Source organism: Pelobates fuscus, chromosome 11 (assembly GCF_036172605.1).
Source record: "Pelobates fuscus isolate aPelFus1 chromosome 11, aPelFus1.pri, whole genome shotgun sequence".
Lineage (NCBI taxonomy): Eukaryota > Metazoa > Chordata > Amphibia > Anura > Pelobatidae > Pelobates > Pelobates fuscus.
Genome location: NC_086327.1, coordinates 14,671,026 through 14,743,114, shown reverse-complemented (window position 1 = coordinate 14,743,114; position 72,089 = coordinate 14,671,026). Strand labels below are relative to the sequence as shown.

The following is a 72,089-nucleotide window of genomic DNA, read 5'->3' as shown; positions in this document are numbered from 1 at the left end:
AATTTTTTTTTTTTACATATGAGTAACGTTAGATGAAATATCTAACGTTACTCTATATCTATATATAAGTATGTATATATATTTTCCTTGATTAAATATTGTTAAAACACTTGTGAAATGATTTAATATTTTTGAAAAAACTTTTAAAAAGATTTAATACTTTAAAAAAATATGTTGATATTTTTTATACATTGACATATCTTTAAACACATAAAATATTTTTGATATTATATTTTGTAGAAAAAAAATAAAAGTTTATTTAAAAATACTAAATCATTTTAAAATCTTACCCAAAAGTATTAAATTAAGGCCGTTATTTGTATATAAGTATGAAAGTAAATTTAATAACATGCTTTTGTTTATGCGAAAGAGAATTTATACTCTCAATAATAGATGTTTTTAATGTGTTTTTATATATAATGGCATCAAACAATTTCCGATAAAATTAACAATCAAAAACTGCAATGAATAAAAGGAAAAAAAATTTTAAATGATATATGCAAAAGTATCACCAGCCTAAATAGTATAAGCCGCATTAAGTCAATAGTCAGTGTCTGCATAATCCGGGTCTGGTTCACAGGTTATGAAATTTTATTCTTTTGGGACATAATAGACTGTACTCCTACCTCATTATTTCACCATTATTTTTTAATTTTCAATATTTTTATTGAAATAAATTTTGGTTATTTTTACCCACTAGTTTTTTATATATTCTCTTCAATGACTATTCCAGGCATTTAGTCTATCTATACTAAATTGCCATTTGGTTTATTCTTGGATTTTTCTATCCATCTTAAAATTCTACCTTGATATTTTAAGTAGATCATATTTACAGGTATTCTGTTTACCCGGCACTGTTACTACAGGCCGAGTCCTAGCTACTTGTGATAGAAAGTAATGAAAGGATTAGCTACAGAGTTGGAATAATAATAATTCTTCACTATAATAAGGACTGTTTGCTTATAACAATTGATCATATCAGTATATAACTGTAATTTAATTGTGAGGCACATGAAACACTTGTGGATACTGTTAATTAGTGTCAATTTGAACTTTGATATATTATCTACATATTTGTATATTTGATCATATGTTTGAAGCTATACACAAGACATTTTCTGAGTGTTAGAAACTTTTAACTATTTTCTATTTTTTATTTTAATTTAATTTATTTATCTTTTTGTTTTTGTTTTATTTGTTTTTTATTTTATTTATTTTCTGGCTCCTGGATACCTGCACCTTAGGGTGGTCTATATATTTTTTCTCTCATATAGGGTTAGGTGAAATCCTACACATCCAGTTTTGAGCTCCTTTATTGTTTTTATTCCCTCTCAATCTGTCGCTTTCCTTTGATAGCCTCAGTACTGTTATCTACTTTTATTTTCACCAGAGAGGTTTAAGAGTAAAGACATGGCCCTCAATAATGATCTAGATAATATAAGGCATGATAGAAAAACATATTTGGACACATGGAACACACAAGGGGATGATTGCCTAAACAACGCACCAGTAGTTCAATCTACACACGAATCAAATGATGTTAAGTCCATGATCTACTCCCTCAGTAAAGCTATGGAGAGAGAAGTCCATGTATGGTGGGATATAGCAGCCCTGGACTTTTATGTGAATAATAATATCATACCCAGAGGTTTAAGACTTTTTAAAAAATCCACCTACAGACGCAATTACCCAATTATCATCAAAAAATGGGATCAATTACTTGACAAGGGCTCACTCCTACTGATGGTTTTTCTAATTAATGAAAAAAAGAAAGATCTAGAAAGTTTAGTTAAGGAGATCAAGGGATTAAAAGATACCATCCGCCCTCTAGTGGAGAGTGGTGAATTTACTGATCTTTTGAACAAAATTGAAAAAAGAATTAAAGATCTAGAGGAGAGGATTAGGGAAATTAAAAGAAAGAAGATTTCAAGAGATCAGCAGGACTACAGAATGCAAAAACAAAGAAACTGGAAGAAAGATACCAGTCAATACAGATACCCCCTTTATCGACAGAAAGATCAGCAGCCCACATATATACGGAGAACAGACAGAGGAAATGAGATGTCACATAGACCCCTCAGGGAGTCTCCCCCAATATACAGATCGTATGGTAACCAACTGCACTACAATCAATCAAGAAACCATACTAACTACAGATCAAACTATAGAGGGACACAAAGAGACTCTGATAAAAGTTACCCCAAATGGACTAGTTCTGAAAGATACAACAATACAGAACGAATCTCCTGTCCTCCACGAACTCCAATTCAAAGACACACAAGGGAAAAGGAGAATTCCATTTATGAAAAAAGGCACAGCAATCCACCAACGTCTCCCTCCAGGAACAATGATGCGACTATATGAAGACAAGAGACTTCTACAAAGAGATCCCCAAAACTAACTCAGAACATCACCCATGAGAACGTTTCTTAGAACAAAGGGGGAGACTTCCCCCCAGGAGGTTCACTATGGAGGATTTCAAGTCTCCCAACCCACGGAAAAGGTCCTTAAACGACATCGAAGAAGAAGCAGGAAACCAAGAAACAGTGTTCCAGCTAAAGAGAAGGAGATAAATATATTTAATCTATCAAGTAGGATATTAAATCCTTAGGAAATTTCTCTATTGAAGAAAGGGCTAAAATTTGCACCTACATCAAAGAACTCTAAATTCAATATGTTTATAGATCTTCATAAATTTGTTCGGAAGATCTCAATTAAGAAATTTTTCAATGATAAGAATCTCTCTTCCTCCAATCAGGAACCTGATTATGTACAGACCAAGCTTCATCCCACCTCCATCTTTTACCCACAACATGTGAAGGGTGATTCAATAAAAGTATTTGAAAAAATGGTAGAACAGGATCTTAGAACAAAAAATAAAGGTAACATAAGTAAAGATAACCTCACTAAAAAAGAAAGGAATTATCTGAAGACTCTGATGAAATCAAAGGACATTACTATAAAACTAAATTTTGGTTATTTTTACCCACTAGTTTTTTATACATTCTCTTCAATGACTATTCTAGGCATTTAGTCTATCTATACTAAATTGCCATTTGGTTTATTCTTGGATTTTTCTATCCATCTTAAAATTCGACATTGATATTTTAAGTAGATCATATTCACAGGTATTCTGTTTACCCGGCACTGTTACTACAGGCCAAGCCCTAGCTACTTGTGATACAAAGTAATGAAAGGATTAGCTACAGAGTTGGAATAATAATAATTCTTCACTATAATAAGGACTGTTTGCTTATAACAATTTATCATATCAGTATATAACTGTAATTTAATTGTGAGGCACATGAAACACTTGTGGATACTGTTAATTAGAGTCAATTTGAACTTTGATATATTATCTACATATTTGTATATTTGATCATATGTTTGAAGCTATACACAAGACATTATCTGAGTTTTAGAAAGCTTTTAACTATTTTCTATTTTTTTATTTTTATTTTATTTATTTATCTTTTTGTTTTTGTTTTATTTGTTTTTTGTATTTTATTTTATTTATTTTCTGGCTCCTAGATACCTGCACCTTAGGGTGGTCTATATATTTTTAGTGTCTGCATAAAGCCCAATAAAATAAATATCAACTAGTAACACACACAAGAATTATATTTAAGTGCAGGCCTCAGCTGTTATATATAGAATAGTGTGAACCCTTTATCACATGATAGAGATCCACCACACACATAATGCCCATAAAGTAACACAACTGCCATAATCACAGTAAAAATATCATCCTGAACCTTTATTTTTCAATTATTAAGAAAATTCATTAATTGGCATATAAATATTGAACATTCCATAGTCTGTAGCTTGTAGGGCATTGTGGAGTAGACTTGTGTATGACGTAAAAAATCTGGGTCAGTTGAATTGGTTCGCCCGAACTTTGCGTGTTCAGAAATGTATCCATTCTGCATTTATCTTCAGACTAATGTCCATGCAACTGTTATGGGTAAAACAGTTTGGACAAACTAAAAAAGTACAAAGATAGGCGATTCAGTGTAATGCAAAACATATACATAATATGATCGGTAAATGTAATTACATATAATCAATCAATAAAATAATATATAATCATATATTGTAAATAATCAATAGAAAAACATTTAGTGGCTGTCCTCTAGCCATCGATCATCTTTTTTTGATGCCATGGGCAGAACTCCGAATCACTAATAAAATGAAACTGTTTGTCCATTTAGCTTATTTAGTAATAAGTCCATATGGCAGTTCAGAATTATGGAATTTAGACAACCTAATCACAATTCGCTATAGACAGAAGTCTATTGTGAACAATTAGAAGAAACTGATTATCTAACTAATGAAGTGACTACATCAGGGCTATTTACTAAAGTGGGAATTTAAAGTGATTTTTAAATTTAAGGCAAGTGTAAAAGAAATGAAAGCATAGCTGACTTGAAGAATGTTTCCAGTTGGATGCTGGATACATCACTGATTGCTTGCTTGCTGTGCTGTTATATGAACATATATGGAATTATTGTTTTATGATATTACATGTATGCACATATATTTGGGTAATACATTCTTGGAATGGGATTACCCTTATTATCTATATAAGGTAACAAAGTAAGGTAACATATTGAAGATGACACTAATGGAGTCCTTCACTTCATACATACAGGCAGTGCAGAATTATTAGGCAAATGAGTATTTTGACCACATCATCCTCTTTATGCATGTTGTCTTACTCCAAGCTGTATAGGCTCGAACGCCTACTACCAATTAAGCATATTAGGTTATGTGCATCTCTGTAATGAGAAGGGGTGTGGTCTAATGACATCAACACCCTATATCAGGTGTGCATAATTATTAGGCAACTTCCTTTCCTTTGGCAAAATGGGTCAAAAGAAGGACTTGACAGGCTCAGAAAAGTCAAAAATAGTGAGATATCTTGCAGAGGGATGCAGCACTCTTAAAATTGCAAAGCTTCTGAAGCGTGATCATCGAACAATCAAGCGTTTCATTCAAAATAGTCAACAGGGTGGCAAGAAGCGTGTGGAAAAACCAAGGCGCAAAATAACTGCCCATGAACTGAGAAAAGTCAAGCGTGCAGCTGCCAAGATGCCACTTGTCACCAGTTTGGCCATATTTCAGAGCTGCAACATCACTGGAGTGCCCAAAAGCACAAGGTGTGCAATACTCAGAGACATGGCCAAGGTAAGAAAGGCTGAAAGACGACCACCACTGAACAAGACACACAAGCTGAAACGTCAAGACTGGGCCAAGAAATATCTCAAGACTGATTTTTCTAAGGTTTTATGGACTGATGAAATGAGAGTGAGTCTTGATCGGCCAGATGGATGGATTGGTAAAGGGCAGAGAGCTCCAGTACGACTCAGACGCCAGCAAGGTGGAGGTGGAGTACTGGTTTGGGCTGGTATCATCAAAGATGAGCTTGTGGGGCCTTTTCGGGTTGAGGATGGAGTCAAGCTCAACTCCCAGTCCTACTGCCAGTTTCTGGAAGACACCTTCTTCAAGCAGTGGTACAGGAAGAAGTCTGCATCCTTCAAGAAAACCATGATTTTCATGCAGGACAATGCTCCATCACACGCGTCCAAGTACTCCACAGCGTGGCTGGCAAGAAAGGGTATAAAAGAAGAAAATCTAATGACATGGCCTCCTTGTTCACCTGATCTGAACCCCATTGAGAACCTGTGGTCCATCATCAAATGTGAGATTTACAAGGAGGGAAAACAGTACACCTCTCTGAACAGTGTCTGGGAGGCTGTGGTTGCTGCTGCACGCAATGTTGATGGTGAACAGATCAAAACACTGACAGAATCCATGGATGGCAGGCTTTTGAGTGTCCTTGCAAAGAAAGGTGGCTATATTGGTCACTGATTTGTTTTTGTTATGTTTTTGAATGTCAGAAATGTATATTTGTGAATGTTGAGATGTTATATTGGTTTCACTGGTAAAAATAAATAATTGAAATGGGTATATATTTGTTTTTTGTTAAGTTGCCTAATAATTATGCACAGTAATAGTCACCTGCACACACAGATATCCCCCTGAAATAGCTATAACTAAAAACAAACTAAAAACTACTTCCAAAAATATTCAGCTTTGATATTAATGAGTTTTTTGGGTTCATTGAGAACATGGTTGTTGTTCAATAATAAAATTAATCCTCAAAAATACAACTTGCCTAATAATTCTGCACTCCCTGTATTCCTGATAGGTATGTGCAGTGTCTCAATTATTATTTTTAGTTATTTAACTCAGTTACCTTCCTGAAGAGTCAATAAACAGACTGTATATTAACTAAACACCCCCAACAACTCAGTGAAGTTCAAATGCAGTAGAAATAATAGAATTAACCGAGATTGAAGAAGGCATTTAGTGTTAGGTTGTAACATATACAAGATTTAGAGGGCATAACGATGTCTGTGAATTTTAAAAGCTCTATCTTGCAGAGACCAGAGCAGCTACAGATGATAACAGCAAGCTAAACCATCCAAATAGATTCAAATATTTGTGGTTTGAAGTTTTTTTTTTTGTTTTTAATAAATTGATTTGCAGTAAGCACTCAATTTAATTCAGTTTGGTCAGCAACAGAAATGATTCCAATCTGGTCTCGATTTACAGTTTTTGTATAAGACTTTCAAATGATTTAATATTATTGGATATATTCGGGAAATACATTTTTCAAAACATTGAAATATAAAAAAAATATATCATAGAAAAAAAATATACATGTATAACATATAAGATATAACAAAATTATAACACCAAATCGTTTGAAAAGTTTATCCAAAAATGCTAACTTGAGGCCGTATTTTCAAAAATTCCAACAGACTTTATGGTGACTAAAATCTTTTGAAAAAAATTTTTTCTTACATATTAGAATAATTTCTGATGCTGATTCAAACAATTTAAACCTATGACTTTGTTATTAATTACAAACTGAAAATTGTAATAACATATGACCTAGATTAACATCAAAGATTAAATAATCCGAGTTTATAAATGGAAAACATTGGTTCGTAATATCTCTGAAAACTACAGATTGATTATATAAATATGAAAGCAAACGTTTCTCTGTATGTTCATTATTGAAACCAGAATTTTTACAGCTGGATAATTTTAAGTCATATAATTATACGCTATTCATTTTGTTATAACTTATACAATACTTACAGATATAAAACCAATTTTTTTTAATATCTTTAATTTACAAATTTTTCTTTCAGCTGAGTTCTCATATGCTTCAATATTTTGGGCATTTGGAATCATCATTTGTCTTGTTCTCTTTCATGTGATCATCTTCATTTGTTGGAGGTAAAGTGTTTAATTCATTTTCGATTTCCTGGTTTTAATGAAAACCCCAGGGCTAAAATAAATTGCAACTATATTGAACAAGTATAACATTCATTTATGACCTCAATTTAGTAAGCTTTCCAAAAAGTCAATATTTTTAGAAAAAACATTTCAAATGACTTGTCAGGGAATGTTTTGTCAGCAAAATTATTTGAGTCAGAAAATTTGCTATTTGATCATTTTGCTTGCATTTTGCTATTTAGATTTGAATTCACTATTGTTTTGAGTTCAACGAATAACCCTGGAACATTTTCGAACATTAGGGGCATTAGGCTAGAAAAGAGGTTTACAGGTGGTTTGGTGAATGTAGTGAATTGTGATTAAAAAGCAACAATTTTGGGATGCCTCATTGCCTTGCAATTTTGGGATGCCTCATGCCACTAAGATGTCAGGAACTTTCCCGAAAATTAAATTTTTGGGCCAAAATAGTCAAAATGGGGAAAAAAAAGTTAGTAGTGTTTCTAAGTCAGATTTTTTTTTTAAATTCCTTTTCAAATTTCCACCAATTTACAATTTGGTAAATTACCCTATCTGACTTGCAAATCGCAACGTCTCCTCACTCTTCATTTTAGGATCGGTGTACTTACAACATTTTGAAACCCATGAATGTTGGAAATTAATGTTGCATTTCAACATAATAATATAGTGGAAAATAGATTCATGCGAAAATATTTGTCATAATCGATTTGTCAAGTGGATTCAAGTGTGAAGTCAAAAGAAAAATTAAAAATGTTACAGTTATTTTACAATTATTCTCTTTCTCATAGGCGGAAAAAGTGTCAGGGAATTACTGACTGCACTAAAAATGAAGGAGAGGTAGGGATAACTACGTTCCAATATATAACTCACAAAAATCTGATTTTAATTCTGCTATGTTATTTTTTCTAGGTTAGTTAAGGTAAAATGCCTCTTTTCGCCAATACTCCAATTTTATACGAATCCTCTATTTCATTCTCTAACGTTATGTTTCTTGGCAACTTATGTATGGTCTCCCATCACAGACTAACTGTTACCTAAATTAACAAAATAAATTCTTAAAATAAAAGAAGAAATACAAAATGGCTTGCAATAAAAGTATAAAATGAAAACACAGTAAGCAAACAGTATAGGAAAGATGCATCCTGAATAGGAATTTGAGATGTATTAATGGAGACATTCCAATACGTACATTGCAAAAAAAAACTGATTTGAAACTGGTATTAAAACCACAAGTGATAGAATCGAAATAAATATTAGAAAGAAAACTATATGTAAAAATGCAACAAAGTAACCGCAATGTTTCAATGTTATCTTCTTTGGAGGCACTACGTCTTCCCCCTTTGTGAAATTGCACAATAAAATTGGTTCTTTATTTAAACTGCAGTTATGGCTTTTAGATGATATTTGATTCAGAGTAAGCATTGGATGGACGTGGTATGTGGTTCTATGCTGAGAAAACTAGATACATTTGTGATTTATTGCTCATATTTACAGTGAAAAGGTAAAGTTTAGGAGGAGGAATGTTCAGGAACCCAGGAGGTAATTATCCCAAATCCAGATCACAGTTACCCCATTTTCCTGTATGAATTACTCTACATCCACATCAGAACTATGATACCTGGGAGGTAATTACCCCACACTCATATTAGAATTTTGATACCTGGGAGGTAATTACCCCACACTCATATTAGAATTGTGATTGCTGGGAGGTAATTACTCTAAACTCTTATTAGAATTGTGATTCCTGGGAGGTAATTACTCCACACTCATATTAGAATTGTGATTGCTGGGAGGTAATTACCCCACACTCATATTAGAATTGTGATTGCTGGGAGGTAATTACTCTAAACTCTTATTAGAATTGTGATTCCTGGGAGGTAATTACTCCACACTCATATATGAGTTACGATCCCTGGGTGCTAATTGGCACACTTCTTTCCAATGATAGGCATATCTGTATCATACAGCAAACTGAAATGTCAGTCATAATTTAGATGTGTGGAGATATATTGGTGGAGGGATAGGGCTGTTGAAAAAGTAATAGGAGAAAGAAATGGCTGTGGGAGGCAGACCTTGTACTGATATTGCTGAAATAATGATTATCTCTCAGAATAATGCACTTCACACAGATTGGTGATCAGTCAGCTTTAAAAAACAAAAACAAAGCAGGGTGAAATATTCACAGGAAGTTCTAAAATAGCACCAGAAAAGGTGATAACCAGCAACATAAGCCACAAGAAAAGCAACTTGATACAAACTTTGTTATAGTGTCTGTCATTTTTTTCGCCTTACACATGTCCCCAAATCCCCACCTTTGCTAGCACTATTTTTTCTGCTATTTTCCTTATGTATAACTTCAAGTTTTCTTTGCTATTTGCTATTTGCTTTATGCACCTCCTTCCGGTGTTGCAGTACTAGCACTCTGTGTTGACTCTTGTGCAAGCGCGAGAATCAACACCGGTCCATTGTAGGCCTTGAGCATGCGCATGATTCCCTGCCACCACCATCGTAGGAACCCAAAGATGGAGGTGCTGTTAGAGAAGATCTGTCAGGACTGACAAAATGCTGGAAAAGATAAGTTGGGGCCGTCCCATTGTGAAGGGTTTGGGAAGGCTATAGGTAGGCATCCCTAGGCTGAAGGGCCAGAAAGACATTAGTGACAAAGGCACTTTAAATACATATTTTTGTCTTAATGCTTATTCATCATAAGCCATTAAAAATTAGTATTACTTTTTAAAGAGTCAGTCTAAGTACCTTAACCCCTGCATGTAGTGGTAATTGTGCTATCATACTTAGAGCACCATCCCCTGGTTTCAATTAAACCATTTTGTTAAAAAATGGCCCCTGAGACACTGATGACTCAACCTCCACTAAGTGCTAATTTGTGAGTTCCAATCCAGATTTGCTAAAACTAAATTCACCAATATTTGTGGTGTATTGTGTTGAGTAAATCAAGTGATACCCTTAGTCTAATAGCACCATAACTTGATGGAATGGAGTACCCCTTTAAACATATTAAATACTGACTAATGAAAGCATAATTACATTCTGTATTTACATTATTTATACCGTGAAATGTTTATTTGAACAATTTAAGAGATAAACTGATATTTTTTCTGAATTCTTCCAGGCCATCAACCCATGTGATTCCACATACACTAATCTCCAAATAGCAGAAGTGAGTCCAGATTACGATAAACTACAGGTGACTCTCCAATTTCTTTCACTGTTTGTATCAATATTTAAACTACTTTGTGATTCCATATATGTTTGTATAAAATAATAATAATAATAATAATAATAATAATAATAGTAATACACAGTGTTTATTAAAGGGACACTATAGTCACCTGAACAACCTTAGCATAATGAAGCAGTTTTGGTGTATAGAACATGCCCCTGCAGCCTCACTGCTCAATCCTTTGCCATTTAGGAGTTAAATCCCTTTGTTTATTAACCCTAGTCACACCTCCCTGCATGTGACTTGCACAGCCTTCCATAAACACTTCCTGTAAAGAGAGCCCTATTTAGGCTTTCTTTATTGCAAGTTCTGTTTAATTAAGATTTTCTTATCCCCTGCTATATTAATAGCTTGCTAGACCCTGCAAGAGCCTCCTGTATGTGATTAAAGTTCAATTTAGAGATTAAGATACAATTATTTAAGGTAAATTACATCTGTTTAAAAGTGAAACCAGTTTTTTTTTCATGCAGGCTCTGTCAATCATAGCCAGGGGAGGTGTGGCTAGGGCTGCATAAACAGAAACAAAGTGATTTAACTCCTAAATGACAGTGAATTGAGCAGTGAAATTGCAGGGGAATGATCTATACACTAAAACTGCTTTATTTATCTAAATAAACACTGTGTATGGGTAAACCTTGAACCTATAAATCTTAATCTAATGTCTCCTAAAGAGGATATGCTGCTTGGCATAGTGTGGCAATTGCCGCAAATGTGCATTAGACCTCCAATGCTTCCACACATTAGTAAAAATTGGATTCACCTGTGGGATGGACTGGCTGAGATAACAGGATTGATTATCTCAACCAAAGTGGAATGGAGTCCACAAGTACAGGCTGGTGGGGGCTAAAGGTAAGTAAATATTCTTTATTTCTTAGTTTCCAAGGAGGAGCTGAATTATGTAGGAAAACACTTTAACTTTAGAAATAGAGGTTTGTATTCTTAAGATAGAGTGTTTCTTTAAAACCACAGTGACATAAAAGCATCAATATGTTTGCATATTAAACTGCAAACTCGCTAAGTATTGTAACTCATTTGAAACAAGATGCTTGATGATCTTCGGCAAATGTGACTTGGTTGTGCCTACAGCGTCCCAAGTAAAGTTAAAGGGACAGTGTAGGCACTATTTCCATTTCATCTTGTTGAATTGGTTGTAGTGCCTTTTGTCCTCTGGCATTGTCCCTCTAAACAAAGTTAAACCATTTTTGAGAGGTGTAACACTGAATAGGGATCCGTGGCCATCCCCAGCCCAGCACCCACTGAAGAGATTTACACACTTCCTTCTTGCCATACCAATTTATGGGCACTGTGATAGGCTGAAAACAATCAGCTGATATTGTTGGTTGTGTTAATTCTTCCTCATTAATGTAAGTAGCAAGAGGAGAGATGGGCTGCTGATGCTTGTCTAGCATTAAAACATTAAAAATGGTCCAATACTGAATGCAAGGGTGGTGCAAGGCAACTCCAGACATTATAGTCACTTCAATGAGATAAAGCTGTTGCAGTGCCCACAGTGTCCCTTTAACGAGGATTCATCACAGAGTAAATTGAAGCTGCTAAGTTAAAGGTGATTTGTCAAGTGGGTCTAACAAAGTATGTTGTGTCATGTTGTATGTTGAAACCAGTGTAAAAAAATAAAAATAAATAGGAAACTGTATCTGTTGCTCAATCTCTCTATCAGCAAGTACAGATTTCAGCTTTTTAATTTTTTTTATTTTATTGTTTGTTTTTGGATTTTAGCCCAGAATTTACCAAGGAGTTGATGATGGTGAAGAAACTGACTTCAATAAGATTCCGGATTATGAAAACAGTTTGTGGTAGATTCAAAAATGTTCTTAATTTTTTTGCGTAATCAGTGCACTAACCATCAAGAAAAAAAGAATCAATGAATTTCATTGATCGGTGTAATTGATAACAAGTCATATAATGGTTCACATATTATAAAGGTCTGTCTTGAAGAATAAAGTCTGCTTATGATAACATGTCACATGACAAAATTTGTATCAACATAAATGGGCAAATTTATGTAGAACTGTAAGCATCATAATGAAATATAGTCGATGATTATTATGGTATATGTTAAAATATGTAACAATTTAAAAAAATGTAGATACTGATAAATAGTATATATTTCAAATATGATTTTCATGTCCAAAAATAGAAAAAAAATACAAAAATCTGTTCTTGGGGGCGAGCTTGCCTGCTGATCGGCACAGACATGCTCTGTCTGAGCTCCCACATCTGTGTCCGAAAACCAGGTCTACACCAAACCAAATCAATGACTAACCTACTAGGCTGCCGACAGTGTACACGGTGATACCTTACACAACTCCATACGATATCACAGTAACCCGATCGAGGCCTGAGGCCTACCTAAGCTTGAACTGTGCTTTGCTGTCCCCCTCTGTGGACCGGTGGGGTTATCCCGGTCCCCACAGATGACCACCTCTGACTACAGCTGCAACCAAGCACCCACACTGCTGTAGATTACAGACCGGGCAGTTCACCTTAAGATGACTGACAATCAACAGACTTGTGCACAGCATCCTGCCGAGTCAATGCAGAGCGCATGTGACCTCATATTGCAGCACTTGGCTATAATGTTCAACAGCTTCTGGGTTAGTTATTTGCCCACCTCGAGGCGCCAAAGGCTTCGCATGCGGAGAGCAAGCAGAGGGAAGAGAAGCAGGAGAAGAGCGGGCCCCCCATGGGAGCTCCTTCCACAGCAGTGTTGCAGCTTCCTACGATGGGCCTACCAGGCTGAAGACCAACAGGGATGTACTCCAAGTTCATCAGCCACTGACGGGGAGGATCCGACACCGCAGGCGGCGATTGTCCATTGGGATTCAACGCTGTTCCCTGCAAGGGAAGAACTCTGCCTCCCATATGAGCAACCAAGTTCATGGTCCATGGTTGCAGGCCTTCACAATGGCCTGGGGCTTTGGGGAGGACATACTCGGACTCTGCCTCTTGCTGTCACCCTACTCCCTAAGCCTGCCACCAAGCTGGGGCATTGGTTGATTTTGGACTTTACACCCCAAGCACGCAGATGGCTGGCGCACTAGCCCATACACTGGATTGCCCTACTGATTATATTATGCCATCCTGCATCTACATTCTTACACCTGGCACTAACATCCACCAGCTATGACAGACACATCAAAACACAAAGAACCCACCATCATACCCATCTTGGGAACACAGTGCCTGACTCCATCCACTACAAGGTGGAACCAGTGGTTTTACAAGCCAGTAACTCTAACATGATGTTTATGCGATCATAATACTCTCAAGTATATCTAACCTGAAACACTCTGTTTTTCATTTGTACATGCCATCGTAGTACACTCATGGATACCTAGCCAGATATATCTGGATTTTAGCATGTCTACTTTACAACAATCCATTCATGAATATCTAGCCCAAGGATAGGCAACCTTCGACACTCCAGAATTTGTGGACTACATCCCCCATAATGATCTTATACCCATAATGCTGACAAAGCATCATGGGAAGTGTAGTCTAAATCATCTGGAGTGCCGAAGCTTGCCTATGCCTGATCTAGCCTGATAAAATGTGTCTTCTTACTATTTTAAAAATGTGGCTGCCTTGCTTAGGAGTTTCCTCTGCTATATGTTGAAACATTTGTCTTATGTCTATCTGATTTAACGCCTTTCTTACTGTTCTGTAAAATGTGAATAGAATGCCACAATAAAAGAAAGATTTACAAAGAAAAAAAAAAGTGTTTTTGTCATTAAAAATTTGCTATTTATTCATAGTGTAGTAAAAATGTATTTTGGACATTTGCATTTTTAAGAAAACAAAAAACTAAATAGTGGTCATAACATGTCATTGACGAGACCATGCATTCAGTTAATGTCACTGCTCCATCAACAATTGCTTCTTCTTTGATCTCACCCTTACTTACACGGTTATTTACTAAGGTGAGAATTCAAAGTGAACTCAAAGTGAATTTCAAATTTAAGGCCAGAGTGGCCAATCTGAAAGCATTGCTCACTTTGAGAGTTTTTCCATTCCAGCTATTTTGACCTTCATTTCAAAATTTGCTTTGAATTCTCCCCTTAGTGAATAACCCTTTGGGTCTATTCTAAACCCTCTTTTCCCCTCTCGGTATCTTTGGCACACGTAGTTTGCACGTTTTCTTGCCACCCTTGCACAGCCTCTGAATTTCCCATTTTCCTCGGCTTTCATTAGAAATGTTTGAAATAGATTTTAGGTGACTAACATTTTTACGCAGTGCTTGCAACTTCTTCTATAACTTCCTCTTAAAACGAAAAATTCCATCACAAAGTCTCTTTATTTTCTAGGTTGCACAGCTATCACTATTTGCTAATTTGCTGCTTTGACATTTTATACTTTGGATCCTATTGTGGCTTAGAAATAAAAATAATGAAAGATTATAATTAAACATCAAGCTATGCCTCATAAGTACTACAGCTCAAATTGATGTCTAGTACAATGCATCAAAATAAAGTAAGAACAACTGCAAAGTAAAGTAAGTGAAAGACAAGAGACAACCTCAGAGTAGTCAATATGGAAACATATTTATCCAAGTTTTCAGGTCTGTATTTGGTTTGTGGTCTACGTTTTGACAGATAAATTGCCCAACTTACTACAACCTACAACCTGTATGTCCCAACCTACAAAGATTGTTAAAAAAATTCCTAAAGCTTCGGCGTATTTGACCCTAGTTAAATACAGTTTATTCCCTCCGTGTTTGTGATACAAATTAATAAAATAAAGGATTTACTTAAATTTTTCCAGCAACAAGACTACGTTGGTAGTGCTTACCTCTCCTCCTCCCTAATTGTCATTGTGAAGACATATACAAAAAAACACACAAGTAATGTTATGGCGCTGGTTCAATTAATGATAAATATATAAAAAAGCAGCACTATATACAGTGAACAAGCTCTATCGCATGTGACCATAGAAAAAATAAATACATAAAGTGCGCTGTGCCTTTAAGACCACTAAATATTAAAACAAAGTGAAAATATGTGTAATATTATATGACACGAAAAGTGATCAAGTGCATACGTGCAAAATCACACTTAAAATTATGTGAAAATAAAAACACAAAAATACTTAGCTTATTTCCCACTTTAAATCTAAAAAAAAAAGGGAAATACATAATCATAGGACAGTATGTTTGATAAATAAATGTATAAAATATGGAAAAGAAACACTCACAACGGTAGAGCAATTTAGTCTGCTCTTAACTGAGATGGCATCTTGTGCAACATATCCAAACTGGAAAGAGGGGCTCCAAAGAGGGGCTCTAACAGTTCATCCAGTACACAATTCTCACGGAGGAAGTACTACAAGAAGGGACTTTACAGCCTGGAAAGCGGTTTTTATCCTGTGAATACCAATAAAGATTTCTACTGTCACCACATCTTCCAGTTTGCATATGTTGCACAAGATGCCATCTCAGTTAAGAGCAGACTAAATTGCTCTACCTTTGTGAGTGTTTCTTTTCCATATTTTATACATTTATTTATCAAACATACTGTCCTATGATTATGTATTTCCCTTTTTTTTTAGATTTAAATTGGAATACTGATATACAAGACTAAAGGTGTATTCCAAAGTGGGAAATAAGCTACCGTATATACTCGAGTATAAGCCGACCCGAATATAAGCCGAGGCCCCTAATTTTATCCCAAAAAACTGGGAAAACTTATTGACTCGAGTATAAGACTAGGGTGGGAAATGCAGCAGCTACTGGTAAATTTCTAAATAAAATTAGATCCTAAAAAAATATATTAATTGAATATTTATTTACAGTGTGTGTATAATGAATGCAGTGTGTGCGTATGTGTGTGTGTATGAGTGCAGCGTGTGTGTATGAGTGCAGTGTGTGTATGAGTGCAGTGTGTGTGTGCATGAATGCAGTGTGTGTGTGCATGAATGCAGTGTGTGTGTGTATGCAGTGTGTGAATGCAGTGTGTGCAGGGCCGGTGCAAGGATATTTGCAGCCGTAGGCAAAAAACATTTTGCCGCCCCCTCCCCCCCCCATATGTCCTGACTTCCCCTCCTCCTCCCTCAGTGGTCCTTACCTCCCCACCCCCGTGTTCCTTCACCCCCCCCCCCAGTGGTCCTGACTCACCACTCCCCTAGTGGTCCTTACCCTCCCCTCCCCTAGTGGTCCTTATCCCACCCCCTCCCTCTCATAGTGGTCCTTATCCCCCTTCTCCCTCCCATAGTGTTCCTTATCCCCCCCCATCCCTCCCATAGTGGTCCATATACCCCCCCCTCCCTCCCATAGTGGTCCTTATACCCCCCTCCCTCCCATAGTGGTCCTTATCCCACCCCCTCCCATAGTGGTCCTTATCCCCCCCCTCCCTCCCATAGTGGTCCTTATACCCCCCTCCCTCCCATAGTGGTCCTTATACCCCCCCTCCCATAGTGGTCCTTATACCCCCCCTCCCTCCCATAGTGGTCCTTATACCACCCCCTCCCATAGTGGTCCTTATACCCACCTCCCTCCCATAGTGGTCCTTATCCCACCCCCTCCCTCCCATAGTGGTCCTTATCCCACCCCCTCCCTCCCATAGTGGTCCTTATACCCCCCTCCCTCCCATAGTGGTCCTTATCCCCCCCCCTCCCTCCCATAGTGGTCCTTATCCCCCCCCCTCCCTCCCATAGTGGTCCTTATACCCCCCCCCTCCCATAGTGGTCCTTATACCCCCCCTCCCTCCCATAGCGGTCCTTATACCTACCTCCCTCCCATAGTGGTCCTTAACCCACCCCCCCTCCCATAGTGGTCCTTAACCCACCCCCCCTCCCATAGTGGTCCTTATACCCCCCCCTCCCTCCCATAGCGGTCCTTATACCCACCTCCCTCCCATAGTGGTCCTTAACCCACCCCCCCCTCCCATAGTGGTCCTTATACCCTCCTCCCTCCCATAGTGGTCCTTATACCCCCCCCCTCCCATAGTGGTCCTTATACCCCCCCCTCCCTCCCATAGCGGTCCTTATACCCACCTCCCTCCCATAGTGGTCCTTATACCCCCCCTCCCATAGTGGTCCTTATACCCCCCCCTCCCATAGTGGTCCTTATACCCCCCCCCCTCCCATAGTGGTCCTTATACCCCCCTCCCTCCCATAGTGGTCCTTAACCCACCCCCCCCCTCCCATAGTGGTCCTTATACCCCCCTCCCTCCCATAGTGGTCCTTAACCCACCCCCCCCCTCCCATAGTGGTCCTTATACCCCTTTTTTTTGTTGTTATTAATTTTTATTTTATTATTATTCTTTTTTGATTATTATTTCTTATTTTATTTATATTTTTAGTCCCCCCTCCCTGCTTGATATATGGCAGGGAGGGGGGCTCCTTCCCTGGTGGTCCAGTGGCAGTTCAGTGGGGGGGAGAGGGGGGCTGGCAGAGCTGTACTTACCTGTTCTGCAGCTCCTGTCAGCTCTCTCCTCCTCCGCGCCGTCCGTGCAGCTCCTTCTATCAGCTCACACTGTAAGTCTCGCGAGAGCCGCGGCTCTCGCGAGATTTACACTGGGAGCTGACCGAGGTGCTGACCGGACGGCGCGGAGGAGGAGAGAGCTGACAGGAGCTGCAGGAGAGGTAAGTACAGCTCTGCCAGCCCCCCTCTCCCCCCAGTCTGTATTATGGCAATGCAAATTGCCATAATACAGACTCTGACTCGAGTATAAGCCGAGTTGGGGTTTTTCAGCCCAAAAAATGGGCTGAAAAACTCGGCTTATACTCGAGTATATACGGTAAGTATTTTTGTGTTGTTTTTTTGGTTTTTTTTTTTTTATTTCAATATTTTTGCAGAATATTTGCACATAATTTTAAGTGTGATTTTGCACATATGCACTTGATCACTTTTCGTGTTATATAATATTACACATATTTTCACTTTATTTTAAGATTTAGTGGTCTTAAAGGCACAGCGCACTTTATGTATTTATTTTTTATTGTGAAGACATAGCCTTCTCCACAATGGTCCAACCCATTCCTTCTCTATAAGAAACGTTGGGCAATTGATGCTCCTTTTCTATTAGGGGCTACTGCATTAGATGAGTTTTACTCAATCAGTGTTGCACAAGTGTCGCAAAAGACGGTCAATATGACATCCACTAGAGGTGGATTTAATTATGTATGTAGTTTCTAAAAAAACTGCAAAGTTTTACATTGCAGGGTTTAAACTAAAATATCACTGTACCCACACCACTTCATTGAGATAAAATTGCCTGGATACATTCCATGTTCCTTTAATTGGAATATAAAACAGTGTTCTAGATCCTGGTACGCTAAAGCTCTGTAGTTTTCCTAGACCAAATGGGTCTAGAACATTATGGCTGATGTGTTCCTCCACACAGATGCACATTGATTGATATACATATAGTTACAGATACACACTCATAGAAACATATAAACATAGAATGTGACGGCAGATAAGAACCATTCGGCCCATCTAGTCTGCCCAATTTTCTAAATACTTTCATTAGTCCCTGGCCTTATCTTATAGTTAGGATAGCCTTATGCCTATCGCGTGCTTAAACTCCTTTACTGTGTTAACCTCTACCACTTCAGCTGGAAGGCTATTCCACGCATCCACTACCCTCTCAGTAAAGTAAAACTTCCGGATATTATTTTTAAACCTTTGCCCCTCTAATTTAAGACTATGTCCTCTTGTTGTGGTAGTTTTTCTTCTTTTAAATATAGTCTCCTCCTTTACTGTGTTGATTCCTTTTATGTATTTAAATGTTTCTATCATATCCCCAGATCCTTTAACCTTTCCTGGTAAGTTTTATCCTGCAATCCATGAACCAGTTTAGTAGCCCTTCTCTGAACTCTCTCTAAGGTATCAATATCCTTCGGAAGATACGGTCTCCAGTACTGCGTACAATACTCCAAGTGAGGTCTCACCAGTGTTCTGTACAATGGCATGAGCACTTCCCTCTTTCTACTGCTAATGCCTCTCCCTATACAACCAAGCTTTCTGCTAGCATTTCCTGCTGCTCTATTACATTGTCTGCCTACCTTTAAGTCATCAGAAATAATCACCCCTAAATCCCTTTCCTCAGATGTTGAGATTAGGACTCTATAAAATATTCTGTACTCTGCCCTTGGGTTTTTACGTCCAAGATGCATTATCTTGCATTTATCCACATTAAATGTCAGTTGCCACAACTCTCACCATTTTTCTAGTCTACCTAAATCATTAGCCATTTGGCTTATCCCTCCTGGAACATTAACCCTGTTACATATCTTAGTATCATCAGCAAAAAGACATACCTTACCACCAAGACCTTCTGCAATATCACTAATAAAAATATTAAAGAGAATGGGTCCAAGTACAGATCCCTGAGGTACCCCACTGGTGACAAGCCCAAGCTTCGAATATACTCAATTGACTACAACCCTCTGTTGCCTGTCACTCAGCCACTGCCTTACCCATTCCACAATATTGGAATCCAAACTTAAAGATTGCAGTTTATTGATAAGCCTTCTATGTGCAACAGTGTCAAAAGCCTTACTGAAATCTAGGTAAGCAATATCTACTGCACCACCCTGATCTATAATTTTAGTTACCCAATCAAAAAAATCAATAAGATTAGTTTGGCATGATCTCCCTGAAATAAATCCATGTTGTCTCTGATCTTGAAATCCATGTGTTTTTAGATGTTCAACAATCCTATCCTTTAACATGGTTTCCATCACTTTCCCCACTACTGAAGTAAGGCTTGCTGGCCTATAGTTGCCCGACTCCTCCCTATTACCTTTCTTGTGAATGGGCACAACATTTGCCAACTTCCAATCTTCTGGGACTACTCCTGTTATCAATGATTGGTTAAATAAATCTGTTAATGGTTTTGCTAGTACACCACTAAGCTCTTTTAATAGCTTTGGGTGTATTCCATCAGGTCCCATTGACTTATTTGTCTTTACCTTTGAGAGTTGAAATAGAACCTCTTCCTCTGTAAACTCACGTGTAATAAATGACTCATTTATCCTTTTTCTTAACGGAGGTCCCTTTCCTTCATTTTAATCTATAAATACATACATGCATGCACACAGAGACACGCAAACTCACTTATTGATTATTCACCCTCTGCTTGCTGCTCTAGTCTTCCAACGCCAGTTTCTAGAGAGGTTCCTCTCCCCCTACAGCATACAGCACATTAAAAAAGAAACATATGCTGGGAAATTACCTCTCCCCAACATGTATTGCCAATCTATGAGTAACTTTACAGTGGGCCTGTAAATCCACCACAACAATGAAGACACCCAATCTCCACTCCTTCAAAAATCATTAATAACTCACTTTTTACAAAAGCATATAATTTAAACTGTTAATGTATCCAAAAAAATACACTAAGTCTTCATTAAAAACTATTCTACCAATCTACTTCCCCAATACTACCCTTACCTTTTGTGTCACTACCCCACTCCCTCTTGCATGAAAGCTCATTGAGCAGGTCCCTCAACCCCTCTGTTTCTGTGCGTCCAACTTGCCTGCTTACAATTACATGTTGGTTAATCCACCCATTGTAAAGCGTTACGGAATTTGTTGGTGCTCTATAAATATAATAATATTAATAATAATAATAAGACACTATGTGCCCAAACACAAACATGTAATTGACCTCAACTTGCACTGTAACCAGGATCCTAAACAATGGATTTACTGCTGTGGGATTGGAATTAGAGAATACCTGATATACATGAAAGCAGCCCTAGAACTAACAGTGATGCGTAATATAAAACTGAAGGTACCTAGCACAGACTTCAGACCACAGACATTGCATTGTCTCTGTGCAGTTTAAGTTGTAAAGTGTTGATAAACCACATACTGAAAACCAAACCATTTTAAATATCTGAATCCACACACATTTTGAAAAAACACTTTAAACCACTGCGCATGCCATCCTAATTATCAAAGAAAAACACAAACTGTTAGCACTTCTGCCATTAGTCACTTCTCTAAAATGAACTTAAGGCTAAAGATAAAGTTTCCTGCCTAACGCACTTCATGCGAAGCCAATGATCTGAACTAACCAGTAAGTAAATCTACTACGCTCAAAACTGAACCATGAACATTTGTTTTCTGATTTAATGCTAAAATAGATTTGTTACAGTGTTAAGTCAATGGTTTCTGTGTTATTACACCTTATATAAATATATTCTATTTAATTCATTATACTCATAAAGCTGTAGAATTAAATTGTAACCTGTAGTCCCATTCAGCTGCCTGAGAGTGATAGGACTTTACAAGGAAAATCATATTTTTAGATGTATTTCACAGCTTTGTTACATTGTATCTATTTAACTAATTTGTTAGACATGTAGGGTCTATCTATCTATCTATCACAAAAATTGAGAATATGGCACTCTTACCTAAAATAGTATAAAGTAAATAGGTGCTGCACAGCATAATTATAAAGGATAGGAAAAAATGAGAGCACTTGGTTCAAAAAGTAAATTGTAACAAAAATAAATAAAAATGAGACAGCGCTAGGTAACTAAAAAGCAGCAACCTATTAAAAGGGGATCCCTCAAACCCTTTAGAGCTAGATAAGTAAAAAATAATAAAAAGGCTGCGCTTACGATAAAAGCAGACACAGTGTAAAGTCCAAAGGGAGGAAAAAGTCCAACTGGTGTGTCCTTAAAGGAGGTCTTTGCTGGTGGTGTCCTCTACCAATGTAGTAGTTCCTCTCATATGAAAGACAAAAGGGAAGAGATGGACAACCAATAGTGTAGTTTGCACAATACTGATGTGGATAGAAATAATAATAATAGTTGAGAACTCACATTTACCAGAGCTACTGTCCTAGCTCTGGAATAAAGCGCATACAGCGGTATAATCCCCGCTTATGGGATTTAAATGGGTTCCTCTCTGTGTTCTTGGTGTCCAATTCTCAAAAAGATAAAAAGAAACATCCGATAGTGCTCACTGTTTGGCAAAGTGAATAAAATAATAAAAGGGTATACTCACAAACCAAGAGCAGACCGACTGCTCTGTGTAGACAGCTTTGGTGGATTGATCCCCACCTAGGATTTCTTTAAAATGCAGGAAACTTCCAGGGTTTTTATCAAGGTGTAATAAAACCAATAAAGATTAAAAAGCCAGGGTAAAATAATTAAGTTTCTATAAAAAAGATATTTTGGCACAAACAAATGTCCAAAAAATACTTTAATATATTATAAAAACACAAATATAAATATCCATAACGCGTTTCGTCAGAGACTTTTTCAAATGGATTAACAGAAATTACCTGGCTAATAGATGTTATATAGGAGCATAACTGGTTTAAATTTGGCGCCAAAAATTGGTCTGACCAATCAGAAATAAGAACATATTAAAAAGCTTTAAAACGTGTGTTTAAAATAATCATATGTAGTTTATAATAGTATAACTTATTCCTGATATTTCTGAAGAAAAACGAGGGCAGGAAAGTATAGATTTAATCCTTTAAAGATAGTCATGTGACAAGGTACTTCCGCATTTTCGGAAGTTTTAGCCGCAATGTCTTATGGGAGTTGTAGTTAAATAAAAAATTTTTTTTTTTTTTTTTTTTTTTTTTTCCCCCAAAACGGAAGTTAAACCGAACTGACTCATGGGAAATGTAGTTATAATCCCAGAGTCAGTGAAAACTGGCCAATAATAATTGCTTAAGGGAGTTAAACACTGCAGTTAAAAACTGGATGAATGATAAGAGATATTAAAGGAAATAGGGACTAAAATAATTAATTGGATAAAAACAAATAGTTTTTAAAATAAGAGCAAGTTATTTTGCAGTAAAATGGAAGTTAGGAAACAGCTTAAAATTATAAGTCTATATGGAAAACATTAAGAACATATACATTTAAAGGTACAGGCATAGTTAAACATACAAAATCATAAAAAGTTGTGTAAATCAAAATCTGCATTAAGACCATGGGGTATAAGAGTCTGAAGATTATACACCCATTCCATCTCTGTTTTTCCAAGCAGCTTTTTTATATCACCTCCACGCCAGGAGGTGGAACATTTTTTTATACCAATGCATTTTAGTAGGCGTGGGTCTTTATTGTGCATAATGAAATGTTTGGATACTGTATGATTTAAGTATCCATTTTTTATATTCCTGCAATGTTCGCTCAGTCTTATCTTCAGGCACCTTGTGGTCATCCCCACATATTGGAGGCCACATGGGCACTCAAGCAGGTAAATCACATTTTTTGTGTTGCAGCAAATAAAATCATAAATACTATACACTTTTTTTGTCCGATTCGACATAAAATTTGTGACTTTGGATGGAATAAAATTATCTGTAGTTTTACACACAATGCATTGTTTACATTTATAGAAACCTTTCGTCTGGGGAAAAAAGGATAGATTTCTGGGAGGAGATTTTTTAGTAAAATTTGTAGTTAAAATAGATTTAAAATTAGGTGCTCCTCTGAAAACAATATTTGGATGATTGGGTATGATGGGATTAAGTATTTCATCGTGTTTCAGTATATGCCAGTGTTTTCTTATTATTTTTTTGACATCATTATTTTTGTTATTAAAATTAAAAATAATTGGGAGTGCTATTGGTTCGATATTTTCTTTATTTTTGTACGTCAGAAGTTCTTTTCGTTCTTTTTGTTTAACTGTATTAATTGTAGTATTTAGATCTGACTCTAAATATTTTTTTTCCATAAATTTACTTTTTAAAAAATCTGCTTGCTCATTAAAATCAGTGAGTTCAGAACAGTTTCTACGAAGGCGTAAAAACTGACTTTTAGGGGCACTCTCGAGCCAAGGCTTATAATGGCAGCTTGATCTGTCTATAGCCGTATTTACACATACTTTTTTGAAGAACGTTTTTGTTTGAAGTTGTCCCTTGTTAATAAAAATATTGAGATCTAAAAAATTAATGGATTTATTGCTAAATTCATGTGTAAGAATAATACCCCTATCGTTATTGTTTAAATGATTAATAAAATCAATAAGATGGTGCTCTGGTCCATCCCAAATAAAAAAGAGGTCGTCTATGTATCTGAAGTAAGAGACTAGGTTTGCCCGCCATTGGTGGTTGCCCCAAATGGCTATAGATTCCCAGTCAGCCATAAACAAATTGGCATAACTGGGGGCAAACCTAGTCCCCATAGCAGTACCTCTCTTTTGTAAGTAAAATGAATCTAAAAACCAAAAGTAATTATTTTTTAAAATAATATTGATACCTTCTATTATAAAATCTATTTGAGTGTCAGGAATCCTAGCTTCATTAGTTAAAATTTCTTTTATAGCTCGACAACCAATGTCATGAGGAATAATGGTATACAAAGACTGTACATCACAAGTGACTAATATAAAACTGGTTTTCCAAGTAAAATCATTTAAAAATTTTAAAAGCGACATAGAGTCTTTTAAATAAGATTTCATGAGTTTAACCGAAGGCTGGAGAAGGATATCAATATATTGGGAAAGGTTACATAAAAGTGAACCAATCCCTGAAACGATTGGTCTACCTGGGGGGTGTTGTTCATTCTTGTGAATTTTGGGAAGAAAATAAATAACAGGGGTGATCGGAAATTCTATATTTAAAAAGTTAAATTCATGTTTATTTAAAATTTCTGAATTTAAACCTTTATTTAAAAAATTAAGTAAAATAGTTTTAATATTTTTGGTAGGATCTGTTAAAAGTTGTTCATATACATTTTTGTCTTTCAATTGTCTATGGGCTTCATCGATATACATCTTACTGGACTGGATAACTACTCCACCGCCTTTGTCGGCTGATTTAATGACGATATCTCTGTCTTTTTGGAGTTCTTTAATTGCCTGTCTTTCGGCATGTGTAAGATTATTAGTGTCATATTTTTTATATTTAATTTTTTCTAAATCTTTGTGAACAAGTTTCTCGAATAAAACCAAAGGAGCCGATTTAAAATGAGAAGGATAAAACTTAGATTTTGTTCTGAGATGTGTATTTAAAAAAGGACTTTTGTCTGTCTTTGGAAGGGGAGGTGAGACGGGTGGGGTTGGTAGATTAGATTCTTTGTCATTTTTACTTATAAAGAATCTTTTTAGTGTAGCCTTTCTCACAAATTTATTTACATCAAGGAAGGCTTGAAATGAATTAAAAGATGAGGTAGGGGCAAATTTAGGGCCTTTACTTAAAACGGACAATTGTGCAGCTGATAAAACTTTTTGAGAAAGATTAAAGATGCCATTATGGGAATTGGTGACAGGTATTATTGTCTTTCCAATCTTTCTCTTTTGCTCCCGTCTTCCACTTCGTCTTCCTCTAGGCTTAGAATTCTTTTTTGGGAGCGTGATGGGTGTGGTGTCTGGGCTAGTGCAGGCTGGTGAGTACGTATTTCTAAAAAATGGTCATCGTTGTCAAGGTCTGAATCGACTGATAGCAACTGGTACCTATTAGTGTGATTTGGGATAGTGGGTGATTTGGAATAATTAAAGTACTCATTTTGATCATTGGTGTACCTAGATCTTTGTGGTTTCGGTGAAAAATTAAAACCAGAGGAATTATGGTATCTTGGTGATCGGGGTGCAGAGTGATCATTGGTGTACCTAGATCTTTGTGGTTTCGGTGAAAAATTAAAATCAGAGGGATTATGGTATCTTGGTGATCGGGGTGCAGAGTTATAATTTTGTTGAGGGAATTTTCTTTGTTTATGTGAGGGTAATTGATATGTGTTGGTTTTATTTTGATATGGTAATTTAGAAAAACCATGAGATTGGTGAGGGAAAGTTGTTTGGGGCCTTTTTGCGGGTGGGGATTGGGGATAGGATCTCCGTGTGGTGTAATTCTGATATTTGGAAGGAGGTTGGTGTAGCGTATTGTTGTAAGAGTGGGAATTGTTGTGCGTATAATTTTGGTAGTTTGGTCTAGAGGAATAGTTCTCTGAAGTGTACTTTTTTTTAAAATGGTAAGTTCTCACTTGTTTATTTGAATAATCGGTTTTGTCTCGAATGTATTTTTTGATTTTCAGATGCTTTGTGTCAACTTCAACCTTTTCAATTTTATTTTGAATTAGTACGGAATTTTGTTTATAAGCCTTGGTTTCGGTAAATGGTAGGAGTTTCTCTCTAAGTTCGTTTATCTCAATATCTAAAATAGACAATTTTTTACTTTTTTTAATTATTAACGTTTCCATTAAACCAAAAGTGCATAACTCTAATTTGTTGTTCCATTCCTCCATGAACTCAAGGTCATCTTGGTCAGAGGTGGGTAATTTTAAAAGCCTTAAGCCACGGGGGGTAATTTGCTCATCTATATATTTTTTAAAAGTGGCAATTTCCCATTTGAGCTTAATTTCTGTGGATAGGGCTTTTTCTAATTTCATAAACAAATCTTGTTGGTTGGAGTGATGAGGAATTGTTTGTATGGAATTAATCACCTCTGTATTAAATACATTATTAACATCAATTGTATATTTGTTCCTATATTCAAAGATAGACATATTGTAAAAAAAGTTAGAAAGCAGCTATCCCAAAAGGGAAATTAAAGAATGGTAACAAAAATAAATAAAAATGAGACAGCGCTAGGTAACTAAAAAGCAGCAACCTATTAAAAGGGGATCCCTCAAACCCTTTAGAGCTAGATAAGTAAAAAATAATAAAAAGGCTGCGCTTACGATAAAAGCAGACACAGTGTAAAGTCCAAAGGGAGGAAAAAGTCCAACTGGTGTGTCCTTAAAGGAGGTCTTTGCTGGTGGTGTCCTCTACCAATGTAGTAGTTCCTCTCATATGAAAGACAAAAGGGAAGAGATGGACAACCAATAGTGTAGTTTGCACAATACTGATGTGGATAGAAATAATAATAATAGTTGAGAACTCACATTTACCAGAGCTACTGTCCTAGCTCTGGAATAAAGCGCATACAGCGGTATAATCCCCGCTTATGGGATTTAAATGGGTTCCTCTCTGTGTTCTTGGTGTCCAATTCTCAAAAAGATAAAAAGAAACATCCGATAGTGCTCACTGTTTGGCAAAGTGAATAAAATAATAAAAGGGTATACTCACAAACCAAGAGCAGACCGACTGCTCTGTGTAGACAGCTTTGGTGGATTGATCCCCACCTAGGATTTCTTTAAAATGCAGGAAACTTCCAGGGTTTTTATCAAGGTGTAATAAAACCAATAAAGATTAAAAAGCCAGGGTAAAATAATTAAGTTTCTATAAAAAAGATATTTTGGCACAAACAAATGTCCAAAAAATACTTTAATATATTATAAAAACACAAATATAAATATCCATAACGCGTTTCGTCAGAGACTTTTTCAAATGGATTAACAGAAATTACCTGGCTAATAGATGTTATATAGGAGCATAACTGGTTTAAATTTGGCGCCAAAAATTGGTCTGACCAATCAGAAATAAGAACATATTAAAAAGCTTTAAAACGTGTGTTTAAAATAATCATATGTAGTTTATAATAGTATAACTTATTCCTGATATTTCTGAAGAAAAACGAGGGCAGGAAAGTATAGATTTAATCCTTTAAAGATAGTCATGTGACAAGGTACTTCCGCATTTTCGGAAGTTTTAGCCGCAATGTCTTATGGGAGTTGTAGTTAAATAAAAATTTTTTTTTTTTTTTTTTTTTTTTTTCCCCCAAAACGGAAGTTAAACCGAACTGACTCATGGGAAATGTAGTTATAATCCCAGAGTCAGTGAAAACTGGCCAATAATAATTGCTTAAGGGAGTTAAACACTGCAGTTAAAAACTGGATGAATGATAAGAGATATTAAAGGAAATAGGGACTAAAATAATTAATTGGATAAAAACAAATAGTTTTTAAAATAAGAGCAAGTTATTTTGCAGTAAAATGGAAGTTAGGAAACAGCTTAAAATTATAAGTCTATATGGAAAACATTAAGAACATATACATTTAAAGGTACAGGCATAGTTAAACATACAAAATCATAAAAAGTTGTGTAAATCAAAATCTGCATTAAGACCATGGGGTATAAGAGTCTGAAGATTATACACCCATTCCATCTCTGTTTTTCCAAGCAGCTTTTTTATATCACCTCCACGCCAGGAGGTGGAACATTTTTTTATACCAATGCATTTTAGTAGGCGTGGGTCTTTATTGTGCATAATGAAATGTTTGGATACTGTATGATTTAAGTATCCATTTTTTATATTCCTGCAATGTTCGCTCAGTCTTATCTTCAGGCACCTTGTGGTCATCCCCACATATTGGAGGCCACATGGGCACTCAAGCAGGTAAATCACATTTTTTGTGTTGCAGCAAATAAAATCATAAATACTATACACTTTTTTTGTCCGATTCGACATAAAATTTGTGACTTTGGATGGAATAAAATTATCTGTAGTTTTACACACAATGCATTGTTTACATTTATAGAAACCTTTCGTCTGGGGAAAAAAGGATAGATTTCTGGGAGGAGATTTTTTAGTAAAATTTGTAGTTAAAATAGATTTAAAATTAGGTGCTCCTCTGAAAACAATATTTGGATGATTGGGTATGATGGGATTAAGTATTTCATCGTGTTTCAGTATATGCCAGTGTTTTCTTATTATTTTTTTGACATCATTATTTTTGGTTTTTAGATTCATTTTACTTACAAAAGAGAGGTACTGCTATGGGGACTAGGTTTGCCCCCAGTTATGCCAATTTGTTTATGGCTGACTGGGAATCTATAGCCATTTGGGGCAACCACCAATGGCGGGCAAACCTAGTCTCTTACTTCAGATACATAGACGACCTCTTTTTTATTTGGGATGGACCAGAGCACCATCTTATTGATTTTATTAATCATTTAAACAATAACGATAGGGGTATTATTCTTACACATGAATTTAGCAATAAATCCATTCATTTTTTAGATCTCAATATTTTTATTAACAAGGGACAACTTCAAACAAAAACGTTCTTCAAAAAAGTATGTGTAAATACGGCTATAGACAGATCAAGCTGCCATTATAAGCCTTGGCTCGAGAGTGCCCCTAAAAGTCAGTTTTTACGCCTTCGTAGAAACTGTTCTGAACTCACTGATTTTAATGAGCAAGCAGATTTTTTAAAAAGTAAATTTATGGAAAAAAAATATTTAGAGTCAGATCTAAATACTACAATTAATACAGTTAAACAAAAAGAACGAAAAGAACTTCTGACGTACAAAAATAAAGAAAATATCGAACCAATAGCACTCCCAATTATTTTTAATTTTAATAACAAAAATAATGATGTCAAAAAAATAATAAGAAAACACTGGCATATACTGAAACACGATGAAATACTTAATCCCATCATACCCAATCATCCAAATATTGTTTTCAGAGGAGCACCTAATTTTAAATCTATTTTAACTACAAATTTTACTAAAAAATCTCCTCCCAGAAATCTATCCTTTTTTCCCCAGACGAAAGGTTTCTATAAATGTAAACAATGCATTGTGTGTAAAACTACAGATAATTTTATTCCATCCAAAGTCACAAATTTTATGTCGAATCGGACAAAAAAAGTGTATAGTATTTATGATTTTATTTGCTGCAACACAAAAAATGTGATTTACCTGCTTGAGTGCCCATGTGGCCTCCAATATGTGGGGATGACCACAAGGTGCCTGAAGATAAGACTGAGCGAACATTGCAGGAATATAAAAAATGGATACTTAAATCATACAGTATCCAAACATTTCATTATGCACAATAAAGACCCACGCCTACTAAAATGCATTGGTATAAAAAAATGTTCCACCTCCTGGCGTGGAGGTGATATAAAAAAGCTGCTTGGAAAAACAGAGATGGAATGGGTGTATAATCTTCAGACTCTTATACCCCATGGTCTTAATGCAGATTTTGATTTACACAACTTTTTATGATTTTGTATGTTTAACTATGCCTGTACCTTTAAATGTATATGTTCTTAATGTTTTCCATATAGACTTATAATTTTAAGCTGTTTCCTAACTTCCATTTTACTGCAAAATAACTTGCTCTTATTTTAAAAACTATTTGTTTTTATCCAATTAATTATTTTAGTCCCTATTTCCTTTAATATCTCTTATCATTCATCCAGTTTTTAACTGCAGTGTTTAACTCCCTTAAGCAATTATTATTGGCCAGTTTTCACTGACTCTGGGATTATAACTACATTTCCCATGAGTCAGTTCGGTTTAACTTCCGTTTTGGGGGAAAAAAAAAAAAAAAAAAAAAAAAAAAAAAAAAAAATTTTTATTTAACTACAACTCCCATAAGACATTGCGGCTAAAACTTCCGAAAATGCGGAAGTACCTTGTCACATGACTATCTTTAAAGGATTAAATCTATACTTTCCTGCCCTCGTTTTTCTTCAGAAATATCAGGAATAAGTTATACTATTATAAACTACATATGATTATTTTAAACACACGTTTTAAAGCTTTTTAATATGTTCTTATTTCTGATTGGTCAGACCAATTTTTGGCGCCAAATTTAAACCAGTTATGCTCCTATATAACATCTATTAGCCAGGTAATTTCTGTTAATCCATTTGAAAAAGTCTCTGACGAAACGCGTTATGGATATTTATATTTGTGTTTTTATAATATATTAAAGTATTTTTTGGACATTTGTTTGTGCCAAAATATCTTTTTTATAGAAACTTAATTATTTTACCCTGGCTTTTTAATCTTTATTGGTTTTATTACACCTTGATAAAAACCCTGGAAGTTTCCTGCATTTTAAAGAAATCCTAGGTGGGGATCAATCCACCAAAGCTGTCTACACAGAGCAGTCGGTCTGCTCTTGGTTTGTGAGTATACCCTTTTATTATTTTATTCACTTTGCCAAACAGTGAGCACTATCGGATGTTTCTTTTTATCTTTTTGAGAATTGGACACCAAGAACACAGAGAGGAACCCATTTAAATCCCATAAGCGGGGATTATACCGCTGTATGCGCTTTATTCCAGAGCTAGGACAGTAGCTCTGGTAAATGTGAGTTCTCAACTATTATTATTATTTCTATCCACATCAGTATTGTGCAAACTACACTATTGGTTGTCCATCTCTTCCCTTTTGTCTTTCATATGAGAGGAACTACTACATTGGTAGAGGACACCACCAGCAAAGACCTCCTTTAAGGACACACCAGTTGGACTTTTTCCTCCCTTTGGACTTTACACTGTGTCTGCTTTTATCGTAAGCGCAGCCTTTTTATTATTTTTTACTTATCTAGCTCTAAAGGGTTTGAGGGATCCCCTTTTAATAGGTTGCTGCTTTTTAGTTACCTAGCGCTGTCTCATTTTTATTTATTTTTGTTACCATTCTTTAATTTCCCTTTTGGGATAGCTGCTTTCTAACTTTTTTTACAATATGTCTATCTTTGAATATAGGAACAAATATACAATTGATGTTAATAATGTATTTAATACAGAGGTGATTAATTCCATACAAACAATTCCTCATCACTCCAACCAACAAGATTTGTTTATGAAATTAGAAAAAGCCCTATCCACAGAAATTAAGCTCAAATGGGAAATTGCCACTTTTAAAAAATATATAGATGAGCAAATTACCCCCCGTGGCTTAAGGCTTTTAAAATTACCCACCTCTGACCAAGATGACCTTGAGTTCATGGAGGAATGGAACAACAAATTAGAGTTATGCACTTTTGGTTTAATGGAAACGTTAATAATTAAAAAAAGTAAAAAATTGTCTATTTTAGATATTGAGATAAACGAACTTAGAGAGAAACTCCTACCATTTACCGAAACCAAGGCTTATAAACAAAATTCCGTACTAATTCAAAATAAAATTGAAAAGGTTGAAGTTGACACAAAGCATCTGAAAATCAAAAAATACATTCGAGACAAAACCGATTATTCAAATAAACAAGTGAGAACTTACCATTTTAAAAAAAAGTACACTTCAGAGAACTATTCCTCTAGACCAAACTACCAAAATTATACGCACAACAATTCCCACTCTTACAACAATACGCTACACCAACCTCCTTCCAAATATCAGAATTACACCACACGGAGATCCTATCCCCAATCCCCACCCGCAAAAAGGCCCCAAACAACTTTCCCTCACCAATCTCATGGTTTTTCTAAATTACCATATCAAAATAAAACCAACACATATCAATTACCCTCACATAAACAAAGAAAATTCCCTCAACAAAATTATAACTCTGCACCCCGATCACCAAGATACCATAATCCCTCTGATTTTAATTTTTCACCGAAACCACAAAGATCTAGGTACACCAATGATCACTCTGCACCCCGATCACCAAGATACCATAATTCCTCTGGTTTTAATTTTTCACCGAAACCACAAAGATCTAGGTACACCAATGATCAAAATGAGTACTTTAATTATTCCAAATCACCCACTATCCCAAATCACACTAATAGGTACCAGTTGCTATCAGTCGATTCAGACCTTGACAACGATGACCATTTTTTAGAAATACGTACTCACCAGCCTGCACTAGCCCAGACACCACACCCATCACGCTCCCAAAAAAGAATTCTAAGCCTAGAGGAAGACGAAGTGGAAGACGGGAGCAAAAGAGAAAGATTGGAAAGACAATAATACCTGTCACCAATTCCCATAATGGCATCTTTAATCTTTCTCAAAAAGTTTTATCAGCTGCACAATTGTCCGTTTTAAGTAAAGGCCCTAAATTTGCCCCTACCTCATCTTTTAATTCATTTCAAGCCTTCCTTGATGTAAATAAATTTGTGAGAAAGGCTACACTAAAAAGATTCTTTATAAGTAAAAATGACAAAGAATCTAATCTACCAACCCCACCCGTCTCACCTCCCCTTCCAAAGACAGACAAAAGTCCTTTTTTAAATACACATCTCAGAACAAAATCTAAGTTTTATCCTTCTCATTTTAAATCGGCTCCTTTGGTTTTATTCGAGAAACTTGTTCACAAAGATTTAGAAAAAATTAAATATAAAAAATATGACACTAATAATCTTACACATGCCGAAAGACAGGCAATTAAAGAACTCCAAAAAGACAGAGATATCGTCATTAAATCAGCCGACAAAGGCGGTGGAGTAGTTATCCAGTCCAGTAAGATGTATATCGATGAAGCCCATAGACAATTGAAAGACAAAAATGTATATGAACAACTTTTAACAGATCCTACCAAAAATATTAAAACTATTTTACTTAATTTTTTAAATAAAGGTTTAAATTCAGAAATTTTAAATAAACATGAATTTAACTTTTTAAATATAGAATTTCCGATCACCCCTGTTATTTATTTTCTTCCCAAAATTCACAAGAATGAACAACACCCCCCAGGTAGACCAATCGTTTCAGGGATTGGTTCACTTTTATGTAACCTTTCCCAATATATTGATATCCTTCTCCAGCCTTCGGTTAAACTCATGAAATCTTATTTAAAAGACTCTATGTCGCTTTTAAAATTTTTAAATGATTTTACTTGGAAAACCAGTTTTATATTAGTCACTTGTGATGTACAGTCTTTGTATACCATTATTCCTCATGACATTGGTTGTCGAGCTATAAAAGAAATTTTAACTAATGAAGCTAGGATTCCTGACACTCAAATAGATTTTATAATAGAAGGTATCAATATTATTTTAAAAAATAATTACTTTTGGTTTTTAGATTCATTTTACTTACAAAAGAGAGGTACTGCTATGGGGACTAGGTTTGCCCCCAGTTATGCCAATTTGTTTATGGCTGACTGGGAATCTATAGCCATTTGGGGCAACCACCAATGGCGGGCAAACCTAGTCTCTTACTTCAGATACATAGACGACCTCTTTTTTATTTGGGATGGACCAGAGCACCATCTTATTGATTTTATTAATCATTTAAACAATAACGATAGGGGTATTATTCTTACACATGAATTTAGCAATAAATCCATTAATTTTTTAGATCTCAATATTTTTATTAACAAGGGACAACTTCAAACAAAAACGTTCTTCAAAAAAGTATGTGTAAATACGGCTATAGACAGATCAAGCTGCCATTATAAGCCTTGGCTCGAGAGTGCCCCTAAAAGTCAGTTTTTACGCCTTCGTAGAAACTGTTCTGAACTCACTGATTTTAATGAGCAAGCAGATTTTTTAAAAAGTAAATTTATGGAAAAAAAATATTTAGAGTCAGATCTAAATACTACAATTAATACAGTTAAACAAAAAGAACGAAAAGAACTTCTGACGTACAAAAATAAAGAAAATATCGAACCAATAGCACTCCCAATTATTTTTAATTTTAATAACAAAAATAATGATGTCAAAAAAATAATAAGAAAACACTGGCATATACTGAAACACGATGAAATACTTAATCCCATCATACCCAATCATCCAAATATTGTTTTCAGAGGAGCACCTAATTTTAAATCTATTTTAACTACAAATTTTACTAAAAAATCTCCTCCCAGAAATCTATCCTTTTTTCCCCAGACGAAAGGTTTCTATAAATGTAAACAATGCATTGTGTGTAAAACTACAGATAATTTTATTCCATCCAAAGTCACAAATTTTATGTCGAATCGGACAAAAAAAGTGTATAGTATTTATGATTTTATTTGCTGCAACACAAAAAATGTGATTTACCTGCTTGAGTGCCCATGTGGCCTCCAATATGTGGGGATGACCACAAGGTGCCTGAAGATAAGACTGAGCGAACATTGCAGGAATATAAAAAATGGATACTTAAATCATACAGTATCCAAACATTTCATTATGCACAATAAAGACCCACGCCTACTAAAATGCATTGGTATAAAAAAATGTTCCACCTCCTGGCGTGGAGGTGATATAAAAAAGCTGCTTGGAAAAACAGAGATGGAATGGGTGTATAATCTTCAGACTCTTATACCCCATGGTCTTAATGCAGATTTTGATTTACACAACTTTTTATGATTTTGTATGTTTAACTATGCCTGTACCTTTAAATGTATATGTTCTTAATGTTTTCCATATAGACTTATAATTTTAAGCTGTTTCCTAACTTCCATTTTACTGCAAAATAACTTGCTCTTATTTTAAAAACTATTTGTTTTTATCCAATTAATTATTTTAGTCCCTATTTCCTTTAATATCTCTTATCATTCATCCAGTTTTTAACTGCAGTGTTTAACTCCCTTAAGCAATTATTATTGGCCAGTTTTCACTGACTCTGGGATTATAACTACATTTCCCATGAGTCAGTTCGGTTTAACTTCCGTTTTGGGGGAAAAAAAAAAAAAAAAAAAAAAAAAAAAAAAAAAATTTTTATTTAACTACAACTCCCATAAGACATTGCGGCTAAAACTTCCGAAAATGCGGAAGTACCTTGTCACATGACTATCTTTAAAGGATTAAATCTATACTTTCCTGCCCTCGTTTTTCTTCAGAAATATCAGGAATAAGTTATACTATTATAAACTACATATGATTATTTTAAACACACGTTTTAAAGCTTTTTAATATGTTCTTATTTCTGATTGGTCAGACCAATTTTTGGCGCCAAATTTAAACCAGTTATGCTCCTATATAACATCTATTAGCCAGGTAATTTCTGTTAATCCATTTGAAAAAGTCTCTGACGAAACGCGTTATGGATATTTATATTTGTGTTTTTATAATATATTAAAGTATTTTTTGGACATTTGTTTGTGCCAAAATATCTTTTTTATAGAAACTTAATTATTTTACCCTGGCTTTTTAATCTTTATTGGTTTTATTACACCTTGATAAAAACCCTGGAAGTTTCCTGCATTTTAAAGAAATCCTAGGTGGGGATCAATCCACCAAAGCTGTCTACACAGAGCAGTCGGTCTGCTCTTGGTTTGTGAGTATACCCTTTTATTATTTTATTCACTTTGCCAAACAGTGAGCACTATCGGATGTTTCTTTTTATCTTTTTGAGAATTGGACACCAAGAACACAGAGAGGAACCCATTTAAATCCCATAAGCGGGGATTATACCGCTGTATGCGCTTTATTCCAGAGCTAGGACAGTAGCTCTGGTAAATGTGAGTTCTCAACTATTATTATTATTTCTATCCACATCAGTATTGTGCAAACTACACTATTGGTTGTCCATCTCTTCCCTTTTGTCTTTCATATGAGAGGAACTACTACATTGGTAGAGGACACCACCAGCAAAGACCTCCTTTAAGGACACACCAGTTGGACTTTTTCCTCCCTTTGGACTTTACACTGTGTCTGCTTTTATCGTAAGCGCAGCCTTTTTATTATTTTTTACTTATCTAGCTCTAAAGGGTTTGAGGGATCCCCTTTTAATAGGTTGCTGCTTTTTAGTTACCTAGCGCTGTCTCATTTTTATTTATTTTTGTTACCATTCTTTAATTTCCCTTTTGGGATAGCTGCTTTCTAACTTTTTTTACAATATGTCTATCTTTGAATATAGGAACAAATATACAATTGATGTTAATAATGTATTTAATACAGAGGTGATTAATTCCATACAAACAATTCCTCATCACTCCAACCAACAAGATTTGTTTATGAAATTAGAAAAAGCCCTATCCACAGAAATTAAGCTCAAATGGGAAATTGCCACTTTTAAAAAATATATAGATGAGCAAATTACCCCCCGTGGCTTAAGGCTTTTAAAATTACCCACCTCTGACCAAGATGACCTTGAGTTCATGGAGGAATGGAACAACAAATTAGAGTTATGCACTTTTGGTTTAATGGAAACGTTAATAATTAAAAAAAGTAAAAAATTGTCTATTTTAGATATTGAGATAAACGAACTTAGAGAGAAACTCCTACCATTTACCGAAACCAAGGCTTATAAACAAAATTCCGTACTAATTCAAAATAAAATTGAAAAGGTTGAAGTTGACACAAAGCATCTGAAAATCAAAAAATACATTCGAGACAAAACCGATTATTCAAATAAACAAGTGAGAACTTACCATTTTAAAAAAAAGTACACTTCAGAGAACTATTCCTCTAGACCAAACTACCAAAATTATACGCACAACAATTCCCACTCTTACAACAATACGCTACACCAACCTCCTTCCAAATATCAGAATTACACCACACGGAGATCCTATCCCCAATCCCCACCCGCAAAAAGGCCCCAAACAACTTTCCCTCACCAATCTCATGGTTTTTCTAAATTACCATATCAAAATAAAACCAACACATATCAATTACCCTCACATAAACAAAGAAAATTCCCTCAACAAAATTATAACTCTGCACCCCGATCACCAAGATACCATAATCCCTCTGATTTTAATTTTTCACCGAAACCACAAAGATCTAGGTACACCAATGATCACTCTGCACCCCGATCACCAAGATACCATAATTCCTCTGGTTTTAATTTTTCACCGAAACCACAAAGATCTAGGTACACCAATGATCAAAATGAGTACTTTAATTATTCCAAATCACCCACTATCCCAAATCACACTAATAGGTACCAGTTGCTATCAGTCGATTCAGACCTTGACAACGATGACCATTTTTTAGAAATACGTACTCACCAGCCTGCACTAGCCCAGACACCACACCCATCACGCTCCCAAAAAAGAATTCTAAGCCTAGAGGAAGACGAAGTGGAAGACGGGAGCAAAAGAGAAAGATTGGAAAGACAATAATACCTGTCACCAATTCCCATAATGGCATCTTTAATCTTTCTCAAAAAGTTTTATCAGCTGCACAATTGTCCGTTTTAAGTAAAGGCCCTAAATTTGCCCCTACCTCATCTTTTAATTCATTTCAAGCCTTCCTTGATGTAAATAAATTTGTGAGAAAGGCTACACTAAAAAGATTCTTTATAAGTAAAAATGACAAAGAATCTAATCTACCAACCCCACCCGTCTCACCTCCCCTTCCAAAGACAGACAAAAGTCCTTTTTTAAATACACATCTCAGAACAAAATCTAAGTTTTATCCTTCTCATTTTAAATCGGCTCCTTTGGTTTTATTCGAGAAACTTGTTCACAAAGATTTAGAAAAAATTAAATATAAAAAATATGACACTAATAATCTTACACATGCCGAAAGACAGGCAATTAAAGAACTCCAAAAAGACAGAGATATCGTCATTAAATCAGCCGACAAAGGCGGTGGAGTAGTTATCCAGTCCAGTAAGATGTATATCGATGAAGCCCATAGACAATTGAAAGACAAAAATGTATATGAACAACTTTTAACAGATCCTACCAAAAATATTAAAACTATTTTACTTAATTTTTTAAATAAAGGTTTAAATTCAGAAATTTTAAATAAACATGAATTTAACTTTTTAAATATAGAATTTCCGATCACCCCTGTTATTTATTTTCTTCCCAAAATTCACAAGAATGAACAACACCCCCCAGGTAGACCAATCGTTTCAGGGATTGGTTCACTTTTATGTAACCTTTCCCAATATATTGATATCCTTCTCCAGCCTTCGGTTAAACTCATGAAATCTTATTTAAAAGACTCTATGTCGCTTTTAAAATTTTTAAATGATTTTACTTGGAAAACCAGTTTTATATTAGTCACTTGTGATGTACAGTCTTTGTATACCATTATTCCTCATGACATTGGTTGTCGAGCTATAAAAGAAATTTTAACTAATGAAGCTAGGATTCCTGACACTCAAATAGATTTTATAATAGAAGGTATCAATATTATTTTAAAAAATAATTACTTTTGGTTTTTAGATTCATTTTACTTACAAAAGAGAGGTACTGCTATGGGGACTAGGTTTGCCCCCAGTTATGCCAATTTGTTTATGGCTGACTGGGAATCTATAGCCATTTGGGGCAACCACCAATGGCGGGCAAACCTAGTCTCTTACTTCAGATACATAGACGACCTCTTTTTTATTTGGGATGGACCAGAGCACCATCTTATTGATTTTATTAATCATTTAAACAATAACGATAGGGGTATTATTCTTACACATGAATTTAGCAATAAATCCATTAATTTTTTAGATCTCAATATTTTTATTAACAAGGGACAACTTCAAACAAAAACGTTCTTCAAAAAAGTATGTGTAAATACGGCTATAGACAGATCAAGCTGCCATTATAAGCCTTGGCTCGAGAGTGCCCCTAAAAGTCAGTTTTTACGCCTTCGTAGAAACTGTTCTGAACTCACTGATTTTAATGAGCAAGCAGATTTTTTAAAAAGTAAATTTATGGAAAAAAAATATTTAGAGTCAGATCTAAATACTACAATTAATACAGTTAAACAAAAAGAACGAAAAGAACTTCTGACGTACAAAAATAAAGAAAATATCGAACCAATAGCACTCCCAATTATTTTTAATTTTAATAACAAAAATAATGATGTCAAAAAAATAATAAGAAAACACTGGCATATACTGAAACACGATGAAATACTTAATCCCATCATACCCAATCATCCAAATATTGTTTTCAGAGGAGCACCTAATTTTAAATCTATTTTAACTACAAATTTTACTAAAAAATCTCCTCCCAGAAATCTATCCTTTTTTCCCCAGACGAAAGGTTTCTATAAATGTAAACAATGCATTGTGTGTAAAACTACAGATAATTTTATTCCATCCAAAGTCACAAATTTTATGTCGAATCGGACAAAAAAAGTGTATAGTATTTATGATTTTATTTGCTGCAACACAAAAAATGTGATTTACCTGCTTGAGTGCCCATGTGGCCTCCAATATGTGGGGATGACCACAAGGTGCCTGAAGATAAGACTGAGCGAACATTGCAGGAATATAAAAAATGGATACTTAAATCATACAGTATCCAAACATTTCATTATGCACAATAAAGACCCACGCCTACTAAAATGCATTGGTATAAAAAAATGTTCCACCTCCTGGCGTGGAGGTGATATAAAAAAGCTGCTTGGAAAAACAGAGATGGAATGGGTGTATAATCTTCAGACTCTTATACCCCATGGTCTTAATGCAGATTTTGATTTACACAACTTTTTATGATTTTGTATGTTTAACTATGCCTGTACCTTTAAATGTATATGTTCTTAATGTTTTCCATATAGACTTATAATTTTAAGCTGTTTCCTAACTTCCATTTTACTGCAAAATAACTTGCTCTTATTTTAAAAACTATTTGTTTTTATCCAATTAATTATTTTAGTCCCTATTTCCTTTAATATCTCTTATCATTCATCCAGTTTTTAACTGCAGTGTTTAACTCCCTTAAGCAATTATTATTGGCCAGTTTTCACTGACTCTGGGATTATAACTACATTTCCCATGAGTCAGTTCGGTTTAACTTCCGTTTTGGGGGAAAAAAAAAAAAAAAAAAAAAAAAAAAAAAAAAAAAAAAATTTTTTTTATTTAACTACAACTCCCATAAGACATTGCGGCTAAAACTTCCGAAAATGCGGAAGTACCTTGTCACATGACTATCTTTAAAGGATTAAATCTATACTTTCCTGCCCTCGTTTTTCTTCAGAAATATCAGGAATAAGTTATACTATTATAAACTACATATGATTATTTTAAACACACGTTTTAAAGCTTTTTAATATGTTCTTATTTCTGATTGGTCAGACCAATTTTTGGCGCCAAATTTAAACCAGTTATGCTCCTATATAACATCTATTAGCCAGGTAATTTCTGTTAATCCATTTGAAAAAGTCTCTGACGAAACGCGTTATGGATATTTATATTTGTGTTTTTATAATATATTAAAGTATTTTTTGGACATTTGTTTGTGCCAAAATATCTTTTTTATAGAAACTTAATTATTTTACCCTGGCTTTTTAATCTTTATTGGTTTTATTACACCTTGATAAAAACCCTGGAAGTTTCCTGCATTTTAAAGAAATCCTAGGTGGGGATCAATCCACCAAAGCTGTCTACACAGAGCAGTCGGTCTGCTCTTGGTTTGTGAGTATACCCTTTTATTATTTTATTCACTTTGCCAAACAGTGAGCACTATCGGATGTTTCTTTTTATCTTTTTGAGAATTGGACACCAAGAACACAGAGAGGAACCCATTTAAATCCCATAAGCGGGGATTATACCGCTGTATGCGCTTTATTCCAGAGCTAGGACAGTAGCTCTGGTAAATGTGAGTTCTCAACTATTATTATTATTTCTATCCACATCAGTATTGTGCAAACTACACTATTGGTTGTCCATCTCTTCCCTTTTGTCTTTCATATGAGAGGAACTACTACATTGGTAGAGGACACCACCAGCAAAGACCTCCTTTAAGGACACACCAGTTGGACTTTTTCCTCCCTTTGGACTTTACACTGTGTCTGCTTTTATCGTAAGCGCAGCCTTTTTATTATTTATTATTATTTTTTACTCAAAAAGTAAATTGTGTTGTATCCAAAATATCATCAATGTTTCGACCCGTAGGTCTTTATCAAGATATATGTAACAGTAAATGCAGTGTTTATATAGAAAATAAAGTGCAATTAAGTGATAACTTACCCTGTGCAGGTGTTTTCACCTCAATCTGAGCTTGGGCGCCGTGCAGTGTGGAGAGAGTGACCGCGCATGCGTGAAGGACATGAACGTAATGAGATAGCGGGGTGATCGCATCTTGTTACTATGGTGATGCTAGAAAGCCGATAAATATAATAAGTGCAATATGAATTCATACATGTGTCCTTGGATATTCCAATTAATCGTAACCTCAAAAAGAAATTAAGATAAAAAAATAATAGTGCAATACAGTAAATTTTATCTTAAAGATAAGTGGGACTATATTTTATATTTATATTTTATTATCTATAATTCTGTTTGTTTATTTTAAAGTATACTTTTAAAGTTACTTTTTATATTTACAATTTTTATTTCCTGGTATCCTGTATATCCTTGGTGGGGATTATACCACCTAAGCTGTTTACACTAGAGCAGGTCACATATACAATACTATTTATTATCTATTATATTATTGGTACTTACTTCACCATATTGCTGCTATCTTTCTTTTATATCAACTACGCACATTGCACCCTGAGAACATCTGTGGCAACTACTGCAAATCCAAAGACGGGGATTGTACCGTCCAAGCGCTTCACAGCAGAGCTCTGTTATAGCTCATCTCCATGTGAGTGGACTGTACATAGTTACCAACTACTTATCTTTAAGATAAAATTTAGCGTATTGCACTATTATTTTTTTATCTTAATTTCTTTTTGAGGTTACGATTAATTGGAATATCCAAGGACACATGTATGTATTTTTTGCATATCTAAATTAATAGGCGCGGTATACGCCCTCTTTCTTTCTTTGTTATTCACTCACAAGGTTGGGGAATCCTTGTTCTTTATACTGCTGCCTGATCACTATAGTGAGCGCCTATTATTTTTCGTTTTCCAATATGAATTCATGCATGAAAGTCCGTGCTTTAAAAACAAATTGGAGGATACTTAGAATTGATGGAAATAATTATTCGAATCAGCGATGTGCTGAGAGTGTAACGGTAAAGATATAGCAGACCAAAGTAGTGGAACCCAGATGTAACGAGGAGTAGTGTAAATATGGCTAATGGGAAAAAGAGGGTTATAAAAGCAACAAAAGGAAGACATAAAAGTGAAATAAAAATGAGATTAGAAGGAAGAAAAGCATGAAAAGACGGAAAAAATTAAACATAATAAAAAGAGTGTCAGAAATGTGTAGACCTGAGTAATAGAAAGCAGATGATGAAAAAGACTATATGGGTGGAAAGAGGATAAGAGAACCAGGGGGAAATAGCTGAATAGTATGAAGTGAATGTGAAGTGAGGTTTAAAAAAGTGTGGTGCCAGAAAAATACGAACACAACTTATTTTTATGCTCTCATTTTTTCTATCATATATATATATATTAACATAATATATTACACAATATGTATACACGTATACATTTGTATGATTTTATACAAAAAATCTCTTCTGCCTTTATAGAGATAGTCTTTTTGTAAATACTTCTGTATTGATTGTGATTGTCTCTGACATCTGAAATTAATTCTTTACTAGAAATCAAAAGTTTGTCTGAATGAAAATAGGGAGTGTTGAGTCTAAATGATTACAATTACTATTCTATTATTTTTATAAAGTTATATTGGTTAATCGATTTCAAGGATTTTCTCACATTTTTTTTTTTTTTTTTTTTTTTTTCTCTCCTCAGATGCAAAAAGAAGTAATCATGCCACAATGGAAAATGAACTGTTCTGTATGGGAGAGAAGATTTATTTTGTTTATCTTTCAAGGTAAAAAAAAAGTAAATCCGTGTATATGTTTTTTTTGTTTTTTTGTTTGCCGAATGGCTCTTGTCACCTTCATGACCAATCTCAGTTTTGTCAAATGGGCCAACTCATCCATGCTCCCATGTCAGACTGTGCAAACCTGACACTGATAATGCAAATATGTAAATTCTGCATCATTGGTGCTGCTTAGCAGGGTTAGTCGCTAGGTGATATGTTGCCAGTGTGCTTTTAAAACAAGCAGAATATTTAATTATAGAAAGTTATAAACTAGAGTTTTTGCAATCTGATAGGGCTCTCCTATTTTAGGATTGGGTTCAACTGTCCTGATTTAGTTCTCTGAAGTTCATCATCTCACCAGTGGTATAAGTTGCATCACTGGTGACACCCCTCTTGATGGTTCGCTCATCCATCCTGATTCCATACCTCCCAATGCTGGCGGGGGGAGGGGGGGTATGGTTTGAACATATAATTATATTAAGTGCTCTGTTGCAGGCTGGAAGAAATCTGAAACTCAGATAAACCCAGTTTTGTTCTTGTATTTGTTGTCTAAATTGTCCACGGTGGTTGTGTAGAGATTGAAATGTTGAAGTTTAGAGATGTCCCGAACTGTTCGCCGGGAACTATTCGCCAGCGAACATAGCTTGTTTGCGTTCTCTGCGGCGGGCGAACATATGCGATGTTCGGTCCGCCCCCTATTTGTCATCATTGAGTAAACTTTTAGCCAATCAGCAGCAGACCCTCCCTCCCAGAATGTGTCAGCTGACTGTGAGGTACAGGGTCAAAGTTTACTCAATGATGACGAATAAGGGGTGGACCGTAAATCGCATACGTTCGCCCGCCACGGCAACCAAATAGTTCCCGGCGAACTGTTCGGGACATCTCTATTGAAGTTAGATGGGTAAATGGATGCTGTCCAGGTTCATTATCTGTCATGTGGATGTCATATGGAACAGAGTGATCAAGTTTCTGTATTGTAGAAAAATATTAGAAAGCTCTCCCAACAGAGGGTTACGTAGGACATTGATATATACTAACTTTACTTTTTGTAAAGTGGTATAACATTAACACATCATAAGTTTCTTTTTAAAATACTACCCAATGAGATTGCATATATTTTGTATTTTTCAGTCTGTTATCTTTTCTATATATGTTTTACAAAATCTTTGGTCCGTTTTCCTTCCGCATTAATGGTCGCCAATCTTGACTCGTGTCTCTGACTGCCTCTTCGCGATTTCCAACTGTATGGATGCTCACTTCCTTAAACTCAACCTGTCCAAACCAGAACTTCTGGTCTTTCCTTCTGGTTGCTACTCCTGTGTCTCTCTCCCTCCAAGTCAACGGCGCTACCATCACCTCTACCTCACAGGCTCACTGCATAGGTGTTTTATTTGACTCCAACCTCTTCTTCACCCGTCATGTCCAGTCGAGTGCCAAATCCTGCCGCTTCCAAACATAGCTCGCATCCGCCCCTATTTGACACTAGACATGACTAAGGTGCTGGTCCATGCCATTGTTGTTTCTCGCCTTGACTACTACAATCCACTTCTCAGTGGTCTTACGTGTTCCCAGATTGCACAAATGCAATCTATAATGAATGCAGCGACGAGGCTCATTTTCCTGTTTGCCCGCACCTCCCAGCCTCCCCCTCTGTCAGTCCCTACATTGTCTTCCATTTAGATATAGAGCTCAATTTAAGATTCTGGTGCTTGCTTACAGGTCCCTAGATAATGCTGCTCCAACATACATATCCTCCCTAATACAGAAGTATGTCCCATTGAGGCCCCTGTGCTCTGCCGAAGACCTACGTCTTCCCTCTGTCCGTACTCCCACATCTGATGCTCACCTCCAAGACTTCTCCGGGGCTGCACCTTTTCTGTGGAACTCCCTTCGCTTCTCCGTTAGACTTTCACCCACTCTCCACTCCTTCAAAAAATCTTTGAAAACACACTTCTTTAGGAAAGCATATAATTTAAACATTTTAGCAGTTTTTCATTCCCCCACCCACCCCCATGACTCCTCTCCTGCATCTGTGAAAAATAACAAAAATGAAGTTCTCAATGAATTATTTTCTAGCAACCTATTTCATTACCCCTACTTATACCTTTTGAGTCACTATACCCCACTTCCTCTAGAATGCAAGCTCATTGAGCAGGGCCCTCAACACCTCTGTTCCTGTGCATCTATTTGTCGGGTTACAATTATGTGTCTGTTAGTCCACCCATTGTACAGCGCTATCGAATTGACTGGCACTATATAAATAATTAAAAAATAAAATAAAAATAATAATAATAATAAATAGATGAACATGAAAAGGATCACATTATTTTTGGTGCCTTCTTAGATCACATGAATTTGGTGCTAATTGTAGAACCTCCATCTAGTTCAACCTCCAACAGGACAGATCTACATCTAGGGGTATTTTGCACTGCTTGCTGCCTTAGCTTCTTTCTGTAACATCCGTGTGTCAATTTTAGATAGGTTTGTAACCTACAATGTTGTAATCAGAATTATATCACTAATTGACCAGTGAGCATTGCTAAATCTGCACTATTTATGTAAGAAAACAAGTAAGCTAACAAACAACTTAATTCTAATTTACTATAAATTAGACTTGTGCACGATGTGATTGTTCAGTTTGTCCAAATAATTTTTCCCAAAATTTAGGTTTTGTTTTGGATGCCAGATACTCATTCATGTGACAATTCAGCATGGCCTAATGTCGTTCTTGAAAAACTATTCAGGGACATTTAGACAAATCAGAACGAGCATGCAAACGGGCCAATCAGTACAGCAAAATATATACATAATGTAGATATTATTTATATATATACCTATATATATATTTCACAGTACACTTATAGGTATTTTTTCCAACTGCTTGGTTCACAAATCAAGTGTGAAGAAGTAACCAAAGGAGGGAAAATCAACATTTAAGGCTGTCTTGTAGTCATCAATCACCTCTTGTTTTGACACCACTGGTAGAACTCCCAACACACGAATGTTTGGCCATCGTGCTAGTTGTCTGCTCGGGTATACATTCAATGTTGAACATGGCTTAACAACAAATCTGCCTAAATTCTGCCAATCTGAATCCACGAGTCTAGTATACATAAGAGGATCTATGTTCCAAAACAACTGGAGTGACAGAAGTTCCCAGTCTTCTGTCACTCTTGTGGAGTGCAACACTGTTTCAGTCAGGCTCCGTCAAATGTCATGAGTCTCAATTTACATCAGTTGGAGTGTCAGGGAACCACTTGCACACCAGATGATGCAAATTACATATCCAATTTATAGTGAAGAGCATAGTAACAATTGCCTTCTAAAATGGACTGGTGCTGAAGTTGTGGTTTTCTACAAGAAACCTTATACAAAGCTTGGCCACACCTGAAATAGCAGAGGGCTTGTTAAATAAATACTACACAAAAACTGTGCATATACAAATACATACATATATAGAGCGCATTAAAATGGAAAAAAAAACACACAATACCATTAATCTGTCTGTGGTTCATTATTGTATGCTCTACCACATACGTTAATCTATTTTAGCTCAATTTTATTTATGGGAGTTGGATATATTGTAGTGACTCTCAAAAGCAACATAAAATGTGTACTTTACTAAAGCTATTAACACTAAGCACTGAATACACAAATCCTTATATTTACTTGATTATTGAAAACCCCCTAAAAATGGAATACTGCACAAAAATAAAATTAATCATGCTAGAGAGACAATCTAAATACATTATTGAAAAAAAAAACATATTCTCAAAACTCTTCAAACGTCATATTCAGTTCTCCAAATGTTATCAAGATTTTTCTAAGATTCTAACACATACAGTATCTCTCTGAAAAATACACAAACGAGTGCAGATGTGTTGACATAGTAACAGTATCTATCTAACAGAGCTCGGGAGATTGTGTATGATGAAGTATATACCCCACCACTCATCCCCTCCCCTAACAAATTGTAGAATGTTCTTTGCTATAATAAAAATGAAAAGTTTAGATGTGAGTTTTGGTAAGTCACTCCATAGTTTGGCTATGGCAGATAATTGCATGATTTATGAACCCAGTGAACTGTAAATTCATTTGTGTAACACGATCATTTGCTAACCATATTGAAGCAGTTTATGGTGGGTCCAAAATTTCTTTAAAATATTTTCCCATGAAGAATGTAGCCTAAGTACCTCTGTATGCGTTAATGTCTGATTATTGCCATATTGCGAGAGAGCTCACAATCTAAAGAAACTTGCCAACTGACTCTTTTATGCTCGTCCTAGTGAATGTGAATATAAACATCACTTTAGATAATATGAATTTCACGTTTTACATTTATATATGTGTCTTAGAATTGTGGTTGTTGTGTTTCCAACAAATCTGATAGCAAACCATATGCGGAAATCTGCATTTGTAAATATAAACATATTTTTGTTTTGATATTCACTGTAAAGAATGTATTAAGCATTAGTTTCTTCAGCATTTTGAATTGTGCCAGTTGAGCTTAGAATTGTATATTAATGTCAATTTAAATGACTTAATTACAAATATGAACATAAAAATATTATATCACATCACATTTCTGAGATATCGAATACATTTGTGGTCTAGTCGAGCTGTCCACCAGCATTGTGATGTAAAGAATGGCCTTCAAGAGAACTTTGTTCCAGGAAACAAATAAAGTTAAATATAAACCACTAGCCGATCCAAATGAGGTACTTCTTCCACTGTTTCTTAGAAAAATAGGACTTTTGAAACAATGTGTAAAAGTTTTAAATACAGAAGATTTATTATTATTTTTTTTTTTTTTTTTAAATTCTTTATTTTTGAGTGCAGGTAGTTTAGTACATACATGCCAGTAAAGCCACAACAGCAATAACCGGTCATTCTTGGTTACCAGACATATGACATTAAATGATACTGCACAGTTTTATATTAATAGAGCTTAAACTTAAAGCATAAACATTATTAAAAAAGAAAAGACAAGTGTAAAAAGCAAAAAGAGAGTATTATCATACAATAACATCAGTCCCACAGGTCTAAGGATAGTGACATGTTACAGTGGCTGTAGCGGGGGCCATCCCCTTCGGGTTAAATGGCGCAACCATCCTGCTAGGGCATTGTAGGTAACTCGGTGTATGCGCACCAACGAGGCCGCATCAGCCTATACCGGCCATTGTAGTTTAACGAAGTGGTGGGGTTGAGTGATAATGTCCATGTTTAAATCGGTTGGGCTTAACCTTAAGTGAAAACAGTCTTAAAAGATAAAAAGTTAAAAAGATAAAACATTGATGGGAATAACAGAGTGAGGATGTCTCCTCATTTTAGTATCTACCCCATAAGTCAAAGGGGGGTGAGAAGTGTAGGGGTCAGTAGCAGGGGTATACACCATTGGGTATGCTGGCTTAGCCGACCTGTGGAGGTGTTGCAACTCATGAGGGGAAGTTAATATTTGTCATGTCGATGAACACCGCATGTCAGCTGCTGCCACAACGACACTATTCGGGCTTCCTAAAAGTCAGGTGGTGGTATTTTAGTCCTCCAATTTTGTTTAATTGTACAGCTGTACATTTGCACAATTGTATACGTTTAACCAAGCGGGATGTTGGCAAGGTAAGATTAGATACATTAAAATAAGGTATTAAAAAAAGATAATGGTGGTCATTGTTTGCCATTGCTAGAGCCCCTATGCCATAGGAGGTAGCGTGTGTACACATGTCGAAGCGGGGCAGTATCTGGCTATAGGCCAGATGGCTAAACAGTGCTTAGGTTTTATACATTAGTTACAGAAATATACGAGAGGCAATTCAACACAATCTGAGGCATGGTGCGAGTGAACTATTTAAGAGTTCCTGTCACGTGAGCTTTAAATGTTTAGCTTTTTCTGTTGTGCTACTGAATATAGTTAGTAATCGGCTGTAGTGATATCGCTCAAGATGCCTGTAACCCTGTAAAATATGTGTCGCTTCTCATATTTTCACAGCCCCTTCATAACCTACAATATGTATCTGCCAAAGCTCTATAAGACAAAGTAATATAAAGTAAAATAAGATAAAATAACAAGGTACTTTTCATGTCTTTCTGTCACAGCACACAATACTACCTATTAGCTAGACAGCACGTTAAATATGCTTAAGATGCGGAATTGCGGCACAGGCAATAAGTGAATAACAGTATAATACAGTATGATAGCTTGACCTTAGAGTCTCTGGGGGGTCCCCCATCTCCTGTCGTGCCAGAGGTGAAATTAAGCTTTTTATGTGAGTGTTCGTGACGTGGGTCTCGGTACGCGTCCTCTTTGTTCGTGTCGGAGGCTACTTTTCCCCGTGGTCAGGGTTGCCCACCTCGGGTGACTGCGGGTTGCGGGTATGTCGTGGACTGAGCGGGAGTCTAATGATAAGTCACAAGTTTTTAAAACGATAATAGAAATGTGGAACCTTGTGGCGGGGGATCAGAACTGGGATCCTTAAACTTAGCGGTGTAGAATGGTTGTGTTTTATATCCTCAAGTCTCCGTCTGGGCCTCAAGTACCCAGCGTGTTGCGGGCGGCCCTCTGTGCTTTAAAGGCCATAGGGGACGAGGTGGTGGCCCCGGAGGGTCGGAATGCTTGGACTTTGGTCATGTCCCAGGTGTGAGGGTGTTGTTGTCTTGAAGCTTGACCGGTGCAAACCGGATCTGTTGATAGTCCTAGCGCCAGCAGCACTGAGTCCATTTCTGCAGCCTCCGTTAGGCGGGTTGTTGGTCCCCCATGGGAGATGATTAAGCTTCTAGGGTACGCCCAGCGATATGGGATGGAGTGTTGGCGAAGCTTGACCGTTAGTGGTTTGAGCCTGCTCCTCCACAGCACCGTAGGCCTGGACAGATCTTGATAGAAGGATAAGGTAGCGTTTTCAAATAAGTGGTTTGCCTTGTTTCTCACGGCAGTCATGAGGGTTAATTGGGCTGCCCTTGTTCGAAGCTGCAGAATGACATCCCTTGGGGTATCTGCTGGTGCTGTAGCGGCCCTCGGGATGCGGTAGGTCCCATCTATCTCAGTTAACTTAAGTTGCTGTGGTGAGAGCAGTGAAGCGAGCAGTCTCCCGGCATAGTGTGTCATGTCGCCTGGGGCTACTGTTTCTGGGATACCCCGAATTTTTACATTTCTGCTCCTATTCTGATCTTCGATGGTGTCCAGGCGGCCGGTGAGTTGGGCCTGAACGCGCTGCAGCTCCACATTTTGGGCTTCTACTTGTGTGCACCGGGCAGAGAGATCTTTTGTCTCCCCTTCAGTTGTTTTAACGCGCCCCTCCACCATTTGTATCTCTTCCCGCAGGGTGGCCACATCTGCGGCAAACATTGCGCGGAGGTGGCGTAGCAAGGCCTTAATGTCCCCCTTTGTGGAGGGCAGCTCATTATCTTCGTCGGAGGACGGGAGGTGTAAGCCCCCTGAGCTTGGGAATACATCTAGTTCGTCCATCGTTTGATCCTCGGAGGAGGCCGAGGCCTCGTCGCCATGTTGTGTAGTAGGCGCAGCGTGGTTTGGGGCCTGTGCGGGTCGGAGGAGAAGATCCCCGATATCTCGCGCCCCCGTTGGTCTCGGGGCCCCCTGGTGCTTTGACTTCTTCCCCATGTCGCTATGACTCGGTAAAGGCTTAAGTATGAGCCTTTCAGGTGGGTAAATTGCTTTTTTTGGGCTTTTTCCTGCGGAGCTCTGCTTGCACACGTCTGCTCGTTATGGCTGCTGGCTCCGCCCCCCCAGAAGATTTATTATTTTAACATTCAAAATATACATTTCCCAAACTGAGTGACGCTAAAATCAGAGAAGGCATATTTGTTGATCCTCAGAGTATAAAATAACTAAAAGATCTAACGTTTCTCCAAAGCTAAATTAGCGGTGTTGATTTATTTTAAATCTGTTGCAGAAGGGTTTTGTGGCAATAAAAAGAATTTAAAAAAAATGTGCATGTGTTATGTTTTATTTAGCATTCAAAGTAGGATTCATAATGTGAACAATACACAAGAATAATAGAGCAACTAATTGAAATTATGAGATATTAGGATGATGAATGTCACTAAAAGTCTCCTTTCTACATTCTCACCTTAAAGGAAACTATAGTGTTAGGAATGCAAAGTTGTATTCTATATACTATAGTGCCTTCTGGTCCCCCGAACTTAGGCACATATGGGGTAAAAAAACTCTTTAATCACTTGCCTGATTCCAGTGCCAATATCCCTCTGTGCTGGGTCGCGCTCTCCCTCCTCTGATGTCATACATGGGCATTCCTCATAGAAATTTCCTCTGATGCTGGATGTCCTCCTGCAGATGTTCTCCAGGAAAAGGATTTATTTAATATAAAGAATACAAAGCTCATACATCAAAAATTTAACCAATCCAATGATTCTGAAAAAAAGTTAAATTTTTCTGTTTTATTCTTCAAAGTAAGATAAACATATAAAATTATTCACATGTAAAGAAAAGACTTATATAATGTTATGTGTTTTAAGTATAAAAAAAAAAGATATTTAATAACAATATTAAACTTAGTGTTACCGTTATGTTTTTGCAGGATGGATTTCCCTATCTTTCTGTGAGGATTGGTCGTTCACATTCCCAGAATCCATCACTGTCTTTACAAGTTCCAGTGTCACTATACCTTGCACATTCACCTCTCCCAAAGGCTACAGCGATGTCCATATAATCTGGTACACTTACAATGTTTTTAGCTACACACAAGTTTTCAACAGCAAAGACCCCTCTGCAGTGTTACCGAAATACCGAGGTCGGACTTTCCTCGTGGGAAATGACACAAACAGTTGCTCGTTGAGGATTGATAATGTTATTGAAAAAAAATATTTTTATCCAGGAATAAATGACAATATAAACTCTCTTAAGCTCCAGAGAAAGAAAGTACATGTCATTATCTCAGGTAATTGACTTTAATATGCATCAGAATGCTTGGTTGTATAGGGAGAGGTATTAGCAGTAGAAAGAGGGAAGTGCTCATGCCATTGTACAGAACACTGGTGAGACCTCACTTGGAGTATTGTACGCAGTACTGGAGACCGTATCTTCAGAAGGATATTGATACCTTAGAGAGAGTTCAGAGAAGGGCTACTAAGCTGGTTCATGGATTGCAGGATAAAACTTACCAGAAAAGGTTAAAGGATCTTAACATGTATAGCTTGGAGGAAAGACGAGACAGGGGGGATATGATAGAAACATTTAAATACATAAAGGGAATCAACACAGTAAAGGAGGAGACTATATTTAAAAGAAGAAAAAACTACCACAACAAGAGGACATAGTCTTAAATTAGAGGGACAAAGGTTTAAAAATAATATCAGGAAGTATTACTTTGCAGAGAGGGTAGTGGATGCATGGAATAGCCTTCCAGCTGAAGTGAAGTGAGGTTAATTCAGTAAGGGGGTTTAAGCATGCGTGGGATAGGTATAAGGCTATCCTAACTATAAGATAAGGCCAGGGACTAATGAAAGTATTTCGAAAATTGGGCAGGCTAGATGGGCCGAATGGTTCTTATCTGCCGTCACATTCTATGTTTCTATGTTTTTAATGTCAGCAAAATGCATACAAATGAATCACTGAGTGGCCAGTTAACCCAGTGAATGTGAATATAAACATATCATTGTTTATATATTAATTTGACTTTTTGCAAATATATATTGGTCTGTCAGATCTTTTGGTGTTATATTTCACATGCACCTTGCTTGAGAATTATAATATTATTGATAACCCTCCTCATTCTCATGATGGACTTGATTTAATAAGCATTAATAATGCCAATGATTCAATACTGTTAGAAAAAAATCCAATGGATTTATCTACAAAAATTCATATAGATTTTGGTGACTTCTGTAGAAAAATCATTTGAACATTGTTCTAACAGTCTTCCCCAAACAAGCTTATACTCACCTAATGTTCTCTGTTGTTGATATTTTTGAGCATAATTCTAAAGAAAAATAATAATTGACTCTCAAGGTGACCTAATTACTATGTAATCTAAATACAGAGTCGATTAGATTAAAACTGACTTGATATTGGTCTTCCTTTGTGGAACAGTGTCCTTGCAACTACCAATATAGCAAAACAAGAAAGAGGTCATGTGTTTTAGGAGCAGATATAGGATAAAAATCAGTTGAGAATTAGGTTAAGAATAAGGTGCATTACAGGGCACTGTTCCTCAGAACATTTGAACATTGTGTTGTCTCTACTTTTTCATAGATCTAAATTAAGTATTGTAACTTAGCAGCTAGATTTAATTTATCGTCAATATCTCATCAACTGCCTACAATACTCTACCCTATTACCTACCGACATGCCCTGTAAAGCATCTAATTTCACCTACATTTCTCACTTTAGTGAATAACTCAAGAAGACTTTAAATTATTTCCACGTATAGTGGTTTATATCAGGTTGACTGATTCACAGACAGAAGAAAAAAACAGTGGATTTTGTTCTCCCTGAACCAGCAAAAATTGGTCCAAGTTGAGCTTCCTAGTGTGCTGAATGAATGCATATTGCTATTATCTTTGTGCTTTTATCAACTGCCTAGTGCAAACATTTTTTTTTTTCAGACTGGATATTTATATTCCCAGAATTCATTCAAGCATTGAACGGTTCGTGTGTGGAGATTCCCTGCTCGTTTACTTACAAGAAACATAATGATGATTCCAATTTGATTTGGTTTAGTTACCATCTAACACATTATCCTCAAATATTCAATAAAAGAAACCACCCTTTTGTGGAATCAGATTATAAAGGCCGTACATCGCTGGTGGGAAATGGACCAAATAGCTGCTCTTTGAGGATTGATAATGTGCAACATAATGAACAATACTTTCCTGGAATAAGCAACTATATAAATTCATACACTCTTCTCAATCAAAAAATAATTAGGGTCAACGTCACAGGTAAATTATCATTTTATGAATAATAACACATCTGTAATTTCAGCAAATGAAAAGTAATGAGATTGTTCTCACTTGGTTCTCATTTTTGCCAAAGCAGACAATTTTCTCTTTTATTATTTTTAAAATCAATGAAATCTCTGTTTGTAGAATCATATAAACAAAAATAGTCTTCCTGTATGAGCTTAGCAGTTGTGTGACTAGGCATGGTTACATAGGGACTAGTTTGGATGAATACTACAGTTGCAAGAAAAAGTATGTGAACCCTTTGGAATGATATGGATTTCTGCACAAATTGGTCATAAAATGTGATCTGATCATCATCCAAGTCACAACAATAGACAATCACAGTCTGCTTAAACTAATAACACACAAAGAATGAAATGTTGCCATGTTTTTATTGAACACACCATGTAAACATTCACAGTGCAGGTGGAAAAAGTATGTGAACCCCTAGACTAATGACATCTCCAAGAGCTAATTGGAGTGAGATGTCAGCCAACTGGAGTCCAATCAATGAGATGAGATTGGAGGTGTTGGTTACAGCTGCCCTGCCCTATAAAAAACACACACCAGTTCTGGGTTTGCCTTTCACAAGAAGCATTGCCTGATATGAATTATGCCTCGCACAAAAGAGCTCTCAGAAGACCTACGATTAAGAATTGTTGACTTGCATAAAGCTGGAAAGGGTTATAAAAGTATCTCCAAAAGCCTTGCTGTTCATCAGTCCACGGTAAGACAAATTGTCTATAAATGGAGACAGTTCAGCACTGCTGCTACTCTCCCTGGGAGTGGCCGTCCATTAAAGATGACTGCAAGAGCACATCACAGACTGCTGAATGAGGTGAAGAAGAATCCTAGAGTGTCAGCTAAAGACTTACAAAAGTCACTGGCAAATGCTAACATCCCTGTCGGCGCATCTACAATACGTAAAACACTAAACAAGAATGGATTTCATGGGAGGATACCACAGAGGAAGCCACTGCTGTCCAAACAAAACATTGCTGCACGTTTACAGTTTGCACAAGAGCATCTGGATATTCCACAGCAGTACTGGCAAAATATTATGTGGACAGATGAAACCAAAGTTGAGTTGTTTGGAAGAAACACACAACACTTTGTGTGGCGAAAAAGAGGCACAGAACACCAACATCAAAACCTCATCCCAACTGTAAAGTATGCTGGTGGGGGCATCATGGTTTTGGGCTGCTTTGCTGCGTCAGGGCCTTAAAAAAAGATAGACTCTAGACACAAAAAGAAAGCTAAAGTTCCTGTCTGTGTCTGGAATGTTTATTTCACTAACATTTCTTTTCTACTACCTTGTTGAAGAGAATAGCATCGACAGAGAAGGGGACATGTCGATGCTATTCTCTTCAACACTAATGGCCACTAATGGCTTCACCACTCATTTTTTACAATGCACCATGCCTCTTTACTAGACTATTTTCAAGGGAAACATGCTAAGAACACTACTCATGGAGTCTTGCAGTTATGAAATATATCCTGATTTCAACTCTATAGAATAACAAAGAAATAATGCTGATTGAGCAATGTCAGCTGGATTATTGTTATATATTTCATCAATGCTGTTCTGTGTTTTGGTTAAATGTCTCTTTTGTTTAAATTCTGACTCTCAATGCCATATGATGCTCAGACTTGTTTTTAATACGCTTAACTCAATATATGAAAATGCCAGAAATGTACAAGACTTCTATGTTTCACCATACACTTGCTTTTCTTTATCTAAAGAGATAGATCTTATAATGTATGCTTATACGTTGCATTTTTCACAATAAAAATATACCAACATTTAAAAAAAAAATTGAAGGTGAAACCAGGAATTTCCTGCAAAAATGACTCCTTTTGACGTGGTATCTGTTAAAATAAAATAATGCATAAATATTTAAATTATTTACTTATACACCTACTGAAATTTCTGATAACTAATGATGTGTATATTCATCACAGATTCGCTTTTTATACCACTAATAAAAGGAGCTGATGACTTGCAAGAAGGGAAGACAGGGAGTATATTCTGCACTGTACTGCACACCTGTTCCTCAAGCCCACCTTCTCTAGAATGGAACAAGGCTGGACATCCTATCAGTGTGCGACATGAGGACATCTCAGGAGGCTATTGGAGAGTTGAATCAGAAATCAGATATTCTCCTTCCTATCAGGATCATAACACAAGCCTTAAATGCACTGCTACATTCCAAAATGGGAAACAATTTCATCAAAACACCATCTTACGTATCAGACGTGAGTTATTGCTCGTTTTGTTTGATTTTTATGTAATCTTACCATAAATATATAATAAATGCTATTCTGTTAATAATGCCATATTAATTACTTTAGGTTGCCAGGAAACTCACAGTTTGTATTCAGTCAGTAAAAGGGAAAGATGTTTTTCTGGCACTATAGCTCCCTATCGTGCCCCCCTCACTCGTGCCCCCTCCTTCCCCCATGGTGCAAAAGGGGTTTAAAACCCCTTCTGTCACTTACCTGATTCCAGCTCCGATGGGGGGAGCTAATGCACATGCCTTCCTATGGGGTTTTGGGTGATGCTGGCTGTCCTCATACATAATGTGAGTTTGTACAGCATCAGTTAGGCAGTCAAAACTCTCTTAAACACCTAAAAATCCCTCTAGTGGCTGTTTGGTAGATAGCCACTAGAGGAGGAGTTAACCCTCCAAGGAAATGTTTGCAGTTTATCAGAAACTGCAATAATTACCATTGCAGGGTTAAGGGACCTTGGACATTGTACCCAGACCACTTCAATGAGCTAAAGTGGTCTGGGTGCCTATAGTATTCCTTAAGTGTGCTTACATGTTTTAAAAACCTTGTTCATGTGCATTTCAATTAATATTTTTTACTTGTGGGCCTTACATTTTACCCTCGTCTACCTATGAAAACATCTTATCTATATATGTTTATTTATTATAAGTCTGCTCCAAAGTCCTTTAACTCCTGTACAGTGTAATACTTTTTATGTTTTGTTGGAATATTTTGAAAAAGAACACACGTAAAAGTGTCATCATCGAGACGCTAAAGACTGTCTGTGCAGTTCCCTTTTACATGTGATTTTCAGAGATTTGTGCTTTTTGCTTTGTCTATTTCTACAATTTTAATATGTGAGTTTTTTTGTTTTTTGTTTACTAAAAAGCTGTTCATTATTATGGACATTATTTATGTTAGAACTCTAGAAATACTAGAGGAACAATCAAAGCACTCAAAACACTACAGCACATTGTAATCACATTCTAAAAAAGAGAGACTACTTAAATTGGGAGCATCCGGAAACTAGCAGATTGGATTTGTCTCTCCTCTTTCACCTTTCACACCACTATTCATTTATCAAATACCACTTACCAATAGTGTCCTAGATCTGAACTACAAAGACTAATTAACCTGTAGTTATGAGAGGGTTTTTGTCTATAAATGCCTGATTTAATCAGTTGTAATTCAGCCAAGATTCTTTTAGAACTCCATACCCCTTCTGCCCTTTTATTTTTTTGTCCTATTTTTTTACTCATTAACATCACGGACATTTAGATGCATACTTGCAAAAACAGAATATTCAATGATATAATCTCTCAATGTAGCGTAATAACTGATTGATCCAAGGATAAATCTGGCTGCCATTCTGGGGTCAAGAAGGATTTTTTTTCCTAGCTTGTTGCAAAATTGTGCTTCAAACTGTGTTTTTTGCCTTCTTTTGGATCAACAGCAAAAAAAAAGCTTTATACTGGTGTTTACTCCAGTGGAGGGGCCCCTCACTGGAGTTATACATAACTGCTGATCCACATTATTGCAAATTATTTTGAGTATGGTTTTAATGCTTGTATAGTGCGATTTATTGTTTTTATTTTTCTGAAGTGTCTATTGATGTTTCTACCCATGAGATAACATTGCTATATTGTATCTTGCAGGTTTATATATATATTTATATATATTTTTTTTAAATTCTTTAAATAAAAGGCATTTTATTACCTGCCAATTATAACCCAGTGGATTGTGCCTTTACATGTGTTGTGTCTCCTAATTTTCCTTATAACAGCAGGGACCTCTTTAGTTTTTTATCAGACTCAGGGCGTTGGATACATTGTATCGGTTTAATTAACATTTTCGTTGCTGGAGAGGTTTGTTACATTTTATTTAATTTGTCTTATTGGAGCGCTCATGTAACTATATATTTTTTAAGATTCTTTTAGCCTTACAGTTAGATTGGGATTTTGCTGGTTGTTTTCTGCACATACTCCAAGTCCTTCAGCATTTAACACTTTGTGTTATTCTGCTCAATAACAAATATAATAGTTAATATATTTATTTGAAATTCTGACCTTTCAATGTCTACATTTTCAACAGCAGGCAAAACAATGCCTTACATTATAGAAAAGATAATAACGGAATTGCAATTCTAGATAAAATTCTAGAATTTACCTTGACTTTTGCAATTCTGAGTCCAATTTACATGTTAACGAAGCCAACCACTGTTATATACAGCGTTGTGTACATTGCTACCAAAACCAGTCTAATTAAAATAAACAAAAAAGTGTTGCAATCTCCAGATTGTTTATGCTCACGTTCTTAGCACTCATGATATGTGCCAAATATGACATTCTAGAATACAGCAACTTTATTTATTTTTCTGTTTATGTTTTGTTTGGACATTTTATGCTGATTTGGCAATTGTGTACTGTTTGTATCTGTAAGAATTTCGCTAAATACTGATTGAATACTGAATACAAAAACAAGCTGAAAATGGTTTCTGAAACATTTTACTAATCTAAACATGTTTCATTCAGCCAGCTGTCAATATACTCTGATATTTGGGGTGACTGGAGCCACCTGTTTTGTCATGTTTCTGTTGAACATCTGTCTGTGTTGGAGGTAAGATAATTAATGATCTATTCCCTTATATATTTTGATAATGACAATTCTACCCAGCAGATACACTGTTACACATATTCTTCTGTATGTTCTGCATACACACCAAAGGAGGGCAGATAAAATTATCAACTGCCCTATACGTTAAATAATGTCAAAATATATAAATATAAAATATTACATAGACTTTCTTTCTTACTAGTCCCCTTCTTGTGGATAGACTCTTTAATGCATCATTTTATTATTCCAATACCCATCAGGAACTGCCATTCTTTCATAGTGTAGGTGAATTTTCTCTTCTCTTGAAAGGAATAATACTGGGAATTTGGCTGTGACAGTATATTATAAAAGGTCATTAAATATTTAAGTAAACCTTGAATTGTGCTGAACTGCACGTTTTCTAGTGGAGCTTTTGTCCAAGTGTTCTAGATCATCTTATATATTGCAATTCTGTTTTCAATTTGTGAATAAACTCTAAATAACCAGCGATTCACGTTGCAGGGAATCCTGCACAGTCAGGGTCATAGGACTCTAAAGAATAAATCCACTACACTGTGTAGTGTCTCCTCTTACTAGACGTTCCCTATAAAAATGTAAAACCCATTTAAAAAAAAAAAATTTTTGATACTCGATACTGCATTCTAAAACGTTGAAATTGTCCACATACAAATTGCAGATCTTCCGTTCTTTCTTTCTCATGCCAATTTCTCTCTGTTTCCCACGGAATAGGTTGAGAAAGAGTCGAGGCGCTGCACACCGCAATGAGGTACAAGTAATTATTTCATAATAATAAAATCAATGGATAAAAAAATACTGCATGCAACATCCAGTCTATTACTGTTATTATTATTATTATTGACATGACTGTGTTATGTGCATTATAAGAAAGTCAGAGCTAATCTTGTTTATTACTCAGCTTTAAAATGAAGTAATAGCGAATGAGAATGAACATTTACCCTGTGTTTTTCTTTGCACCTGTCTCTTCCTTATTGTTTTTTCTACACTGTCTCCTGCTTTCTTATTTTATTTTCTCTTTCATCTGTTGCCATATTGGAAGAGAAAACGAAACAACCACAAACAATCAAACACGCAAATAAATAAAAACTGTAAATGGGCTCTGGCATTAAAGTCTTATTGCATTGGCTGGCTGGTCCATTTTCTGGCATCATTTGTAATATTAAAAAGTCAGAACACAGTGTCGGAAAAAGGCCCACGTATATTATATATAAAAAGTACCAATGTCAAACTAATCAGTTACATTACATTCCCAGTACTAGGAGGGAAAATGGTACATTGTCAGATAAATCTTACCTAATGGTGAACAAAAATATTAACTTGAAACTAAACAAAACCATGCATACACAGCTACATTTTCAAACAAATTTAGTTTTTTGTTTTCTTTACTTGAATGATCTTTTACTGATAACTCTATCTTCATTGTGTTTGTTCCTTTTTTAGGATTCCTCCAAATATGATGCCACATATGCCGATCTTCAAAAGAAAGATATAGACCCAGACTATGATGAGCTGGTGACTCTCTAACTTTCTACTTTTTAGTGAATTTGTCTTTTTGTTTGCACTGTCTTTTGAATACCGAATGAATACATGTGTAATATATATCATTAGTTTCATGCGGTATATATATACATACAGCATGGAAAGAAAGTTTTTTAAAAAAATCTTTTTTTTTGTTTTTTCATTTCTTCCAACATTTCGCCATACAGATACTACCAAATTCTAAAATATGATGAAATACTGGTTTACTTACAGAATTTCGGCCCACTGCTAATCTCTGGCCCCGCTGGCAGCAATAGCAGCCAGTGGGCAAGTAGTTATGAATTCTAATTAACCCCTTCAGGACGGAGTCAACAGTGCATGTTCTGATCAAAACAAAACGTAAACAAAAACTGGAATTTGCACTATATGTCTGTTCACCCGTAGTTCCCCTCTTTCATATTATATGCACCCACACTTCTTAGATATAATTTTGTTCAGGAGAAACAGGGCTTTAATTTATCATTAACTATTCATATATGGAACATAATTTATTATGAATACAATTTTCAAAAATTTGAGAAAATAAGATTTTTTTTAAATTTGTATTTCAGTCTGACATTTTAGCTGTGAATGTCATAATACTGTATTTGTAGTATTTGCACGTATTTGTAGTCAGCGATGTCTCACGAGTACAACAGTACCCCCCATTAACAGGTTTTATGGTGTTTTGGAAAGTTACAGGGTCAAATATATAACGTTCCATTTTCAAATTGAAATTTGCCATATTAGTAATGTTACCTTTGAGACGGTGTGGTAAAAAAAAGTAGACAACCAAAGGTATTGAAAGTGGGGTATGTTTAGTCTTTTTTAGTAGCCACTTAGTCACAAACACTGGCCAAAGTTAGCGTTCATATTTGTTTTTGTGTGAAAAAAGCAAAACACTAATATTTGGCCAGTGTTTGTGACTAAGTGGCTACTAAGAAAGACTGGACATACCCCACTTGCAATACCTTGGGTTGTCTACTTTTGCAAATGGTATGCCATCATGGGGTAATTCTCATTCCTGGGCTACCATACGTTCTCAAAGGCAACATAACCAATCTGTCGAATTTCTATGTCAAAAAAATGAAATGCAAGCCTTATATGTGACTCTCTAACTTTCCAAAACACCATGAAACCTGTACATGGGGGTACTGTTATTCTCAGGAGACTTCACTAAACACAAATATTAGTGTTTTAAAACAGTAAAACATATTACAACAATAATACAGTCCATAAAAGTGCTGTTTGTTTGTGAAAAATGCAAAAAACAACACTTTTACTTAAAATATCATCGTTGTAATACAATTTACCAGTTTGAAACACTAATATTTGAGTTCAGCGAAGTCTCCCAAGTAAAACAGGACCCCCTATGTACAGGTTTTATGGTGTCTTGGAGAGTGACAGGGTCATATATAGTGCTTGCAAATTAAATTCTCTGCACTTTCTCCATGTGTTGTCAGGCATGTCAATCAAATTTTAATTAATCAAATCACCTAATTATGTTAAAAGATTACTTTAATATACACATAGAATTTTAATATATATGCATTTATAGGTATTTAAATTCTACGTGTATACTAATCTTTTATGTAATTATTTGTATTTCTCTCTCTCTCTCTCTCTCTCTCTCTCTATATATATATATATATATATATATATATAAATATATTTGCGGTTATTTGCATTTTATATACAGGGAGTGCAGAATTATTAGGCAAATGAGTATTTTGACCACATCATCCTCTTTATGCATGTTGTCTTACTCGAAAGCCTACTACCAATCAAGCATATTAGGTGATGTGCATCATTGTAATGAGAAGGGGTGTGGTCTAATGACATCAACACCCTATATCAGGTGTGCATAATTATTAGGCAACTTCCTTTCCTTTGGCAAAATGGGTCAAAAGAAGGACTTGACAGGCTCAGAAAAGTCATAAATAGTGAGATATCTTGCAGAGGGATGCAGCACTCTTAAAATTGCAAAGCTTCTGAAGCGTGATCATCGAACAATCAAGCGTTTCATTCAAAATAGTCAACAGGGTCGCAAGAAGCGTGTGGAAAAACCAAGGCGCAAAATAACTGCCCATGAACTGAGAAAAGTCAAGCGTGCAGCTGCCAAGATGCCACTTGCTACCAGTTTGGCCATATTTCAGAGCTGCAACATCACTGGAGTGCCCAAAAGCACAAGGTGTGCAATACTCAGAGACATGGCCAAGGTAAGAAAGGCTGAAAGACGACCACCACTGAACAAGACACACAAGCTGAAACGTCAAGACTGGGCCAAGAAATATCTCAAGACTGATTTTTCTAAGGTTTTATGGACTGATGAAATGAGAGTGAGTCTTGATGGGCCAGATGGATGGGCCCGTGGCTGGATTGGTAAAGGGCAGAGAGCTCCAGTCCGACTCAGACGCCAGCAAGGTGGAGGTGGAGTACTGGTTTGGGCTGGTATCATCAAAGATGAGCTTGTGGGGCCTTTTCGGGTTGAGGATGGAGTCAAGCTCAACTCCCAGTCCTACTGCCAGTTTCTGGAAGACACCTTCTTCAAGCAGTGGTACAGGAAGAAGTCTCCATCACACGCGTCCAAGTACTCCACAGCGTGGCTGGCAAGAAAGGGTATAAAAGAAGAAAATTTCATGACATGGCCTCCTTGTTCACCTGTTCTGAACCCCATTGAGAACCTGTGGTCCATCATCAAATGTGAGATTTACAAGGAGGGAAAACAGTACACCTCTCTGAACAGTGTCTGGGAGGCTGTGGTTGCTTCTGCACGCAATGTTGATGGTGAACAGATCAAAACACTGACAGAATCCATGGATGGCAGGCTTTTGAGTGTCCTTGCAAAGAAAGGTGGCTATATTGGTCACTGATTTGTTTTTGTTTTGTTTTTGAATGTCAGAAATTTATATTTGTGAATGTTGAGATGTTATATTGGTTTCACTGGTAAAAATAAATAATTGAAATGGGTATATATTTGTTTTTTGTTAAGTTGCCTAATAATTATGCACAGTAATAGTCACATGCACACACAGATATCCCCCTAAAATAGCTAAAACTAAAAACAAACTAAAAACTACTTCCAAAAATATTCAGCTTTGATATTAATGACTTTTTTGGGTTCATTGAGAACATGGTTGTTGTTCAATAATAAAATTAATCCTCAAAAATACAACTTGCCTAATAATTCTGCACTCCCTGTATACATAGATATATATAGAATGTCATTCTAAGTGTATTTTGTTACCAATATATATATATATTAGTAACAAAATACAGTTAGAATGAAATTACATATGAATATATAATTTATATAAAATGTTATTTATTTATTTGATTACTTTTATTTATTTATTATTGTAATTATACGTATATATATAATATATGTGTATATATCTATTATATATATATTATATATATGTGACGTCATTCTAAGTGTATTTTAATTCTAATATATGTACTTATATTAGTATTAAAATACACTTTGTATGACATTACATATATAAAATATGTATATATATTATATATATAATATATACATATATTATATATATATATATATATATATATATATATATATAAAAAAATGTATATATATATATATATATATATATATATATTTATTTTAATTTTAAACATGTTTAATATCTATATATTTTTTTACTTTCCCACCAGCAGGGGGACTGTCTGACAGCCAAGACAGTCCCCATGCTGGCAGATCCACAGCCAGCTATAGGGGGCCATGTGATCGCTCTTTGAGAGCGATCACATGGCCCCCGGGGGCTTTTTTGCCGTGGGAGGGCTGCCTGGGCTGTGAGGCAGTCCTCCCGAAGCAGAGCGCCAGTAAGGTAAGTATACCGGGCGCTCCAGGGGCTTCAGCCGTTACGGCGTTCTATGCCACCGCAGCGGCTTTAAAGCACAATTAAAGCGGGACGGCATAGAACGTCGTAACGGCGTTAAGGGGTTAATTAATCAGAGGCTCTATTTACACCTTTTTTCCTGTTTAGAAAATAAGGTTTGGCATACATATTTGCTGTTTAATATATAACTTTTTTTGCAAAGTAGGGTGTGAGTTACCTTTTCTGCTGTCCTGTTTTAGATAAAAACAAAGATAAAAATGTCCATCATGCCATAAACTATGAACACGTACAGATTAGAAAGAGGGTATTTTTGTTTTTATTTCAGATCAGAATTTATCACCAAGTTGACGCTGGAAAGACCAATTTCAAGAAGCCAGCGCAACCGCGAAATCTTTGAAAACACAGCGGAATGTGTGCTAGCTGATGACCTGGAAAATAAATATATCGCATATAACTAATAAACGTATTATTGTGAAAAAATATATTATAATTGAAATAAATAGGAAATACAACTGTTCAAAGATTGTTGCAATTATGTATTTAACATGCTCACAGCTGTGAATTATATGCTTATATTGAGAGCGTGATTTTCCCAAGTGACATTGGGTCACTGGCATCTTTTTCTGTCTTTCGACCTGTGATTGCCCAGGATCCTGCCTTGTTAAAGTTCTCACTTTAAGTCTATATCTATCCTTCCGTCTCTCTTCCTGTGACTTGCACACTTTCCGTCCCTTCTGACTCATCTTCTTCATGATTGTTTAAAACTTAACTGGTCCAGCAACTCAAGTCTTTTCTCCTTAAATTATTGCTTCACAAATTTCACCTGCCATAGTAGGAAATTTGAAAATACGTATACACAAACTCCCAGAATTAAAATTTCACAGCTTTTTTTTTTTTAATTCTTTATTTTTTTCTGTGCATAGCATAACAATACGCTTGTGAAAGCCACGACAGCTGTGACAAGCCAGACAGTAACAGTATTAAACATCATTGCGACATACAATTGACAGCACAATTTTATAGTAAAATAATAATAATAACACGGGAAGATAGGCTAGCTGACATGTAACGTGAAATGCATCTCCTTATTGCTCATTACCGCTAGTGTAGCAGTCGATGTTTCAAAGGTCATGTGTGTACAGAGAGGCTAGGCTAGACATGTCTACAGTAGCGGAAATCATGTTTAAAGTTATGGTTGTTAGGCAATGTTTTTTAAAAGATTAAGCATGCATACAGCTTTAGTCTGGTTAGCCTTGCATCTTGTGGGTGTGTTGCGTTTGCCTAGCAGTGTGGTTGCACGTTTTTAAAAGAAATGATTTAAAAACAGCTTGTACAGGGGCTTCATTTTGCCGCCCTCATTAGTGGACGCTTGGTTGAGGCTCATAATGTAAGTAACTAGCGAAGTAACAACATATATAACATAAATGACTTGATATACCACTGGAGTTAAATTTTAACAGGAAATATAAGATTGCAAGTGAGGGTTAATATTGGCTTAGGGACGTTGTAGGCATGTGACATGTAATTGTTGTTAGGAAGGCACACTTTTATGTTTTCTGGGTATGCTAAACGAAGCAGATAGATAGGTTGGTGAGTTGAGAGATCTAGATTACTATGCAACATACTACTGACTTGTTGTTAGTTCTAGTCTGCTGTGCTGCTATAGTCACGGTACATAGGCATGAATTGCACAGTAGCAGTAACCGGCTGAGACAGTGCATATCACAGTTGGACTATGTGTAGGCAAGCTGGGAGACATTATATAGCATATAACATATAACATATAACTGTACTAAGACTTGCCATTGTTGTATATACATATTACTATTCCCTCTGGGTCTAGTTTGCCCTGCTGTGTAATTAGTTAATTTAGTATTGGAGCGTTAGGAGCAAGGATCAACAGTAGAAACATTATACTAGCAGGTTAGTGCTGGCATGGGTGTATAGTCCATGTGGAGCAAGTCTTAGGCGACTGAGATTGGGTATTTAGCTGTTAAGAGAGCTCTGGGCAGTCTGTGCTATAAATACCCGTGTGTTGCAGTGAGTAAGTTTATCCGATACCCCTCGTTGGTTCAGCTCGGGCTTTGTCGTCTTCGTCCTTTCCTTTTTGGCTTGTCAGTCCGATGTCGCTGGTGTGCGTCTGGGGGTAGTCCAGCGTGATAGTGCTCGGCAGGCAACGACCCCTCCGTTTCTCACCAAGCAGTTTGCCCCAGGTTAAGATGAGGGTTGAGGCATTGGTTTTCCGGCGGTTGGAGCGGTTGCGAGCCGTAGACAGCTCTAGGCATGCCGTGGCTTGCAAGCTGCGGTGGTCGGAGGTTGCTAGTGCTGCTGGGTGGTAGGTGGGTCAGGTTTGCTTGGCGGTTTCGCCCAGTTGTGTGAGAGGGTGGATGATGATGCTTGTGGAGCTTGCTTTTGCTTCCCGCCGTCCGGCTCTCCGGCACAATCTTCGTCTGGAGGCTGCTCTAGGGGCGCGGTGTGAATTTCTGCACAGGCGGCGCCGCGTGGCAGGACGGATCCATGCCGCCATCCCCTTCACCATTAATTGGAATGACCGGCCCCTGATGCAGTGTCGTGTCCATATGTTGGTGCAAAGCCGATGGAAAAATTCCTGGACCTGTTCAGGCGGCTTTGTGAGGGTGCGTTGTGTCATGGGTCTCGTTCGGACCGCCATCTTACTTAGGCCCTGAGAGGTCTGATTGCCCGCTGGTTTTGTCGCTTGACTGAGTTGAGTATTGGGGGTAATCGTCCACAGCGAGGACCGGGATGTCCCCCGCCGGTCCAGAGGGGGGGGAGCTGGGCCGTGTTGGTTGCTCGCTTGTGATGTCATACAAAGTGTATTTTAATACTAATATAAGTACATATATTAGAATTAAAATACACTTAGAATGACGTCACATATATATAATATGTATATATATTATATATATAATAGATATATACACATATATTATATATATATATATATATACGTATAATTACAATAATAAATGAATAAAAATAATCAAATAAATAAATAAAATATTGAAACAAAATTTTATATAAATTATATATTCATATGTAATTTCATTCTAAATGTATTTTTTTATTAATATATATATATATATATATATATATATATATATATATATATATATTGGTAACCAAATACACATAGAATGACATTCTATATATATCTATCTATATATAAAATGCAAATAACCGCAAATATATATATATATATATATATATATATATATATATAGATAAATACAAATAATTACATAAAAGATTAGTATACACGTAGAATTTAAATACCTATAAATGCATATATATTAAAATTCTACGTGTATATTAAAGTAATCTTTTAACATAATTAGGTGATTTGATTAAATAAAATTTGATTGACATGCCTCCCCCAGGCCTCAGGCTCCACTCTGGATTAGGCCGCATGGCCGGTTTAGGTGATTTCAGAGAGTTTCGGTGCGGGACAGATGTCATTCTGTTCCCTGTGTGATCCTGCGTCGCTCTCTGGGTACTTAGTGCCGCTGGCATTAATATTTCGGTCAGGATTAGCGTTTTTGTGCCCGCTGGTGCAGGCGCTCTCAAAGAGCACGTCCGGCCATCTTGGCTGTCAGGCCCCGCCCCCCACAATTTCACAGCTTTAATGATTATTTCCCCAGCAAACCTTAAACCCAACTATGCCTTCCTGATTTTTCTGTCTGTCTGTCTCTTTTTCTCTCTCTCTCCTTCTGTCTCTCTCTCTATTACAACTTCCATGATACTTTGTCATTCTAAAGACATGCAAAACATCAAGCAAGTTGTAATTCTAAAACCTCTTGGGATCTACCTTTTGGTCTCCCCTTTTCTACTTATTGCAAATCAATTATATATGTACATAGTACTTTCCCTTTTCTCATTCCCTTTTTTCTTTTGCAATTTATTTGTTGCTTTTCCCCATAATTCTAGTGTACGGCTTATGATTGTAGAAAAACAAACAAACAATAAAAAACTACGTGTTTCTCCCTCAGTTTGCATCAGCTTTTTATCAAGTCAAAAATGTGCATTTCATCCATTAACCCCTTAAGGACCAAACTTCTGGAATAAAAGGGAATAATGACATGTCACACATGCCATGTGTCCTTAAGGGGTTAAACATAAAGCTAAACGTACTTCCCCTAACACTGTAACCACACCTTAAAAATTGTTGTTTCTATCACCATGTTTCTTAAAAAACATCAACTATTTCCAGTAAGTGCAAACATTAGTAGCATTAACAACCACTCGGTATATATTTTTAGAAATCTTAGATTTTTATAACTTTTCGCTAAATATGTTTTGCAGATTTTTTTTTTTTACATATTAGATTGCTATGTTAAACCTTACACACGATGTTGATGACACAGTATTATAACGCTATAAAATATCCATCTGATTCCACACAAAATTAAAGAGACCACAATGCGTACCCGTTTTTAGAAAATCCATTTAGTGAGGCTTACAGTCACTTTATTTTATTGTCTGTATGTTGCCAGGCCACGTTAAAAAGATTAGTATTCACGAATCAGAACATCAAATATTAAATAACACAAAAGTTGCAAAGTGATTTTTTTATACAGCAGTTTGAAACTTGAGATAAGAGCACTGGTACACTGGGCGCCAATGGAGCGTCTGCAAAAATGTGATTTATTGAAGAGAATACTGTCGGCGGCATTTAGAATTTTCTGAAATGGGATAATGTGAAGGTCAAAGACAAAGGAGCTGTAGAAGTAAAGCCTTGTAGAAATATCAAAAACAAGTTTGTTTGTTTTTTAATTAAAATAGATAAGTAAGTGGAGAAAGAGGTAAGTGGATGGATGTATGGGGGATACTATAATTGGGAGTTAATGAAGGTGAAAAAAGAATGCTTACTTGGCCAACTGTGCACACCAATGAATTGCAGAGCTCAATAGTAAATAGGTCAGATGATGTGTTCAAAAATGTGGACAGAAAATAAGCAGTAGGAATACGGATGATGTTGAGTGTATTGAATTATTTTATCATTGATAAATAACTAAGTGCCAACAAGATTGTAGAGAGACCAAAGACTATGAAACTTTCCCCAGGGCAAATAGAAACATGAATGTTGTGCATCACTTGCATATCTTTTTAAATATTTTTATTGAACATTTATATTATAACAAAATAAACATTATGAGAAAAACATTTAAACTAATGATAAAGTCAAAGAATTAAAGTAAAGAAAAAAAAAAGGAAAAACTAATTTTCCCTGACCCTCCACAATAAGGCATACATATATGAAGAAAAAAAAGTAGACACCAAATATGAAGATGACATCATTGCAACGTTAGCATGTACAAATGGAAATTTAGAAAATATCCCACATTATTTGAACAGCAACAAATCATGAAATGAAAAATGAAAATCGAATTTAGAAAAAAGCTTGATCACCTGTATATCTCAAGTTGGATCTTAGAGAGTCCTCCTTGGACACATAAACTCAAGAAATCGTATTTCCACTACTATTTTTGTTGACACCAAGATATATGCTCTGAGAGAGACATAAATGATAAAGGAATCTTTAATTTTAGAAGAGGTGTCCACACAACTCAGGGGTTTAAGCTATTAAATATATATATATAAAAAAAAAGGTTCTATAGTATATAAAACGTATTTCATCTTTAATAACAATGTATTAGAACAATTACTTAATAAAAAAAAAACAAAAAAAAAACATGTTCCTAATCAGATCACCCTCATCTGTTATGCATACGTCAGTTAAACGTATGTGAATTACCATGTACAAATATTCCTAACCTAAATCAGTTTCTGTAGTGCCCTCAAATAGTCTAGAAAGTTCTACAGTAGAGATCGTTCACTATTGAGGTGATACCCTTGAATGGCCACTAGGGGTCTCAGTTCCATAAAAACGTAATTTTATAAATTAACATTTGAACTTCTAATGGAAGCCTGAGGAACAAAGAAAGAACATAACAGTACAGAGAAAAGAACCCATTAATGTACACATATGAGGATAGCAGAGTCTCCAGTACCAAAATATACACATATCCAAACACCATGTAAGCTAATGGCTCCTCCCTATTGTTTCAATGGGATAAATAGAGGAGAAAGTTTTGGTATCCCAATTTATTTGCCAGCTATACAGTAACAAAATTACTGGTGATCCAAAAATGAGAAGAGAGGGAAAAGGTTAAATAATTGCAATCAACTTAACGAACACTTGTCGCTCTTTTCACTCGCTACGCCAGGATCATCAAGATGTAAAAAAAAATATATTTAAAATAACTTCCCTTAATATGAAGGGGAAGAGGGGATAATGAGGATAGAATACTGATAGAAATAAAAAAGGCATCCCTAGTACACAAATATACAGATATTTTTGTTTTTTTATTTATGTTCTATATCTTCACTTACTTTGCCTTATTTTAATTGTTTATACTTTTTTCTTTGTATTTATTTTAATTATGTTTTAGCTTTGATGATTCTTCCATTTTTTGTCCAGGTTGACAGTATACTTTTCCTTATCTGATAAACCTTATTTTATATACATCATTTATTTTGCAGATCTTTTACCATGACCATTAGAAAGAGATTTTTGACAGATCCTTTTTTAATACTTTTATTTATGATGTTTTATGATATGCTTTTATTATACATGTATTTTCTTGCTCAGTAATATATTAGTTATAACATATATCTAAATGGTCTCCTCCTTTTGATGTTATCTATGCGTATATGTTTTTGTCCTTAGCTCCTATCTTGGTTAGTATCTCTGTAGCTTACATTTTCTGTCTTAGCAGGTTGCATTGTATCTTGTTATCTTTTTGCTTTTTATCTGTGAGAGGTCACTTTATAGTACTAAGCTCCCACCTTTGTATGTCCTTTACCTTTCAATACTCTTACCGTGTTTATTTCCTCACGATCATTTGTTTTTATCTTTATATGTGACTAATATTTTCACTATTACTTGACTGTGTGCACACAGCACGTTCACATTTGTATAATTATTTCCATGCTGTATATATATATATATATATATATATATATATATATATATATATATATACACTCACATGTGTTAGAGCAATGGTGCAATGAAAGGTAGACACCCAAAATGTTGTAGAACTACAACTCCCATGATGCTTAGCATACCTTTAGAATGACAAAGCATCATGGAAACTGTGATTTTAGAACTCTGGGGATCTAT

The 72,089-nt window shown here is 35.9% G+C and overlaps 1 protein-coding gene across 1 annotated transcript; it reads left to right on the top strand.

Annotated features, from left to right (window-relative positions):
- Nucleotides 1-21,591: 21,591 nt before the first annotated feature.
- On the top strand, nucleotides 21,592-65,757 carry LOC134577131 (uncharacterized). Its single transcript, XM_063435792.1, has 9 exons — nucleotides 21,592-21,615; nucleotides 43,616-43,697; nucleotides 52,241-52,600; nucleotides 54,267-54,602; nucleotides 56,568-56,861; nucleotides 59,408-59,492; nucleotides 60,219-60,255; nucleotides 60,948-61,019; nucleotides 65,211-65,757. Exons 2-9 carry the CDS (start codon nucleotides 43,616-43,618, stop codon nucleotides 65,280-65,282), a joined length of 1,338 nt encoding a protein of 445 aa, XP_063291862.1. The 5' UTR covers nucleotides 21,592-21,615; the 3' UTR covers nucleotides 65,283-65,757.
- The last annotated feature ends 6,332 nt before the right edge of the window (nucleotides 65,758-72,089 follow it).

Coding starts and splice junctions, on each gene's coding strand:
- LOC134577131 (XM_063435792.1), top strand. CDS start 43,616: ATGCAAAAAGAAGTAATCATGCCACAATGGAAAATGAACTGTTCTGTA. Junction 60,256..60,947: donor GCGCTGCACACCGCAATGAG/GTACAAGTAATT, acceptor TTCCTTTTTTAG/GATTCCTCCAAATATGATGC. Junction 61,020..65,210: donor ACCCAGACTATGATGAGCTG/GTGACTCTCTAA, acceptor TTTTTATTTCAG/ATCAGAATTTATCACCAAGT.